This window comes from Molossus molossus, unplaced genomic scaffold, assembly GCF_014108415.1.
Source record: "Molossus molossus isolate mMolMol1 unplaced genomic scaffold, mMolMol1.p scaffold_m16_p_8, whole genome shotgun sequence".
Taxonomy (NCBI): Eukaryota; Metazoa; Chordata; class Mammalia; order Chiroptera; family Molossidae; genus Molossus; species Molossus molossus.
Window position 1 is genome coordinate 2,156,137 of NW_023425402.1, and position 60,948 is coordinate 2,217,084.

Consider the following 60,948-nt stretch of genomic DNA (forward strand, 5'->3'; position numbering starts at 1 on the left):
TTTGTTGTCGATGTCCATTGGTTATGCGTATATGCATGTAAGTTCTGTGGTTTATCTCTTCCCTACCCCTACCACCCTCTCCTCTGAGGGATGTCAGTCTGTACCCCACTTCCACATCTCTAGGTCTACCCTATTCCTCACACTGTTATGTTCATTATATTCCACAAATAAGTGAGATCATGTGATACTTGTCTTTTTCTGCTTGGCTTGTTTCACTTAGGATAATAATTTCCAGGTCCCTCCATGTCGTCTCAAAGAATAAGAGATCTTTCTTTCTTACAGCTGCATAGTACTCCATTGTGTATATGTACCACAGTTTTTTTATCCATTCATCTACTGATGGACATTTGGGCTGTTTCCAGATCTTAGCTATTGTAAATAGTGCTGCTATGAACATGGGGGTACATATATTCTTTCTGATTGGTGTTTCAGGCTTCTTAGGGTATATTCCTAGAAGCGGGATCACTGGGTCAAATGGAAGTGCAATTTTTAATATTTTGAGGTAACACCATAGTGTTTTCCATAGTGGCTGCACCAGTCTGCATTCCCACCAGCAGTGTACTAGAGTCCCCTTTTCTCCACACCCTCACCAACACTTGTTGTTTGATGATTTGTTGATGGCAGCCATTCTGATAGGTGTGAGGTGATACCTCATAGTTGTTTTAATTTGCATCTCTCTGATGATTAGTGATGTTGAGCATTTCTTCATATGTCTCTTGGCCATTTGGATGTCCTATTTGGAGAGGTGTCTATTCAGCTCCTCTCCCCTTTTTTTAATTGAGTTCTTTGTCTTCCTTTCATTGAGTTGTATGAGTACTCTATATATTTTGGAAATTAACCCCTTATCTGATGTATCATTGGCAATTATGCTCTCCCATACAGTGGGTTGCCTTTCCATTTTGATGGTTGTTTCTTTTGCTGTGCAGAAGCTTTTGAGTTTGATGTAGTCCCATGTGTTCATTTTCTCTTTTGTTTCTGTTGCCTTAGGTGATGTATCAGTGAAAATTCTGCAGCGTATGATGTGTGAAATTTTGTTACCTTCATTTTCTTCTAGGATTTTCATGGATTCATGGGTCACATTTAAGTCTTTTATCCATTTTGAGTTGATTCTGGTGTAGGGTGTAAGTTGATGGTCTACTTTCATTTTTTTGCACGTAGCTGTCCAATTTTTCCAACACCATTTATTTTTTAATTTGTTTATCCTCACCCGAGGACACCTTGCCATATTTTGTTCAGATAGAGTGGGAGGGAGAGACAGGAAGAGAGAGAGAGAGAGACATCAATGTGAAAGGGACACGTCGACTTCCAGTCAAGATGGCGGGTAGGTAAACGCGATATCGCGTCCTCCCACAACCACATCAAAGTTACAACTAAACTACAGAACAACCATCATTCAAAACCGCCTGAAATCAAGCTGAATGGCAGTCCTACAACTACGGAATTAAAGCAGCAGCCACATCCAGACTGGTAGGAGGGCGGAGGCGGACGGGCTGGTCCCACACCCAAGTGTGGCGGATAAAAATCAGGAGGACACCTCGGCTGGGAAGGTCCTCCCTGAGGACTGAGGGGTCCCCGTCCCACACCAGGTGCCCAGCTCAGGGTTCCAGTGCCAGGAAGAGAATCCCCATACTTTTGGCTGGAAAAACCAGCAGGAACTGAGGCTCACGGAGGCTGAGGTGGCTGGAGCCCCAGGCAGCTCCTCTTAAAGGGCCCGCGCACGGACTTATTGGACTCTCTCCCTCTAAGCTTGGACGGGAGGCAGCTCGAGGGGCGCCAGAGACATACAGGGAAGAACTGAGCTGTTTGGCACTGGAGCTAGGGCTGGAGAGGGGACTTTCTCCGGGACAAACGTGCTATCAGAGGCCTTTGTTCCTTTGGTGAGCCCTTCCCTGGGGCGGCAGACAGTCGCCATATCTGGGACTCCAGCAACCTGGCTCACACTGATAGTCCCGCCCTGGTGACTTCCTGAGGCCCCTCCCTGCCCCACCCAACTTTCAGGCCCAACCAAGCTGTTGCCACTTGCTTAACCATAGGATTGGCCTGTCTTGGATCCTGCTTCAGGTTTTTCCTAAATTCTTTCAAACAAGCAGCATCTGGTCTTAGATAGCCCCATACCTCTCATTAAGCAATACACAGAAACAAACACAGAGAGGCAGCCAAAATGAGGAGACAAAGAAACAGGTCCCAAATGAAAGAACAGAACAAAACCCCAAGAAAAGAATTAAGCGAAATGGAGATAAGCAACCTAACAGATGCTGAGTTCAAAATACTGCTTATAAGGATGCTCAATGAACTTAGTGAGGGCCTCAAGAGCATAAAAAAGGACCAGTCAGAAATGATGGATGTACAGTCAGAAAAAAAGGAGGCATTAACTGAAATAAAGAATAATTTACACAGATTCAATAGTAGAGTATGTAAATCCAAGAAGCAAACCATCGATTTGGAATATAAGGAAGCAAAAAACACCCAACTAGAACAGCAAAAAGAAAAAAGAATCCATAAAAAATGAGGATAGTGTAAGGAACCTCTGGGACAACTTCAAGAGTGCCAACATTCGCATCTTGGGGGTGCCAGAAGGAGAAGAGCGAGAACAAGAAATTGAAAACCTGTTTGAAACAATAATGGCAAAAAAACTTTCCTAACTTGGTGAAGGAAACAGACATACAAGTCCAGGAAGCACAGAGAGTCCCAAATAAGATGAACCTCAAGAGGCCCACACCAAGACACATCATCATCAAAATGCAAAAGGTTCAAGACAAAGAGAGAATCTTAAAAGCAGCAAGAGAAAGGCAGCTAGTTACCTACAAAGGAGTTCCCATAAGGCTGTCAGCTGATTTCTCAAAAGAAACTTTGCAGGCCAGAAGGGAGTGGCAAGAAATATTCAGAGTGGTGAAAAGCAAGAACCTACAACCAAGATTACTCTATCCTGCAAAGCTGTCATTTAGAATCAATGGCCATATAAAGACTTTCCCAGACAAGAAAAAGTTAAAGGAGTTCATCGCCACCAATCATTATATGAAATGATGAAAGGTCTTTTTGAAGAAAAAGATAAAATATATGAACAAACAAAATGGCAATGAATACATATCTATCAATGGAATCTACAAACAAAATGAACAGGTGGAACAGAAACATTCTCATAGATACAGAGAACATTTTGTTGGTTGCCAGATGGGGGGGGGGGGAGGTTGGGGGAATGGGTGAAAAAGGTGAAGGGATTAAGAAGTACAAATTCGCCCTGGCCGGTTTGGCTCAGCGGTTGGAGCGTCGACCTGCGGTCCAGAGAGACCCGGGGTTCAGTTCCCGCTGGGGGCATGTACCTCGGTTGCAGTTTGTCCCTGGCCCTGGTTGGGTCGTGTGGGTGGCAGCCACTCGATGTGTCCCTTTCAGGTCAATGTTTCTCTCTCTCTCTCTTCCTCTCCCTCCCTCCCACTCTATCTGAACAAAACAAAAAAAAAAGAAGTACAAATTCATTGCTAGACTGACAAACTTCAAAGGGAAAGGGATTAGGGGGTGGGAAGAAATAAACCAAAGAACTTATATGCATAACCAATAGACACAGACACTAGTGTGGGAAAAGGCGGGAGGGGGGCAGGAGTGGGGAGGAGGAGGTCAATGGGGGGAAAATGAGGAACATCTTTAATACATTCTACATTCAACAATAAAGATTAAAAAAAAAAGAAGAAGAAAGAAAGAAAGGGACACATCAAGTGGCTGCCACCCACACAATCCAACCAGGGCAGCAGACAAACTGCAACCGAGGTACGCGCCCTTAGTGGGAACCAACCTGGATCTCTGTGGACCTCAGGCCGACGCTCTAACTGCTGAGCCAAACCAGCCAGGGCGCAACACCATTTATTGAAGAGGCTGTCTTTACTCCATTGTATGCTCTTGCCTCCTTTGTCAAATACTAAATGAGCATAATGTCTTGGGTCCATTTCTGGGTTCTCTGTTCTGTTACACTGGTCTATATGCCTGTTCTTGTGCCAGTACCAGACTGTTTTGATTACAGTAGCTTTGTAGTATAACCTGATATCTGGTATTGTGATCCCAGCTACTTTGTCCTTCTTTTTCAAGATTGCTGTGGTTATTCAGGGTCTTTTTTGGTTCCATATGAACTTTTGAAGTATTTGTTCTACTTCTGTTGTTGGTATTTTGTTGGGGATTGCATTGAATCTATAGATTGCTTTGGGTAATATGGACATTTTAATGATGTTAATTCTTCCAATCCATGAACAAGGTATGTGCTTCCACTTTTTTATATCTTCCTCTATTTCTTTTTTCAATGTCCTGTGGTTTTCTACAAATAGGTTCTTTACTTCTTTGGTTAAGTTTATTCCTAGGTATCATAATTTTTTTTTGCTGCGATGGTAAATGGGACTGTTTTTTCAGTTTCTCTTTCTGTGAGTTCATCACTGGTGTATAAGAATGCCATTGATTTCTTGACGTTAATTTTGTATCCTGCTACTTTGCCAAATTCATTTATTAAGTCTAGTAGACTTTTGATGGAGTCTTTGGGGTTTTCTATGTATAATATCATGTCATCTGCAAATAATGACAGTTTCACTTCCTCCTTTCCAATTTGGATCCCTTTTATTTTTTCTTCATGTCTGGTTGCTGTGGCTAAGCCTTCCAGTACTATGTTAAATAAGAGTGGTGAAAGTGAGCATCCCTGTCTTGTTCCTGTTCTTAAGGGAAATACTTTTAGTTTCTGCCCATTGAGTATGATGTTGGCTGTAGGTCTTTCATATATGGCCTTTATTATGTCGAGATATGATCCCTCTATTCCCACATTGCTGAGCGTTTTTATCAGAAATGGATGCTGGATTTTGTTCAATGCTTTTTCAGCATCTATTGATATGATCATGTGGTTTTTATTCTTCATTTTCTTTATCACATTTATTGATTTGCGAATATTGTACCAGCCTTGCATCCCTGGGATGAACCCCACTTGGTCATGGTGAATAATTTTCTTGATGTGTTGCTGGATCCGATTTGCCAGTATTTTGTTCAGGATTTTGGCATCTATGTTCATGAGGGATATTGGCCTGTAGTTTTCTTTCTTTGTAGTGTCTTTTCTGGTTTTGGAATAAGAATTATGCTGACCTCATAAAACGAGTTTGGAAGTCTTCTTTTCTTGAATTTTTTGAAATAGTCTGAGGAGAATGGGTGTTAGATCGTCTTTGAATGTTCAGTAAAACTCCCCCGTGAAGCCATCTGGGCCTAGGCTTTTGTTTGCTGGGAGAGTCTTGATTACCTCTTCAATTTCCTTAGTTGTTATTGGTCTGTTCAAATTTTCTATCTCTTCCTGGTCCAGTTTTGGGAGACTATGTGTTTCTAGAAATTTGTCCATTTCACTTAGATTGTCTAATTTGTTGCCATATAATTGTTCATAGTAGTTGTTAACAATCTTTTGTATTTCTGTGGTGTCAGTTGTTACTTCTCCTCTTTCATTTCTGATTTTGTGTATCTGGGTTCTCTCTCTTTGTTTCTTGGTGAGTCTAGCTAAGGATCCATCAATCTTGTTTATCTTTTTGGAAAACCAGCTCTTTGTTTCATTGATTCTTTGAATTTTTTTTTTTTTTTTTTTGTCTCTATGTCATTTATTTTTCCTCTGATCTTTACTATTTCCTTCCTTCTACTTGCTCTGGGTTTTATTTTTGTTTGCTTTCTAGTTCTTTAAGTTGTGAGGTTAGATAGTGTATTAGAAATTTTTCTTGTTTCTTGAGGTAGGCCTGTAGTGCTATGAACTTCCCTCTCAGAACTGCTTTCGCTGCATCCCATAGATTTTTTGTTGTTGTGTGTTCATCTTCATTGGTTTCCAGGAAGTTTTTAATTTCTTCCTTGATCTTCTCAGTAACCCATTCATTGTTTAATAACATGCTGTTTAGGTGTTCAAATATCTTTGCATGTTCTTGTTGCAACTGATTTCTAGTTTCATGCCATTGTGATCTGAAGAGATGCTTGATATGATTTCAGTCTTCTTGAACTTGTAGAGACTTAGTTTGTGCCCCAACATGTGGTCTATCTTTGAGAATGTCCCATGTGCACTTGAGAAGAATGTGAATTTGGTAGTTTTGGGGTGTAATTCTCTGTATATATCTATTAAATCCATTTGATCTAGTGCTTCATTTAGAGTCTCTGTTTCCTTGCTAATTTTTTGTCTAGAGGATCTATCCAGTGATATCAGCAGGGTGTTGAAGTTCCCTGCTATGATTGTATTGCTGTCAATTTCTCCTTTGAAGTCCTCCAGAAGATTTTTTATATATTTTGGTGCTCCTATATTGGGTGCATATATGTTTACCAAGGTTATATCTTTGTGTTGGATAGATCCTTTCAATATTATGTAGTGGCCTTTTTTGTCTCTAGTTATGGCCTTCATTTTGAAGTCTATTTTATCAGATATGAGTATTGCTACCCCAGCTTTTTTTTTCCTTTCTGTTTGCTTGGAAGATTTTTTTTCATTCCTTCACTTTTAACCTATGTGAGTCTTGTGTTGTGAAGTGGGTCTCTTGTAAACAACATATAGATGAGTCATGCTTTCTTATCCAATCAGCTACTCTATGTCTTTTTATCAGAGCATTCAATCCATTTACATTTAAGGTGATTATTGATACGTACTTATTTATTGCCATTTTTGTTTAGTGTGGTTATATTTGTTTCCCTATTTTTTCCACTAATTACAGCAGTCCTTTTAACATTTCTTGCAGTGCTGGTTTGGTGCTAATGTATTCCCTTAGCCATTTTTTTGTCTGGGAAGCTCTTTATTTGACCTTCTATTTTGAATGATAGCTTTGCTGGGTAGAGTAGTCTTGGATTCAGATCCTTGTTTTCATGACCTAGATTACTTCGTGCCATTACCTTCTGGCCTATAGTGTTTCTGTTGAGAAGTCAGCTGATAGCCTTATAGGGGTTCCTTTGTAGGTAACCTGTTGCTTGTCTCTTGCTGCCTTTAGGATTCTCTCTTTGTCTTTAATTATTGGCATTTTAATTACTATGTGTCTTGGCGTGGGCCTGTTTGGGTTCTTCTTACTTGGGGCTCTCTGTTCTTCTTGAACTTGAATGTCTTCTTCCTTCACCAAATTAGGGATGTTTTGTGTCACTATTTCTTCAAATATATTCTCTAACCCTTGCTCACTTTCTTCTTCTTCCGGGACTCCTATGATGAGAATATTATTACATTTCCAGTTGTCCCACAGTTCTCTTAAGCTGTCTTCCTGTTTTTTTTAATTGTTTTTTCCTTTTGGTTTTCTGATTGGTTGATTTTTTTCTACCCTGTTTTCTAATTCGCTGATCTGGTCTTCAGCTTCCTCTACTCTGCTGTTTAGACCTTCCAATGTGTTTTCTGATATATCATTCGTCATTTCTTATTGGTGGTTTTTAATTTCCAATTGGTTGATTTTCAGCATTTCTATATCTTACTCATGGTGTTGATGTCCTTACTCATGGTGTTGAGCTTCCTCAAGATCATGGCTCTGAATTCTAGCTCTGTTAACTTGCTTAACTGCACCTCATTTATCTCATCTTTGGTAGAGGACTCTTGTTTTTTCATTTGGCATTTGTTTCTTTGTTTCACCATTTTGTCTATCACAGAGGGCTTTGGAGCCTGCCAAATTTTCCCTGTGGGTGTCGGTGTTCTGCTATTTGTGGCTCCCTCTCCTTGGTTTGGATGAGCGTGGGAGGACCCATGTTAAACACCACTGTCAAGTCTTACTTTCCTCGGCAGAGTTGCAAGCCCAGGAATGGTTCAATTATCCTCTAGCTTTTTGCCTGGAGGCTAGTAGTCTCTGGTACTTGAAGAGCCTTGGATTCTCAGTTGAATGAAAAACTCCCTCAGGTGTTCAGGGTAAGAGGATTTCCCAAGGGTGGGACAGATGCTGGTTGTTAATGAGCCTCAATTTGCATTTCAATAGACCACAGGGTGGGGTTGAATCTCTGAGGGAGGGTCCACCACCTCTCCCCAGAGCCCTGGGAAGGAGTCCTGCCTGCAACTCAGCAAAAGCTCTGAGCACCCTCCAAATCCTGAGAGTCCCCACACAGTTCCAGTCCAGTCCACCCTCCCTCTGCTCAGCCCAAGGTGAGTGGCTGTGGCTCTTTCAGCATCTGTCCCGGCTCTGCGCTGTGGACCTGCTTGGGAGTGTAACCTGAGGGGTTGGTCATAGCTAAGGCCACTGCCATCCGTGGGCTCCCAGTCCCCCTCTCGCACCTCCACAATCCTACCAGGATCGGTTCAGTGTCCCTGGTTATATGGTCCTCGCAAGCTGCTTTTCTGTTGCTTTTTCCCAGTGATTTGTCTTTATTTTAGTTGTAATTCCAGGTTGGTCCTGGGAGACATCTGTGTAGCTTCCATTCACTCTGCCGCCAGTTTGGAATCCAGAAAGATTCTTAAGAACAGTACACACCAGATTTCAAAGACTTAATACCAAAAGATCTCATTAATAATTTGTGTCTTTATTATACTTTGAAATTATATTATTTTGGATATAATGGGTTAAATAAACATATTTCTAAAATTAAGTTTACTGGCTGCTTTTTACCTTTTTAGTGTGATTACTAGAAAATTCTACGTTACATATAACTCACATTATATTTCTACTGGTCAGCAGTGCCACGGCATACAGCACCGAGGCCATGTGTCATCTGTGGCTGGGATGCCTCTGCTCTGCACGTGGCCCAGTCCCACTGTGAGTCATCTTAAAGAGGGCAGATGAGGGAGGCAGCCTGGATCTGGGTTGAGGGAGAAATATCCCTCTTTGGGTTGGGGAATCACACTCAAGGGCACGTCCGCTGTGGGAGGTGAACTGGCCCTAAGCTCAGCTGTTGGGTTGAGAAGCAGCCACAACACGTGCAGGGAGGGGCCTGGGCTGCAAGTCTAAGCAGTTCTATGACCTCTTCCTCCATCCTTAACTCTCTAAGCGTGAGCTGGGGGCAGCACAGGAGCTGAGGGGTCTGCGCCCGCTCTCTCCCTCCCTCTGGGTGCCCACTCCAGCCTGGTCCTGCTGCCCGTCTCCCTTAGTGCAGTGATCTCCAATTCTCAACTGTGGGAGGATCTTCATAAGTAAAAAAATTTTCGCCCTGGCCGGTTTGGCTCAGCAGTTAGAGCGTTGGCCTGCGGTCTGGAGAGACCCGGGTTCGGTTCCCGCTGGGGGCATGTACCTCGGTTGCAGTTTGTCCCTGGCCCTGGTTGGGTCGTGTGGGTGGCAGCCACTCGATGTGTCCCTTTCAGGTCGATGTTTCTCTCTCTCTCTCTCTCTCCCTCCCTCCCTCCCACTCTATCTGAACAAAAAAATGGAAAAATGTCCTCGGGTGAGGATTAAAAAAAAAAAAATTTTCATTACAACTTATTATCTTAACAAAATATTGGAATGACCCTAAACATGCAACAGGAAAAACTATAAATTATGAATTGCACACGTCATACATCTCTGTAGAGCCACTTAAAACTCTGTGTTAACAACAAAGACAATAGTGTCATAATAATGTATTTTAAAAAGGAATAAAGGAAGACACAATTAAACATGCAATCGGTGACAATAACATACAACACACACACCCAAAATTCTCCAAAAACCTAGCCATAAAGAAAAGGCTAGAGTATGCATAACCAGTGGACATAGCCAACAATGCTTGGTGGATGGGGGCGGGGGGCGGATCGGGAGGAGGGTGTCTTCAGGGGAAAAGGAGAAACATCTTTAACAAAAATAAATTAATTTTTTAAAAAAAGAGAAGACTAGAAAAACTGTTTAAAAAAAAAAAGAACCATAATTGTATTAGTCAGAGTTCTCTAGACAAATAGAACCAAATATATATATCTGCAGACTGTCCACTGGGGAGTAAGAAGCTCTATATTAGATAACAGAAAAGAGATTTCATGTTGTTCTGATTAGACATTTATATACACAAAACAAAGACTCCATAAAGTCACTCAAGAAGAATCATCTATATATACATACATCTAGACATATGGAGAGAGAGGGAGAGAGATTTTTAAGGAATTGGTTCATGCAATTACAAAGGCTGGCAAGTTCAAAACTAGCAGGGCCGGCTGGCGGGGAAGAGCTGATGTTGCAGCTCAAGTCTGAAGGAGTCTGGAGGCAGAATTCTCTCTTTTTCTGAGGAGGTCAGTCTTTTTCTATTAGGGCCTTCAACTGATTGAATTGAATGAGGCCCACCCACATTATGGAGGGTAATCTGCGTTACTCAAAGTCCACCGATTTAAATATCTTCGCAGAAACATCTAGAATACTGTTTGACCAAATATTTGGGTACCATGGCCCAGCCAAGTTGATGTGTAACGTTAACTATCACAACGGCCTATAGTCGAATACTCTCTAACTTACTTTCTATACACTACACTTTCTTGTGTCTTCCAAAGTACATATGATAAAAACAATTTACTTTTATGATGGAAAAAGGCCTGAAAACACAGCTTCCTTGGAGAGGCCCAGAGTCGCGGGTGCTAGGCCCTTCTCCCAAGGCTCCCAAAGCCCCTTTGCACAGCTCCCACGCTCTCCTGGCCTCTGGCTCCTGCCGTTGTCGTCTAGCCCAGAACGGCTCTTCCTTTGCTAAATGTCAGCAACCAGGCCTTGCTCCTTTTTGACTCCCCCTCAAGCAGTCTCCCTCTTTCCTTAATTAAGAACTTCAAATTGTCTCCTGTAGGAGACAATCTTCAAAGGAATCTCAGGAACTGGGATTTCAGGAAATGACAAAAGAAACAAGTGGGAACCTGCCTAATGACATTCATTTCAGCCCCAGGTGATAAGCTGATTCCTAAGGAGCACCCTCCTGGAAGGAGTAGCTGTGGGTGAGTGGGGGGCACATGTTCCAGTTTCTTTTAAAAAATCAATCTGACAAGCTTTTCCTACCTTTGTTGAAATTGTCTAAAAATTATTATCAGTACTTTGATTTCTCTAATATTTTCTGCAATTCCTTTCAGTTTTAATTTATTGTTGTTCATGTCTGTCATCTCTCTTGCTAAATGTTGGTATATCTGCTCTGCTTATTTCTGCTAAGTTCACATAAATGGATGGGATTTTTATAAACTGAATCCATCTTGCTTTGATTTTCAATATAAATTTGGAAATAATTTTTCCTTTTCTTTATTTTTTTAATCTTCACCCAAGGACATTTTTCACTGATTTTTACAGAGAGGGAGAGTGAGGGTGGCGAGAGAGAGAGAGAGAGAGAGATGAGAAACATCGATTGGCTACCTTCTGCACGGGCCCCAACCAGGATCGAACCGCAACCTAGGCATGTGTCCTGACTGGGAATTGAACCCACACCCCTTTGATGTACGGGAAATGTCCAACCAGCTGAGCATGTGGCAAGGGCTGGAAATAATTTTTTCAAATGTGAAAAATTCAAGGCACAGCTAGAATTTTATTTTAGAGTGACGTCAACTGCTTAACATGTAAATATTTAAGTATGGGATGACATGCACTGTAAGACTGTGTTGTGATAAAGAACTCAAACTCTGTGAAACATAAAAAAAAAAAAAAAAAAAATGATTTTTGGAACAATACCCAGGGGAGGAAATAAAGATGCCCAAGGGTTTTCTGGACCTTAAAACTTGGTTCTGTGTCTTTCTTAATGAGCTTCTCTTCTGTAGTATCTCAGATGCTTGGGATTCTATGGAACTTTAAAGGGCCACTTACTCTAAACTCCCATTAAAAGCAAGACATTTTCCAGTCCCTGCCTTAAGACCTCTCATGACAGGTGAAGCCTGCAGGTGAGGACAGAAAATCTCCAGGAGCTGGATGTCTGGTTGCTCAAAGAGGAAAGAAATTCCAAATCTGGGAAAGGAGGAGGGAATCTGGAGATCAAGAAATTCTAAAACTGGGTCTAGAAAAGGTTTTGTAGCGTGAGACAAATGACACAAAGGTGGCCTAAGTAAGGGTGTGGTGCTGGTGGAGGTCACTGGCAGATGTCCCCAGAGGCAGCCTTCACAGATCACAGATGCCCCACAGCTGAACTCTCAAGTTTTCTAGAGAAACCTGCAAGTTACTGAAGGGTTTTTTTGTCATGACCAGACAGCTTGCCCAATCAGCCAATCTAGGCTTATCCAAAGAGCAGATCACTAAACTCACCGCTCCCCAGCTGTCTGTACTTTTTCTTTGCCTTCTCTCTTCTCTCTTTTATTAATCCTGCTTTAGTCATTGTATGTCACCCATCAGAGTCACCTGGCTATTTCCCCCATGTCCACTACTTTTTCTATGACCATTGACTTACTACACTATTCTTCCTCTACTTCCTAACTTCTTTGCTTCCCTTCCAGTCTCAAACCTAATCATCACCATCACTATCATCACAATTGCCTATTGACTACCATTATCACCATCACCATCATCACCAGAGCCACCAAAACCATCACCATCATCACCACCACCATCATCACCACCACCACTATCACCAACATCACCATCATCACTAACACCATCACCACCATCACCATCACCATCACCATCACCATCACCAATATCACCATCACCATCATCACCATCATTGTCACTACCATTCAGTGCCAGTGATAGTGAAAAGTATGTGTAATTCTTACAATTCTCTCAAGAAAGTACTGCAATTCCCCTTTGAGAAAATGAGGTACAGGATGGTCAATTAATATGTTCACAGTAAACACATTTAATAAGTTAGAACACCAAGATTTTAACCTGGATCAAAGCCCACACACTGATTTATTACACTATACTGCTCTCAAAAATTCTCTACAACCAACTGCTTCTTTACATTTCTGTTTGTCAGTGTGAACTCCTAACAGAAAGGATCTCAACTCCCAGTGTGGTGCCACAATGCTGGCCCTGGCCGGCTGTGGACTGGCTGACTGTGAACCGGGCACCCTTCTCCGGATGGCTCAGTGGTGGCCAGAGGATGCAGGACTCAGTGTGGAAGGGGCACTGTGACAGGTGTGGCCAGTACACATACCTGTCTGACTCCCCTGAGAGGCAGCTTTGAATGTGCATTTATTTATACTTCATCTCTTTCCACAAGTCTTTGGAATAATAACAAAACCTCATATTGTGAAATAAGTATACATGGAAATGTTTTAAAAGTGCAAATGAAGCCCTGGCCAGTTTGGCTCAGCGGTTGAGCATCGGCCTGTGGACCAGAGAGTCGCGGGTTCGGTTCCCACTAGGGGCACGTACCACAAAAAAAAAAAAAAAAATGCAAACAAAGACAAAGAGAATAGAAATATTCCAGCATTAGGGATGATAACATGGGACACTTGAGAGTTGTGTTTTGAGTTTCTTGGGAACCAGAGCAAAAGGAGAAACACGAGCAGACTGCAGAACTAGAGCTTGCACGAGCAAAAGAAGGCTAACGACTTTTCCTGCAGTGAACTCCAAATTCTCATATGATGTCCTTAGCAAGGGCCACTGGGTCACCTAGAGCTGAAAGTCCTCAGCCAATTTTCTGGAGCACATTTACTAACCAGTGTCTCATGCTCGTCGGCTACAGCAAACCTCCGGAGAGAAGGCAGAGCCTTGAGGCGCAGCTCAGCGGAAGAGATTCCAGGAAGGGAACCACAAGCCGCACAAAGATAGGATGTGTGTGACGCAGAGACAGAAGTCAGAGGACTCGGAGGTGAGAGCATTGCATGCCCCTTGTATAATCACCTCTGACACGTCTTTCATCTCCCCGGGCCCTTGAAAGGAGCCGAAACCAGAAATCCTGGTGCACACCTTCAGCTGGGGAACTTTAGGATGTATATTTTCCGTTGCTGACTGAGACAGTTACCTTTTTGAAGACTTCAGCTAGGCAGACCCCAGGGGAACGGAGGCCCTCAGCCTGTGCTCCCCCTCGATGGAAGCCGACCCGGCCTCCGCCCAGGGACACTCTGCAGGAGCCCACATAGACACGCCAGAGCCAGGTCATCTCAGAAAACCGTGTTGGGATGGCTCCAGCTCAGGAGCCAGAACAGAGCAGCCACCTCATAAAGCAAGGCAGGCCTGGCCCCGATCTCATGGCGCTAGGGTGAGCAAAAGTCGTTATTTTGAAAAATAAATCAAAGCAAGTACTACCCGGCACCTGTTACAGACACAGAAAAAACTCAGAGCTATTCAATGAGTCCTCTGAGAATAACAACAGATTTCCCAAGGAACCTGCAATGTGTATGTAATTAATTTTCTGTACACTTATATACACCAAATTAATTGTAGAAAATGTCTGCCAAAGGTAATGATTTTAATTTACATAATAATTAATATAGAGGCTATTTATCTTATCTAGTTATCAGGACCATTTATCTCTCTCTTTTTTCTTTATTGATGTTAGAGAGAGGGGAAGGGAGAGGGAGAGAGAGAAACATCCATGAGAGAAAACAACTGGCTGCCTCCTGCATGTCCCCCACTGGGGATCAGACCCGCAACCTGGACATGTGCCCTGACCAGGAATTGAACCGGTGACCTCTTGGTGCCTGGGCCGATGCTCAACCACTGAGCCACACCGGCCAGGCCCATTCATCTCTTAAAAGCTTCCTGGTTCCAGTTATCAGGAGCCGTCAGCGCGCCTTGCTCCAAGGCAGCCGCATGCATCCAGTCTGTGTAACTTTTGAATTGTCGAGGTACTGGTTGAAAAATGAAGTTAGAGATTTTTTTAATAAAGGAAATGATTTAATCCTGTGAGGGTGTGGGAGACGGGCCCTCTCACTGAACACTAGAGAGGCTCCAGCCTCTTTGGGAATGCTCAGTGATGCGCACCGGGAGGCCGCGCAGGACGCCTCTGCGCAGGTGCTCATGAGCACCGCTTAGATCACTGGCTCGGTTCCCACGGCCAGCGAAGGAGTTTAGCGTGTGTGGTGTTAGTTTCGACAGCTATTTTAAGTTATTTTATGAAGAATTTTAAGGTAAGATATTGTTTATACCATAAGGTTAAGTGGAAGGAGCATATACTCATAGGGGGGAAAAAAATAGAAGGGAAAGTACCAAACACTGGCTATGGACTGGCGTTAGAGATTTTTCAGTTTTCTTATACTGTGTATATTTTCTCCCCTAAAATTCCAAACTCCATAGATGTTCTTTTTTAATGAAAATGCAGTTACAGAGCAAATGCGTCTCGTAGAGTCCTAGAGGCTGCTGCGGGCACAGCCACACGCCCTGGCTGCGTCCCTGCCGCGGCAGCAGTGAGGAGCACAGGTGTTTCATGAGCTTCAATGGCAGGGAATGTAGTGTCTTATTTATTTGGGCTCTGCTTTGCTTCTCATCATTAGTTAGAGACCAAGAAAGATAAAATGGAAACTGTAAGCTCTCATTGCTCCGGGGAGATCTGTCCACAGGATGACCTCTTTCAGAGTTCTTGGCTGTCTCAACTACGTAGGAAAGGATCTTGGAAATGCTTTGAGTCAAACACTGAAGCAGAGGCCACAGTGCCACCTGGGGGAGGGCCAGCCAGAGACATGGGAGGAAACAGAAAGAAAGGCACCCTGGCATTCACTCTGCATGGCACCAGCTGGCCTGTGCTAGGTAGCCAGTGTCCACCACACACACAAACTCACGGGGCTTCTGGCTCAATGTGGCTGAGTGAACATCCACGTGTTCCTGTTCCCAACACAAACCCACCAATGTGGTAAAGGTGTTTTGTTGAAAAGACAAGGACTGCCCTGGCCAGTTTAGCTCAGCAGTTAGAGCGTTGGCCCATGGACCAGAGTCCCAGGTTCAGTTCCCACTAAGGGCACGTACCTCGGTTGCAGTTTGTCCCCCACTGGGGCTGTGTGGGTGGCAACCACTCGATGTGTCTCTCTCACATCGATGTTTCTCTCTCTCTCTCTCCCTCCCTCCCTCCCACTCTACCTGAGGATAAATGCAAAGAGTGTCCTCGGATGAGGATAAAAAAAAAAGAAAAACAAGACTATCACCAATTGTCTGTGGGTGTGAGGTGTGGGGAAGCAAGAACCTACAAGGAAGACAAAAGACCAGGAAACAATATAATTTAAATAAATAAGTAAGTGACTAAATCAGGATCTAGACAGTAAATGGACCAATGTCTTGGCAGATAAGAGAAAATTCAAGTTAAGATCACAGTGAGAGAATCCCAGAAGTGGGCTGATTTCACAAAGCAGAACCCCAGAAGTCCTAAGGAAAGAAGATGCGGAGTACCTGTGAAGGTGGGGGCGTAGGAGGGCCTGGAAGCCATTAGCGCCCCAGACACTTTAACTTATCCACATGGCAAAGTGGCCCTGTTGCACCCCAAAGTGTGGTTTACTCGCCGGGAGTTGAACCATGCCTGGAGGTCTGGGAAACTCTTACAGTAAAAGGAGGATTAAGTAAAAGTCTGCATACAAAACAGCAAGACCTCCTGGCCTTCTTCCCCTACTCAGTTCTGAGACTCAGGCAGCCGGCTTGCTCTAGGAAGGACAAATGTGAAATCTCCTCGGAAGAGAGGACAGGACCACGGAAAAGCCTGAAACACCGGCAGAGGGATTGTCCTGGTCAGTTAGCTGTTGTCACTTAGCTTCACCGCCGCCCCATTCCCCCTTCCAGCTGGCTCCCTCTTGGCCCTAGAGCCGACCTCAGGGTTGGAGGGGAAGACGGACCCGGTTCCTTCCTTCGGGGAGCGTCCCAATCCGGCAGCGTGGAGGCGGCCCTGGTCCTGCCTCTGTTCTCCCACGCCAGCCTCGCCACCGCGCACACCGCCAGCCCTGGAGTCAGAGCGCACACCGCCAGCCCTGGAGTCAGAGCGCACGCCGCCAGCCTCGCCACCGCGCACACCGCCAGCCCTGGAGTCAGAGCGCACACCGCCAGCCCTGGAGTCAGAGCGCACGCCGCCAGCCTCGCCACCGCGCACACCGCCAGCCCTGGAGTCAGAGCGCACGCCGCCAGCCTCGCCACCGCGCACACCGCCAGCCCTGGAGTCAGAGCGCAAGCCGCCAGCCCTGGAGTCAGAGCGCACGCCGCCAGCCCTGGAGTCAGAGCGCACGCCGCCAGCCTCGCCACCGCGCACACCGCCAGCCCTGGAGTCAGAGCGCACGCCGCCAGCCCTGGCGCTCCGACTCCCAGCCTTTCTCCAAGGCGCCGCCTTCGGAGATCTGGCCTCTTCCTTGCTCTCAGCCTGTCCGTTCTGCGCCGCGGTGCCTCGGCGCCCCCCTTGCCTTTTAGATCTCAGCGCACGGTTAACAATCCTTTGTACAGACGATCTGTCAAACAGAAGGTGTCCCCCTTCACCTGACTAGACGCTGCGCACAGGTCTCTGGGGAAACAGCCCAGCCAGTCGCGCGGCGGAGCCCCCGGAACAGCCCGCGCATGGGTTCCAGTGGCCCGTGGTGTAAACCAAGGGTTACCGTATCCGTCAGGGTCCAGCCAGGAGATGGAAGCCAAGCCCCAGCTTGAACAGGGCAGTGTCCGGTAAGGAGTGACTCCTGGAAGGGGGAGAAAGTGTCAAGAACGGGGCCCCTGAGGGTGCCGACTCCCACGCTGTGCCCCAGCCTCACTGCAGCGGGCGTGGCCGCTAGTATGCACAGTCCTGGGCTGGCAGCAAACACTCCTCTGGGGTGAACCGAGGGAGTCTGGCACCGGAGCCCACCCACGACATGCCAGGCCTCGGGCACGCGGTGCCGGGTTAGGACTAGCTCGCTGAGGGGCGCACACTCTCAGCACGTGGCTCGCGGCCGTCCCCTCCCCACGAGAATAAAAACTGCGCTCATTCTAACCAGAACGAGTCCCTTTCTCCTGCGATGGCCCTCCAGCGCCCTCTAGCGCCCAAGTCTATCTAGGTGCGGGCTGCAAGGAGACTACAGCTCCGTCCTGCAACAAAGCAACAGATCGCAGCCCAGAACAGGAGCTGAGCTAGCCAGATGGTGAGAGGGCCTGGCCTGGACTAGCTTCAATATGGCACAGGGTCTCTGGGCATTGGCCCTATTTCCGGCCCTGATTTCCATGGCAGGTTGGACAGAGATGGGGCATTGGAAACTCAGGGGGCACTGGAAACTCAGGGGCCATCTATTTTCACTCAAATAAATCTAACCACCAGACCTCCTCCTCCCTTGTAGGTCCCTGAAAATGCTTTTTCTCATGACACCACAAGGAGCCCACTTCCATCAGCAACACAATGAACATTTAGAGAACTAAAGAGTCATTTTTAATGTAAAATATTATTTCAAAACCACATTTTCTTTTTTTTTTCAATCTTTATTGTTGAATGTAAAATGTATTACAGATGTTCCACATTTTTCCCCCATTGACCTCCTCCTCCCCATTCCCGCCCCCCTCCCGCCTTTTCCCACACTATTGTCTGTGTCCATTGGTTATGCATATAAGTTCTTTGGTTTATTTCTTCCCATCCCGCCAACCCCTTTCCCTTTGAAGTTTGTCAGTCTAGCAATGAAATGCATTTGTACTTCTTAATCCCTTCACCTTTTTCACCCATTCCCCTACCCTCCCCCCCCATCTGGCAACCAACAAAATGTTCTCTGTATCTATGAGAATATTTCTGTTCTACCTGTTCATTTTGTTTGTAGATTCCATTGTTGATAGATATGTATTCATTGCTATTTTGTTTGTTCATATATTTTATCTTTTTCTTCAAAAAGACCTTTCATCATTTCATATAATGATTGGTGGTGATGAACTCCTTTAACTTTTTCTTGTCTGGGGAAGTCTTTATATGGCCATTGATTCTAAATGACAGCTTTGCAGGATAGAGTAATCTTGGTTGTAGGTCCTTGCTTTTCATCACTCTGAGTATTTCTTGCCACTCCCTTCTGGCCTGCAAAGTTTCTTTTGAGAAATCAGCTGACAGCCTTATGGGAACTCCCTTGTAGGTAACTAGCTGCCTTTCTCTTGCTGCTTTTAAGATTCTCTCTTTGTCTGGAAACTTTTGCATTTTGATGATGATGTGTCTTGGTGTGGGCCTCTTGAGGTTCATCTTGTTTGGGACTCTCTGTGCTTCCTGGACTTGTATGTCTGTTTCCTTCACCGAGTTAGGAAAGTTTTTGCCATTATTGTTTCAAACAGGTTTTTGATTTCTGTTCTCTCTCTTCTCCTTCTGGCACCCCCAAGATGCGAATGTTGGCATGCTTGAAGTTTTCCCAGAGGTTCCCTACACTATCCTCTTTTTTTTTTTTTTTTTTTTTTTATTCTTTTTTCTTTTTGCTGTTCTGATTGGGCATTTTTTGCTTCCTTATATTCCAAATCGATGCAAAACCACATTTTCAATTAAAGTATTAGAATTGAAAGTTGAAAGACTCTTTGAAAAAGAAGAAAAGAATAAAGGAGAAGGCACAAAATCATCAAAGAAATAACTCAAGAAAATTTGCCAGAACTGAGAGACGTAAGATTCCAAATCGAGAGAGACTACTGAGTGTTCAGCAAAATGAAGTCCAAGGTATGTCATCACAAATTTTTTAAATGTTAGGGTCCCACCAGTGTGGCTCAGTGGACTGAGCGTCATCCCATGGACTGAGAGGTCCTGATTTGATTCCTGGTCAGGGCACATGCCCAGGTGTTGTGGGCTTGATCCCTGGTAGGGGGCGCACAGGAGGCAGCTGATCGATGTTTCTATCTCTCTCTCCCTTCTTCTCTCTCTAAAAATCAATGAAAACATATTTAAAAATAAAAATATTAGAGACAAAGAGAAAAAAAATCTAAAATTGGTTAAAGAGAAACAGCAGGTCCCGTAGAAAAGATCAAAACTCAGATGGTATAGGATTTTCAACAGAGCCAGAAGACAATGGAGCAATGCTTTCAAAATGTAGATGCAAATTTGGCCACTTAGAATTCTATCTTTAGCAAAATTATTAAAGATATAACAGTAAAATAAAGACATTTTTTACAAAGTCTCAACAGCTTCTCTCCTGTGCCCCTTTCCTCAGGGAGTTACTGGAATATGTGTTCCACCAAAGTGAGGGGCCAGACCAAGAAAGATCAAGATGTGGGGTCCTCCGAAAAGTGAGGTGAAGGGAAACCTGAGGGTGATGCCCAGACATCACAGGAGGCAGATTTGCAGGAGACAGGCAGATCAACAGGTCCAGACTTCGGGAATAGAGTTTCTTGACCTGGTACAGAAAGATGTGTCCAAGAAAAATATGAAATTAGTTATCATGCATTTGAGCGGAGAGGGAGCATTGGTGACAAATCAGGGATAAATCTACAGACGAGCCATCAAAGGAAACCCAGCAGAGCTGCGCTGTCCTGGCTGCCATCCCTAAGGCTCGGCCGAGACCCTGCTCCTCCCACCCTTGTAAGGGTTTCAGAAGCTCCTAGAGCCCTTTGTGAAAGCCCCTCCTGTTTAATGTACCTAGAGTACTTTCTGCTTTCTGAACTGAACCCTGACTGACAGAACTTGTTCTAAATAAAAATAGGAGATAGCCCTGGCCAGTTTGGCTCAGCAGCTAAAGCATCGACCTGTGGACCGAAGGGTTTCAAGTTTGATTCCCAGTCAAGGGCATGTACCTGGGTTGCAGGTTTGATCCTTGGCCCCAGGTGAGGATTTTTTTAAAGAGCCAAATGAGCACTGAAGTGTTTGTACCTAGGAAGACTGGATTCGGATTGGGAGAGGTGGTACAAGGGACCCCAGTGTTTTGTTGTAAGTCTTGTACAACTTTTTGCCTTTTAAAAGTATACACATGTTGCCCTGGCTGGTGTGGCTTAATTGGTTGGGATTCATCCTGTGCACAAAAGGTTGCTGTTTGATTCCTGGTCAAGGTACATGCCCTAGTTGCAGGCTCCATTCTCGGTAAGGGGTGTGTAGGAGGCTGCCGATCGATGTTTAGTTTTCACATCAATGTTTTTCTCTCTCTCCCTGTCCCTTTCTCTCTCTCTCTCTAAAAATCTTTTAAAAATATAAAATTATACACATATATAAGTTTGGTAAAAATTTAAAATAGTCAAATAAGCAAAAAACTCATTAGGGGGACAATATACAACAAAGCACTAAGACATATATTGGGTGTTTTTTTTTTAGCACCACCATCTATGCAGACTATGGCATTTCCTTAAAGTGGCATCTGAAACATTGCTATATCCTGGAAAATTTACAAATTATAACAGGACACCTCTTATAAATGTGTAAGCCCATCAGCCTTTGTAGATGGTCTTTACCCTGGCATCCAGAGGTTGGTATCCTGACTTTTTGTTAACATGGCACCTCAATTTTCCAGCAGACACTAGGTACATTTCAGGGCCCCCTCCGTTCTCCACCGTCTGCTGCTCTCCCCTCTGATTCTGCACACTGCTGCAGAAACCCAAAGCTTCTTTAGTCTCGTGCCAAAGAGGCTCCTGTGGTCACAAATAAGTCTGGACTCCTGGGGACCAAGAAATCTCCCTCAGTCTTGGCTCATGCCCAAGAGAAGGCAGCTGCTCTTGAGGTATGACTCTCAGGGACTCAGCTCTTTACTTCCCAGTGTAATGTGCCTATCTGTCCCTGCCTCAGTTTCATCTTCCAGACAATGCCAGATGTGGGCAAGCCTTCAAAGATGACATAACCAAGATCCTAAGCCCTAAAATCCCCCCTCAGCTACCTACCAGCTGCAGCAGCCCTGCTGGGGTACTGAGGGAGAAGTGTAGCAGACACTTCAGGCAAAATCCCTCTTTAAGACTGGTGCCATGAAAATTACTCAGAGCCTCCTCCTGCTGGTGAAAGACACTTTGCTCAAAGTGAAGGGCTCATGGGACAGGGGACAGGGCAGGCTGAGGCCAGCCACTACACATGCCTGCCTCTTGTCTAGGCAGAGTCATTGTAATCACACATGTTCACTAATCCAGTTCACTAAGGAAGGCAGTCACAATAGAGTTGGGGCCAAAACTTCAGAAATAAAGGAAGTCCCTTTTCCTGGAATGCTTTCAATTTTTTATTGAAGACATACTTTGTATTATTTATTAAATTTCTTTTTTATTTTATTTTATTGTTAATTTTATTTTTGTTACAGATGTTTCTCCTTTTTTACCCCATTGACATCCTCCTCCCCCTCCCCCCTGCCCCCATCCCTGGCTTTGTCGTCCATGTCCATTGGTTATGCCTACATGCATATAAGTTCTGTGGTTTATCTCTTCCCTCCCCCTACCACCCCCTCTTTTGAGAGTTGTCAGTCTGTACCATACTTCCATGTTTCTGGGTATACCTTGTTCCTCAGACTGTTATGTTCATTATATTCCACAAATAAGTGAGATCATATGATACTTGTCTTTTTCTGCTTGGCTTATTTCACTTAGGATAATACTTTCCAGGTCCCTCCATGTCATCTCAAAGAATAAGAGATCTTTCTTTCTTACAGCTGCATAGTACTCCATTGTGTATATGTACCACAGCTTTTTTATCCATTCATCTACTGATGGACATTTGGGCTGTTTCCAGATCTTAGCTATTGTAAATAGTGCTGCTATAAACATGGGGGTACATATATTCTTTCTGATTGGTGTTTCTGGCTTCTTAGGGTATATTCCTAGAAGTGGGGTCACTGGATCAAATGGCAGTTCAATTTTTAACTTTTTGAGGAAACATCATAGTGTTTTCCATAGTGGCTGCACCAGTCTGCATTCCCACCAGCAGTGTACTAGAGTCCCCTTTCTCCACACCCTCGCCAACACTTGTTTGATGATTAGTTGATGGCGGCCATTCTGACAGATGTGAGGTGATACCTCATTGTTGTTTTAATTTGCATCTCTCTGATGATTAGTGATGTTGAGCATTTCTTCATATGTCTCTTGGCCATTTGTATATCCTGTTTGGAGAGGTGTCTATTTAGGTCCTCTGCCCATTTTTTAATTGAGTTATTTGTCTTCCTTTTGTTGAGTTGTATGAGTACTCTATATATTTTGGAAATTAACCCCTTATCTGATGTATCATTGGCAATGATGTTCTCCCTAAATTTTTTCAACACACTTTTTAATGTCCCTCCTCTTTCTCCTCCTCCTCTTCTCCTTCTTCTTCCTCCTCCTTCTGTTTTTGTTTTGAAATGATTATAGGCTCACCAAAAGTTGCAACACCAGTCCAGATATGTCACCTGCACCCTGCACCCTGTTCACCCCAGTGGTTCATCTCAGGTACTCTAGTCCATCACCAAAAAAGCAGTGCATTGAGCTGCAGTAGGTGACTTAGCACTTGAAACCCCAGGAACCTCTTTCCATCTGTCATGACTAACAAAATAGGTTCATAGTTGTCAAAAGGTTGCCCTCAAAGATAAAGTGCTTTGAGTCATACCTCAGTCCATTTTTGTGGTGCAAGAATCTGCAGTTTTCTGGACTAGTTTGCTGTGAAGAACTGAGAATCACTGGAGAGGCACGAAGTGGAAAGGTTTCTTCTGATTACTGCAAAGAGTGGAGCTGGCAGGTGACAAAGGACAGCCCAGGGAGGTGCCCTGGCAGGGAAGGTCCAAGGGCCAGCGCATGTAGTTGTTGGAGAAGTTACACGGATCATTTTTAATGAGGGGTGTTTCTAACTTAAATGGCTGTCCTAATACAATCAGATTGAAGTGGTGGAAACAGTATTGAAATGGTGGAAACGTCAGTATTTTCTAGGCCAAGAGTAATTAACTTATTTTTCTTTTCTTTTTTTAAAAATATCTTTTCATTGATTTTTTTTAAGGGAGAGAGAGGTAGAAACATGATATGAGAGAGAAACATCTATGGGCTGGCTCCTACACATACATACATATTCATTCTCTCTCTCTCTCTCTCTCTCTCTCTCTCTCTCTCTCTCTCTCTCATCGAGCCTGCAACCGGGGCATGTGCCCTGATGCGGAGTGGAACAGGGACCTCTCAGTCCATGCGCAACGCCCAATCCACTGAGCCACACCGGCGGGCAATCAACTTATTTTTCATGGATGAAGTCCCTTCTAAAGAGGTACAGTGTTCTCCTTCAAGGAGTCACGGAAACTCAACTGTATGCGCTGACACTCGCGCACCTCTGCCCAGGTGGGCGCTGCTGTGGTCCTGAGGGAGACGGCTGGACTCTGGAAGTCCCCAGGCACCCGGCGGAGGGCAGGCCCTGCCACCCGCACCATGGCTCACCTGCAGAAGCTGCCACTGAAGAAAAGCCCCCAGGCCCTGGGCTAGCACAGCTAAAACACCCACGGGTTGAGGGTGAAAAGGGAAGAAAGAAAGGGGCGGGGGCAGCTGGGAGAAAAGAAAAGAGAAGGAAGTGGCAGCGGAACCAGCGGGAGGACACGTGCGAGAAACACCTGACCAGACGGGAGGAAAATCCGCGACACCTGCAGGATCCGCGCCCTGGCACGGCTGGCACAGCTGGCAGGCTCCCCGGGGGCCCCCGGGCTCTGGGCCGCGGGCTCCCCCGACCCCCTCCCCCAGGTGAGAGGCACAGCGGCCGCTCTAGCTGGGCTTTGGAGACCGGTCACCCTGGGAAGAAGTCTGCGAGGCAGCCCGGACTCCAGTCTGAATGGGGAGATGCGGAGGCCGCAGACGCCGCTTGGTGCCGGTCGGCTCAACCCTGCTCCCTGCGCTGATTTATCACAGGTCTCGGTGGGGGTCCGCGCCTTCCAGCGCCCGCCCTGCCGCGTGGCCCGCGGGCAGCACCCCGCGGAAGTGCGCGCGCGTGTGCGGGCGGGGCGGGGCGGGGCTGCGGCGTCACCGCCCACACCGCGTCCTGAGTCCTGAAGGTGACCGTCTGCTGGGATCCGAGCTGCCCCGAGGTCTTGGCTGCCGCGGTTTCTTCACCGCAGGGGGAGGAACCTGAGGGTGAGAGCCAGTCCTCAGTCCCCGGAGCCGCTGTGCGCTGGCACCGGGAGGGGACCCCAGAGCCCCGGCGCTGGGCAGTGACTGCGGAGCAGAGGGAGGAGGAGAGGAGGTGGCGCCCCGGCCCGTGCTCTTCGGGCTCTGGGCCCACAGCTTCGATCAGCGTGAAGGTTTGCCGGTTCCCCCACGGTTGCCGCCTGTTCCTGTTCACCGAGCTCGCGAAGACCTGGCTCCTTCCCGCAAGTCTGCCTTAGCCTGCCCGGCGGGCCGGCGGTGTGGCAGGACCGGCTTTCCCCACTCCGTCCTGGTCCTCCTCACCCCGTAGAACTGAGGATAATTAATGGCTCCAGTCGTGGTAGTAATAGAAGAGGCGATAGTTGTAGCAACTGTGCTAATAAAGAAACCAAGAGCTCCTCTAACCTGCCCTCCTCCAACTACTACTGCCAGATTAAATGTGTTCATGCAATAAACGACCATTCTCTCCTTAGTGCTGGCTTCTTCCTCTTGTCTGCCCCCTGGAAAGCACTGCAAATCAGTTTACCTCACATGAAATGAAGCAGGCGAGTGGGCTGCACTGCCTGGCCCAGGAACAGTCCCCACTTCCAGAAAGGAAACTAAGACAAGTATGGCTGGACCGCTGCTTTAGGGACCATTTAGCTCTTGCTAGCTCTTGCCGCGGAGTGTGGAGTGCTCTCGCGCCTTACCCAGGGAGCCCACCTCCTAGCAGCAAGATTCCCGGAAGGGAAGGCCAGCTGCCAATCAGAATGTTGCTTGGGGACCAAGAAATCAGAACGTTGCTAGGGAATATTTCATGCAGGTCACAGTAAAACCCAGTCCTGGAATAAAATGTATTCATTTATACCAGCCTTGTTTTAAACAAAAATAGCTTAAACACAATTAAAAATGATGGCGACATGAAAATGAAGAATTAGAAAAATCCAGTAAAACTAAGAGTGAGGTTAGTACTCACCATGCCAGGAGAAGGACCAGGCCTTTGTAACTGAGCTGTCTAGCAGCCAATTCAAAGAAAGAAACACAGTCATTGCTTGTCCACAAAATAAAAAGAGACCAGCCCTGGCCGGTTTGGCTCAGCGGTTAGAGTGTCCACCTGCGGTCCAGAGAGACCCAGGTTCGGTTCCCACTAAGGGCATGTACCTTGGTTACAGTTTGTCCCCGGCCCTGGTTGGGTCATGTGGGTGGTAACCACTCGATATGTCCCTTTCACGTCGATGTGTCCCTCTCTCTCCCTCCCTATCTGAACAAAATATGAAAAAATGTCCTCGGATGAGGATTAAAAGAGAGAGAGAGAGACCAGAGCTCAGAAGAAGTACAACTCCTCCCTGCCCTGAAACAGGGAGACAATTCTCTGGTCCCCATGGTTTGGAAGCAGTGTGATAAAGTGAACATCTCAACCACATAGAGATTTGCTCATCTCGTCCAGCGTCCCTTTGACAGCCGGTGGCGTTGTGTTGGGATAGAATCATTCAAAGCACTGCTACTGTGTGCCCACGCTGATGGTCCGGCTGAAGCCAGGGAGAGGTTCCAGGGTAATCGTTAAAATCATATTCTTCCATCACACTGACTCAGAAGTCCCTCTCTCCACCCACCTTTTGCAATGTAGTGTGACAGTAAGCCCAGTGGCATTGTTCCACACGTGCCCGGGCAGCCACTTGGGCTGCTGACTGGAAGCAGGTTACAACAGAGAACATGCTTGACCAGAGCAGGCCAGCCCCCCACAGGGACAATGACTGAACAGCTCACAGTTCACACCCCTGGGCCCCCTTTCCTAGATCCCATGAAAGCCACCCCCTTCTGCAGTCACATTCTCTCTTCAGACAGGATCCAGTACCATGGGTTTGATTGTTTCTTTCTGAATTACAGTTTCCATGCTCCCAGGGTCACCCTATGACTGGACTTGGCTGCTCCCGATTTCCTTGGCATCATCTTCGATTCCTTCCCTCTCGTTCACTGTGTGCAAACTCACCACAACTTCTACTCATGGTCGATTAAATTCCACCTACCTTCCCAGGAAGCCCTTAATTAGCTGTGTGACTTTAGGCAAGTTACTAAACCTCTCTGACCTTTATTTTTATTATTTATAATGTTGATAATGCCCACCTTGCAAGGTGGTTTGGAATTAGAGTAAACTGTACTAATAGTAACAGTGGCAAATGTTCATTGAGTTCTTATTCTGCCACACACTATGCTGAGTATTTAACATGCAATTATCTGGTTGAGTCATCTCAACAACCCTATCACATGGGAACACTGACTGTCCCCATTTTATAGATGAGGAAACTGGGCTTGGAGGGCTTAGTTAGTGCCTGGCCCATTAATTGCAGTAGTTAGGACTGTAATTATTCACTGTCATGAGAGAGCAGGGCATGGGAGCTCAGTGAGGGGTCAGGAAAGACCTGGAACAAGGAGTTACTGGCAGATGGATGGGCATGTTTGTTTGCTTCGTTTCTTTGTTTTCATTGTAAGCCTAGTACTGTGTATATATATATATATGCTTCTTGGAAAAGTTCAAACAGTACCTACTGTTGCAAAGTAAAAAGCTGAAAAGCTTCCACCACCCAGACATAACCACTGACCAACCTCCTGATATAACTTTCTCTGTGAATATAGAGATCAAGCTGTGTCTCTACATTATTTTATCCTTTCTGGGTATCTTTATTTTTTTTCTTGTTTTCTCTGAAAGGATTGTTTTCTGTTATTTCAGCCCTTCCAATAGTCTAAACATGGACTTTCAAATTCTAGTGGAATTGGTGGTTACCCTTAAATTTTAAATAAAGCTATTTAAAGTTATAAATGTTTATATGACATCAAAGATCAATCAATATCTTTAGTCTTTCCCCTAAACCAAACATACTTTCACTCCTTTCCTTCTATTCTCCACCTCCCAGGATTCCCAGAGTTTTGCCCAAATCGTCTGGAACCGGAATCCCCAGTGGCTGAAGGAGGAGGCAGGCGGGGGCAGCAGGAAAAGGCTGTGTGCTTGAGGGCTCGGGGCGGGCACAGGGTGGGTGGACTGGGCGGGGGCCCTGCTGAGTGGCCGCGTTCATTCACTGTCCTGCAGACGTCCTCTGAGTTCCACTGAGCAGGGCTCGGTGACGGTGAGGAGCCGGAGAAACCAAAATCAGGGCGGGGGCCCTGGTCACATGTGCAAGCTCCAAGCTCTTCTACCAGCCGATGTATGAGCAAAGGCATGGCTGATTGGAACCTTTTTTTATTATTAAAATACACATAACATAAAATTTAGCATCTTAACTATTTTTAAGTGGACAGTTCAGTGACATTAAACCCATGGACACTCCATGCAGCTGTCACCACCATCCATCCCCATCCTGCTTTCTCCTTGTAAATCTGAGATTCCGTGCCCTCCCCCAGCTTCAGCTGACTTGAGGATGGACAAGCCTGTGGGTATGAGGCCAATTAGGAGATTGCTGTAACTACTGAAGGCAGGAGGCCCCGAGGATTCCCATGTGAGAAAAAAAGGTCATAAACAGGAAGCCAATGTAATCATTAAACAAAAGCACCTCCTTGTGCTTGAAGCCACACTGTGCCAGGCCCCAGGACCATCTGAGGAGTCATTTCCTCTCCTGCCTCCCTGGAGCCAGCTCCCCACCCCCACACCCACAGATGCCAAGCACCTCACTGGCTGTCTGTGCACTTAGCCCATTTCTGCACCCATTTCTCACAATATTGAAGCTCTCAGATCATCCAATTCTACCCGAGCTCATCCACACTCACTCCCCTTTATCCCTTCTGCACCCAGAGAAATCTTTTTAACAGTTAAATATGTTACTCCCTGTCTCAAACTGTGAATTCCCATGGCTCTTCCCATATAGATAAAAACCCATCATCTTACAAGGCCTGCAGCGTCCATTTGGACACCTCCCCCGGGGCCTCTGTGCCACCCACAAGCTCTACCCCTCAGGGCTTCCCACAGGTGGCCTTCAGCCTAGAAGGTGCCGCCTGCCATCCCCAGCCCTCACACACACTCCCACATGGGGCTGCCCTCCTCTCCGGCACAGCACCGTTAGATTCAGAGTTCTTTGCACAAACATGTGATTGTGTCTTTCTCTGCCATTAGCCTGTGAGTTCCAGGAGGCAGGAGGAAGGGACCACATGAACTATGTTCCCTGCTGCATAAGTATGGGAGTCTTTTTTTTCTCTTTTGCAATTTTTATTAATTTATTTTTGTTACAGATATTTCTCCTTTTTCACCCCTAGACGCCCTCCTCCTAATCCCACCCCCATCCCCAGCATGCCTACTTCCACTGGTTACATATACATGCATGTAAGTTCTTTGGTTTATTTCATCCCTCCCCTCCACCCCCTCCTCTAAGGTTCGTCAGTCTGAACCATACTCCTTTCTATGTCCCTGGGTCTAGTTTGTTCATCAGCTTATTTTGTTCATTATATTTCACAGATAAGTGAGATCATGTGGTGTTTGTCTTTCTCTGATTGGCTTATTTCCCTAGCATAATACGCTCCAGGTCCCTCCAGGTCATCTCAAAGGATACGAGATCTTTCTTTCTTATGGCTCCATAGTATTCCATTGTATATATGTACCACAGCTTTATTACCCATTCATCTATTGATGGACACTTGGGCTGTTTCAGATCTTAGCTATTGTGAATAGTGCTCCTATGAACATAGGGGCACAAATATTCTTTCTGATTGGTGTTTCAGGCTTCTTAGGGTATATTCCTAGATGTGGGATCAAATGGCAGTTCAATTTTTAACTTTTTGAGGAAACACCATATTGTTGTCCACAGTGGCTGCACCAGTCTGCATTCCCAACAGCAGTGTCCTAGAGTCCCCTTTTCTCTACACCCTTGCCAGCACCTGTTGTTTGATGATTTGTTGATGGCGGCCATTCTGACAGGTGTGAGGTGATACCTCATAGTTGTTTTAACTTGCATCTCTCTGATGACTTGTGACACTGACCATTGTTTCATATGTCTTTTGGACATTTGTATGTCCTGTTTGGAGAGGTGTCTATTTAGGTCATCTGCTCATCTTTTAGTTGGGTTCTTTGTCTTCCTTTTGTTGAGTTGTATGAGTACTCCATATATTTTGGAAATTAACCTCTTATCTGATGTATCATTGGCAATTATGCTCTCCCACACAGTGGGTTCCCTTCCATTTTGAAGTTTGTTTCTTTTGCTGTGTGAAGCTTTTGAGTTTGATGTAGTCCCATGTGTTCATTTTTTCCTTCCTTTGTTTCTGTTGCCTTAGGCATTTTATCAGTGAAAGTTCTGCTGCATGTGATATCTGAATTTTGTTGCCTACATTTTCTTCTAGGATTTTTATGGATATACAAGTCATATTTAAGTCTTTTATCTATTTTGAGTTTATTCCTGTGTGCGGTGTAAGTTGATGATCTAGTTTCATATTTTTGCATGTAGCTATCCAGTTTTCCCAGCACCATTTATTAAAGAGGCTGTCTTTACTCCACTGTATGCTCTTGCCACTTTTGTCAAATATTAATTGAGCATAATGTCTAGGGTCAATTTCTGGGTTCTCTGTTTTGTTCCACTGATCTATGTGCCTGTTCTTGTGCCAGTACCAGGCTGTTTTGATTACAGTGGCTTTGTAGTATAACCTGATATTTGGTATTGTGCTCCCTTCTATTTTGTTCTTCTTTTTCAAGATTGCTCTGTGGTTATGCAGGGTCTCTTGTGGTTACAAACACCCTTTTGAAGTATTTGTTCTAGTTCTGTGACATATGACATTGGTATTTTAATGGAGATTGCATTGAATCTATAGATTGCTTTTGGTAGTATGGACATTTTAATGATGTTAATTCTTCCAATCCATGAACAAGGTATATGCTTCTACTTTTTTATATCTTCCTCTATTTATTTTTTCAATGTCCTGTAGTTTTCTGCAAATAGGTCCTTTACTTCTTTGGTTAAGTTTATTCCTAGGTATCTTAATTTTTTTGTCGCAATGGTAAATGGGATTTTTTCTTTTTTTTTCTTTTTTTTAGTTTCTCTTTCTGTGAGTTCATTATTGGTGTATAAGAATGCTGTTGATTTCTTGATGTTAATTTTGTATCCTGGTACTTTGCCAAATTCATTTATTAGCTATAGTAGATTTTTTATGGAGTCTTTACGGTTTTCTATGTACAATGATAGCCTTGCTGCATAGAGCAGTCTTGGATTCAGATCCTTGTTTTTCATGACCTTGATTACTTCTCGCCTTTTCCTTCTGGCCTGTAGTGTTTCTGTTGAGAAGACAGCTGATTGCCTTATGGGGGTTTCTTTGTAGGTAACCTGTTGCTTATCTCTTGCTGCATTTAGGATTCTCTTTTTGTCTTTAATTTTTGGCATTTTAAATATTATGTGTCTTGGTGTGTGCCTGTTTGGGTTCTTATTACTTGGGGCTCTCTGTGCTGCTTGTACTTGTATGCCTTTCTCCTTCACCAAGTTAGGGAACTTTTCTGTCACTATTTCTTCAAATATATTCTCTAACCCTTGCTCATTTTCTTCTTCTTCTGGAATTCCTATGATGTGGATATTGTTACATTTCATATTGTCCCACAGTTCTCTTAAGCTGTCTTCCTGTTTTTTAATTGTTTTTTCTTTTTGATTCTCTGATTGTGTGATTTTTTTCTACCCTGTCTTCTTATTCACTTATCAGGTCCTCGCCTTCCTCTACTCTGTTGGTTATTACTTCCAATGTGTTCTTTATTTCTGCTATTCATTCTTCATTTTCAATTGGTTGGTTTTCAATTTTTCTCTATCTATACTCAGGCTATTGAGCTCTTTACTCATGCTGTTGAGCTTCCTCATTATCATCACTCTGAACTTTACCTCTAATAACTTGCTTAACTGCATTTCATTTATCTCTTCTTTGGTAGAGTTCTTTTGTTTTGTCATTTGGGATTTGTTTCTTTGTTTCACCATTTTGGCTGTCTCACTGGGTTTTGGAGCCTGCCAAATTTTCCTTTGGGTGTTGGTGTTCTGCTGGTTGTGGCTCCCTCTACTGGATTTGGATGAGTGTGGGAAGACCCACATTAAACACCACTGTCAAGTCTCTCTTTACTGGGTAAATTTGCAAGCCCAGGAAAGATTCAGAATCCTCTAGTTTTTTTCCTGGAGGCTATTAGTCTCAGTCCCATTGACATGCCAATAGCAATCAAGAGTCAATTACAACAAAGAAGGTACAGCCCACACTGGGGCACCTCGAGGGCCCAGCTGGGGTGATTATAGAAGCTGTGCCACCAGATTGTACTACAATAGGCCACCTTACTAAGCCTAAGAGATGTAGCAGCTCCACCTAATACATAGAAACAAACACAGGAAGGCAGCCAAAATGAGGAGACAAAGAAACATGTCCCAAATGAAAGAACAGAACAAAACTTCAGAAAAAGAACCAGACAAAATGGAGAAAAACCATCTAACAGATGCAGAGTTCAAAACACTGGTTATAGGATGCTCCAGGGACTTAGTGAGGACCTCAACAGCATAAAAAAGGATCAGTCAGAAATGAAGGATGCACTAACTGAAACAAAGAATGATTTACAGGGAATCAGTAGTAGAGTAGGCAAAGCTGAGAATTCAAACCACTGATTTGGAATATAAAGAAGCAAAGAACACCCAATCAGAAGAGCAAAAAGAAAAAGCAATCCCCCAAAATGAGGATAGTGTAAAGAGCCTCTGGGACAACTTCAAGTGTACCAACGTTCACATCATGGGAGTGCTGGAAGGAGAAGAAAGAGAACAAGATACTGAAAACATATTTGAAAAAATAATGACAAAAAACTTCCCTCACTTGGTGAAGGAAACAGACATACAAGTCAAGGAAGCACAGAGTCCCAAACAAGGTGAACCCAAAGAGGTCCACACCAAGACATATCATAATCAAAATGCAAAAGGTTAGCCTGGGCAGTCTGGCTCAGGGAATTGAGCATCGTCCCATGGACTGAGAGGTCCTGGTTCGATTCCCAGTCAGGATACGTGCCTGGGTTTCGGGCTCGATCCACATTAGGGGGGTGTGCAGGAGGCAGCCAATCTGTGTTTCTCATGTTGATGTTTCTATCTCTCTAAAAAAAATCAAGTTTAAATCCATGGTATTAGCCTTTGTAACTGATTTTTTAATGGCAGTGAAGTGATCAATGTTGTAATCATTATAATAACTGTTGCATTTGTTTGCTTCTTAGGGCATTTAAGACATGTAACAGAACCTATGCGTCAGACTTGAGATTTTAATTAAATGCTTAATTAGTTTCAGTAAAATAGTATTTAATATTTGAATAAATTTAGTTTATTAAATCCATAAGTTTCCGTGTAGTAGCTAGGTGTGTTGTTTAATGCTTAAATGCTACTTGTTTTATAAAATCATAAGGGTAACAAGCTTCACAGTAGACAGGAATATTTCACAGTCCTTTCGACTTGGTGTGTGTCCAGGGGAAAAAAACCCGAGTATATAAGCTAAGATTGACGTTTAAAGGTCCACTAATATAGTAGATTGGTTTTATTTTTCCAGGCTCATCATCTTCGCCCCCGTTCATCCCTACCAGAGTCAGTGCTTCTGAACCCGTCCCGTTACAGTGGCGCAGTGAACAGGGAGCCCAAGCAGTGGGGCGGGGAGAGGCCAGGGGACAGCCCGCAGGCTTGCCCAGCCGGAGACCATCTGAGGCAAAGCCCTCTCACACCAGCCTGGCCACTCCTTGAGGACAAATGGCAGCTGCCACACCAGCTTTGCCCACAGCAGCCCCTAGAACACCACAGCCACTGGCCCTGTGGAAAGGGCTGTGCCCAGGCCCACCACCACGTGTCCCCAAGACCTGCGGCCCCCAGTCTCCTCCCACTGTCCCCACCCTGGACTGTCCAGGACCAGGACATCCATTAGTGGACAGGACTAGAAACCCTGGTGTGTGACTGCGATTCCTGAGACCTGGTGTGCTCACTGCCATACTTGACAAGGTGGTTAGAAAAGATGACTGTCTCCTGGGTGTCTACCAGTGATCTGACTGAGACAAGAATCAGACAACAGGGGACATCCTTCCAAATGAGTAGTAAGAGGAACACAAGAGGTAGGATTCGATCTAGAGAGAAAGCCAAAACCTGACTGCAAGTCTTCAGGGGACAGGGAATGGTGGTGCAGACTTCGGGCGGGGACTCCGGTGGCCTGGTGGCCGGCGCCGGAGAGTCTCTCCCTGCCCTGCCTGTGCTGTCTGCCCGCCCAGGCCTGCAGTTTCCAGATGGGGCCAGAGCCAAGCTCCACCTCTCATTTTGGCCAAGTTACCTAACCTTGCTGAGCCTCAGTTTCTTCACCTGTAAAATGGAAATAATAAGAGTGGGAATTGAAATAGCCCTGGTCACAGCAGAGGCCTTGTGGAGCCAGAGGTGCTGCCGTGGCTTCCGGTGGGGCGGTGTGAACACGGAGCTCCTGAACCCCAGACGACGGACGTGGGAGCTCGGCTCCGGGCACCTGCCCCTTGTGAATCACACCCGCAGGAGTGATTTCTGGAGGAACTTGACCCTCAGTGGGACTTCTCGCTGCAAGAGTTTGGCAGGCCAGCAATTTGAGTGACATTGACCTAATGACACCTCAGCCAGAGGTGTAGCCACATGGATCCATGGAACCTGTGCTGTGCTGACCCTTCCAAACACAGAGCCTCGGTCTGTGGCCATCACAGGACTTGCCCTGACGACAGCTGAAGTTTCACTCACATGGGCACCTTCCCGTCCCTGCCCGACTTCTTTTCAGTCTTAATGCACTTTATTGCTACTTTTATTGTTACTTTTCATTTTTATTCCTCACCCCAGCATATTTTTTTATCTTTATTGTTGAATGTATTACAGATGTTCCACATTTTTCCCCTATTGACCCCCTCCTCCACACTCCCGCCCCCCTCCCACCTTTTCCCACACTATTGTCTGCGTCCATTGGTTATGCAGATAAGTTCTTTGGTTTATTTCTTCCCACCACCACCCCAACCACTTTCCCTTTGAGGTTTGTCAGTCTAGCCTCCCTGAGCCTCAGTTCCCGCTGGTTTTTCCAGCCAGAAGTGATGGGGATTCTCTTCCTGGCACTGGAACCCTGAGCGGGGCTCCTGGTGTGGGACGGGGACCCCTCAGTCCTCTGGAAGGACCTTCCCAGCCGCGGGAGCGTCCTGATTTTTATCCGCCACACGTGGGTGTGGGACCAGCCCATCGAGCCACCGCCGCTGCCCCTCGTGCCGCCGCCCCTCCTACCAGTCTGGATGTGGCTGCTGCTTTAATTTCGTAGTTGTAGGACTTCCATTCAGCTTGATTTCAGGTGATTTTGAATGATGGTTGTTCTGTAGTGTAGTTGTAACTTTGATGTGGTTGTGGGAGGACGCCGCCACCTTGACCGGAAGTCTTTGTAATTTATTCTTTATGTCAGTTAGTGCCTCCTTTATTTCTGACTGTGCATCCATGATTTCTGACTGGTCCTTTTTTATGCTCTTGATGCCCTCCCTAAGTTCGCTGAGGTTCTCACTAAGTTCATTGAGCATCCTTATAAGCAGTGTTTTGAACTCAGCATCTGTTAGGTTGCTTATCTCCATTTTGCTTAGTTCTTTTATTGGGGTTTTGTTCTGTTCTTTCATTTGGGACCTGTTTCTTTGTCTCCTCGTTATGGCTGCCTCCCTGTGTTTGTTTCTGTGTATTACTGAACGAGAAGTATAGGGCTATCTGAGACCAGATGCTGCTTGTTTGAAAGAATTTAGGAAAACCTGAAGCAGGATCCAAAACAGGCCAATCCTATGGTTAAGCAAGTGGCAACAGCTTGGGTGGGCCTGAAAGTTGGGTGGGGCAGGGCCTCAGGGAATCACCAGGGCGGGGCTACCAGTGTGAGCCAGGTTGCTGGAGTCCCAGATATGGGGGCTGTCTGCTGCCCCAGGGAAGGGCTCACCAAAGGAACAAAGGCCTCTGACAGCACGTTTGTCCAGGAGAAAGTCCCCTTTCCAGGCCTTACTCCAGTGCCAAACAGCTCAGTTCTTCCCTGTATGTCTCTGGCACCCCTCGAGCTGCCTCCCCTCCAAGCTTAGAGGGAGTGAGTCCAATAATTTCATGTGCGGGCCCTTTAAGAGGAGCTGCCTGGGGCTCCAGCCGCCTCAGCCTCCCTGAGCCTCTGTTCCCGCTGGTTTTTCCAGCCAGAAGTGATGGGGATTCTCTTCCTGGCACTGGAACCCTGAGCTGGGCACCTGGTGTGGGATGGGGACCCCTCAGTCCTCAGGGAAGACCTTCCCAGCCGAGGTGTCCTCCTGATTTTATCCACCACAGTTGGGTGTGAGACCAGCCCATCCGCCTCCGCCCCTCCTACCAGTCTCCATGTGGCTGCTGCTTTAATTCCGTAGTTGTAGGACTTCCATTCAGCTTTATGTCAGGCGGTTCTGAATGATGGTTGTTCTGTAGTTTAGCTGTAACTTTGATGTGGTTGTGGGAAGACGTGGTACCCCGTTTACCTACGCACCATCTTGACCAGAAGTCGATATTTTTCTATTTACCATTAGATAGAGCGGGAGGGAGGAGGAGAGAGAGAGAGAAACATCGATGTGAGAGGGACACATCGACTGGTTGCCTCCTGCGCGGCCCCAACCAGGGCCGGGGACGAATCACAACAGAGGTATGTGCCCTTGACCGGAATCGAAGCCACGACTCCTTGGTCTGCGAGCCGACACTCTAACCGCTGAGCCTCACCAGCCAGGGCTATCATTACCTTAATCAAACTTCCTGACCACCCTGTGAGACAGGCTGGACGTCTGCCTTCATCCCACTGAGTAGTGAGGAAACTAAGGTCCGCAGGGAAGCGACTTGCCTAAATTGACAGGGCAGAGAAGATGTGTGAGCAGCCCGGAGGGAGCCTCTGTCCTCGAGCTCCTGAGGAGGAAAGGGGCCGTGACCCACTGCCGCCACCATGCCCACCAGTTAGCCACTAAGAGACATGGAATGCTCAGCACACCAGCAGCACCTCCCACCTCAAACCTTAGGACCCCTGCTACATCACAGATCACTGTCCCGTCAGGAATCGTTTTTTTTAAAACATGCTGGGACAGGGGAAGACCACTCTGATGGGCTGAGCACAGCTACTCCAGGACCATCCAACGGCACCAAGTACCAGACCCCCTCAGCTCAGGGTCACCTCTGTGCAAGCCTCAGCTCACTTCCCTGTGTGGGCCTCAGTGTCTCCACCTGTGCAATGGGCCAGCAGTGTTGTGGGGGTTAGTCGGGAGGGTGCGCCTTGTCTGGGGTCTGGCACAGAATGGGTACGCAGTAACAGTTCAGTGGGTTTCTGTTCACTGCTTGGGCCACAGGGGAGCTGGAGTGCTGGTTAATGGGAAGGTGTCCCAGGAAGGCATTTTTGGTGCAGGTGGAGCCTCATGGCAGATGCTGGGACAGAAGAATTTTTCCTGAGAACACCCCCTTGCATTCAGGCAGGCAGCTCCTCAGCCTCCCATTCTGGTGATTATCTTCCTTCTACTTTTCCCCCCACAACCTGCCCAATTCCTAGGACCGAGAGTGATCATCAGGTGTGCATACATCTGGGACACGTCAGTGAGGCCATGCACAACACGAAAAAGACGGGCCACCGGAGACACCCTTCTAGAGACCTGCCACCCCCAGCCGGCTCCCGCCCACCTCGCTCCAGCGCCTGTGCCGTGATGGTGAGCCTGGGCAGGCCAAGGCAGTGCGGAGGCAGCAGTGTGACAAAACGAAGAGTGTCCTCACTTGGGAATAAAGGTGTCACATGTAGCAGCAGGTGGGACTGTCAGCTCAGGGGTTTTCCTTGCCCTTTCCTTCTCTCGGCGTTGAGAGCTGCTACTAAAGCAGAAGATGCTCCAGCTGTGGTTCTCTGGGCGCCGCGCACCAAGTGGGGCACATCGGAGAGGAGGCGACACCTCAGCTCCAGAAAAGCATGACTTCCTGGGGAGGAAAAGACAAGTACAGACAAAATAACTTTCTCGACTCTGTGTCTCTGTGAGTCAAACACGTGGCCCCGAGAACGACTTCCTGGTCCTCATCCTGCCCCTGCCACAGGCACCATCTCAGTTAGACCTGCTGCCCCTCCCCTTGCCGGACTCCAGGACCATTCTGCAACCAGCTCTCCCGACCGATGAGACCAGCTGAGACCACGCGGCTCCACCTGCAAACACCTAGGCTTTGATCTTTTGCAAAGGACGGGGACAGCAAGGGACCATGTGGAGGTCCCCAAGAGAGACTTGGGGATGGCTGGAAAATGGGGATGGACAAAACTCACTTCAGTTTGCACCTAAAAGTAAAGACACTGCAAAAGACAGATTCAATAACTGCTTGTGTTTTATTGGCAATCAGCATAGGGGTTCAGGGGGACACTGATCATGAGGGAGCAGGGGGACACTGATCATGGAGAGCAGGAGGACACCGACCATGGGGTACAGGGGGACACTGACCATGGGGAGCAGGGGGACACCGACCATGGGGAGCAGGGGGACACTGACCATGGGGAGCAGGGGGACACTGACCATGGGGTACAGGGGGACACCGACCATGGGGAGCAGGGGGACACCGACCATGGGGAGCAGGGGGACACCGACCATGGGGAGCAGGGGGACACTGACCATGGGGTACAGGGGGACACTGACCATGGAGAGCAGGGGGACACCGACCATGGGGAGCAGGGGGACACTGACCATGGGGAGCAGGGGGACACTGACCATGGGGTACAGGGGGACACCGACCATGGGGAGCAGGGGGACACCGACCATGGGGAGCAGGGGGACACCGACCATGGGGAGCAGGGGGACACCGACCATGGGGTGCAGGGGGACACCGACCATGGGGAGCAGGGGGACACTAACCATGGGATACAGGGGGACACCGACCATGGGGAGCAGGAGGACACTGACCATGGGGTACAGGGGGACACCGACCATGGGGAGCAGGAGGACACTGACCATGGGGTACAGGGGGACACTGACCATGGGAAGCAGGGGGACACTAACCATGGGGTACAGGGGGACACCGACCATGTGGTACAGGGGGACACCGACCATGGGGAGCAGGAGAACACCGACCATGGGGTACAGGAGGACACTGACCATGGGGTACAGGACACTGACCATGGGGTACAGGGGGACACCGACCATGGGGAGCAGGGGGACACACCATGGGGTACAGGGGACACTGACCATGGGGTACAGGGGGACACTGACCATGGGGAGCAGGGGGACACTGACCATGGGGAGCAGGGGGACACTGACCATGGGGTACAGGGGGACACCGACCATGGGGAGCAGGGGGACACCGACCATGGGGAGCAGGGGGACACTGACCATGGGGTGCAGGGGGACACCGACCATGGGGAGCAGGGGGACACTAACCATGGGATACAGGGGGACACCGACCATGGGGAGCAGGAGGACACTGACCATGGGGTACAGGGGGACACCGACCATGGGGAGCAGGAGGACACTGACCATGGGGTACAGGGGGACACTGACCATGGGAAGCAGGGGGACACTAACCATGGGGTACAGGGGGACACCGACCATGGGGTACAGGGGGACACCGACCATGGGGAGCAGGAGGACACTGACCATGGGGTACAGGAGGACACTGACCATGGGGTACAGGAGGACACTGACCATGGGGTACAGGGGGACACCGACCATGGGGAGCAGGGGGACACACCATGGGGTACAGGGGACACTGACCATGGGGTACAGGGGGACACCGACCATGGGGAGCAGGGGGACACCAACCATGGGGTTCAGGGGACAGTTAAAAGTAGAGGAGGTGCTGAAAACTTGCTGATTGAATCTTGACTTAGCTCACACTGCAAGGATAGGGAGCAGGACCCCTTCTCTGACTTCCAACTGAGGTCTGCCCCCGGTCTTTCTCCTACCCCACTGTGGCCCAGCATTCTGAGGATGGGGGAAGCCAGCTAGGATGTTCCCAGAAGAGCCAGGAGGATGGAGAACTCCAGGAGGAAACTGATTTTCAATGCCTGGGTCCATGAACACAGCCTGAGCTGGTACCTGGACGGATTACCAGTTCCCCAGCTGCCTCCTGGGTACCGATTAGTGTTTCTCCAGCAGGTATTGGCTATTGGTTATTGACACCCCAGATTCCCACAGGGTGGGGCATAGGCCTGGTTCCTCTGCAGTTCCAGGACCTCCCCCTCCCCAGGACACACTGGGACTCAGGGCCCAAGGGGCAACCTGGCAGAAGTGGCTGTTGAATCCTGCTGATGAGACCAGGGTGTGCAGTGGGCAAGGACTCTCCCTGGGCTCCCGGCATGTCGGAACAGGATGCCGGTCGAGACTCTGAGTCCTGGTGCAGGAGTGAAGCCTCCGGTGAGGGCCTGCAGAGCGAGCCAGGACCCCACAGGCAAGGGGCCGCCCCAAGAGGCAGGGCGGCAGCACTTCCCCCACGTGGTCCCCCACACGGCGAGATCTGTGAGGGCTCCTCTGAGGGCCAGGAATCCACAGAAGGCAGCTGCCCGATGGAGGCCACCTCTGAACCCCAGAACCTCTGAAGAACCCTTCTAAATCATTCGCTCTAGGGCCTGTTTTGGGGTTGGAGGGGCTGGTCAAGAAAGGTTGTCCAAGCAGAGGCAAGTTTGTCCCCCAAGTCTTGGGGCACTTTCTCCTCCCCTACCCCAATGCCCCAGGCAGAGAGGCCTTGGGGAAGGAAGAGGAGGCTCACTAATGCCCCCCGCTAACTCCCTGATCCCTTGGCTTTGAGTCCCTTCAGTTCCCCAAAGCCAACCCTTACTTTCCCCAGGCACCCAAGTGTGCACCGTCCTGCCTTTACCCCACCCTTAATTCCAGTTCCCCAGAACCCCAGTCCTTCTGCTCAAGGGCCAGCGTAGCCTCCATCCATACCTGAGAGATGAAGGCAGCCCAGGAGGGGGCGCCCTGCCCCGCGGCCCTGCCTCGTGCTCAGCTCCAGCATCTCCTTTGCCCCCAGACAGCCAGCCTGTATCCTGCTAGTGGGCCAGTGGTGCAGAGACAGTCAAACTCCACATCTCCCACCCTCCTTCCTAATGTGATTTGTGCCACAGGAGCCACTTGGATGTCCCAGGGCAGCTGGGTGTTCCTGCCTGGCTCCTTTCCTGAAACTCCCTGCACCTTACTGACCCGGCTCCCTGCACTGAGCACACGGGGCCTTCGCCCTTGGGCTCCCAACCTCTTCACTGCCTTCTCTTTTTTTTAATTTTTAATTTTTTTATTAATTTGTTTTTGTTAAATGTTTCCCCCTTTTTCCCCCATTGACACCCTCCTCCCCATCCCCCGCCCCATCCCCAGTTTTGTGGTCTATGTACATTGGTCATGCATACATGCATGTAAGTTCTGTGATGTATCTCTTCCCCCTCAACACCCCCTCTTCTGAAGTTTGTCAGTCTGTACCCTTTCTCTATGTCTCTGGGTCTATTTTGTTCATCAGCTTGTTTCGTTTATTGTATTCCACAAATAAGGGAGATCATGTGATATTTGTCTTTCTCTGCTTGGCTTATTTCGCTTACCATAATTCTCTCCAGGTCCCTCCATGTCATCTCAAAGGATAAGAGATCTTTCTTTCTTACAGCTGCATAGTACTCCATTGTGTACATGTACCACAGCTTTTTTATCCATTCATCTACTGATGGACATTTGGGCTGTTTCCAGATCTTAGCTATTGTGAATAGTGCTGCTATGAACATAGGGGTACATATATTCTTTCTGATTGGTGTTTCAGGCTTCTTAGGGTATATTCCTAGAAGTGGGGTCACTGGATCAAATGGCAGTTCAATTTTTAACTTTTTGAGGAAACATCATAGTGTTTTCCATAGTGGCTGCACCAGTCTGCATTCCCACCAGCAGTGTACTAGACTCCCCTTTTCTCCACACCCTCACCAACACTTGTTGTTTGATGATTTCTTGATGGTGGCCATTCTGGCAAGTGTGAGGCTCCATTGCTTTCTCACAAGAGAAACCCTGGGTTCTCTCCTATTCCTCTTTGATATCCAGGTCACTCTCTCCCAGCACCCCTTTTTTGTGCACCCACATAGCTCCTTTGCCTTAGTTCCAGCCTGTAGGAGGTTCTGGGGTGCAGAGTGGCCCCCATTTGAGGGGCTGTCCTTGGTGAGATGCTGTATGTAGGGAAACAGGTCTGGTTCCCATCCCCGAGAGATGACGGTGTAGTAACTCCTTACTGCTGCTGTAACTGAGAACCACACACAGTGACTTACAACAACACGTTATTATCTTACAGTGTTGAAGACCAGAAGTCCGGCACAGGTCCCACTGAGACAAAATCAAGGTGTCAACAGGGCTGGTTCCCTTTCTGGAGGCTCCAGGGGAGAACCCATTCGCAGTGTTTGCCAGCTCCCAGCAGCCCCTGCCCTGGCTCCTTCCCTGCAGCCAGTGCCAGAGGCAGCAGGGCCTCTCCCGGGCACCGCTCCGCTCCCCTCCTCTGCTTCCCTCTCCCACCTTTGCTGCCTCAGGCTGGCACTGGGCCCACCCAAATCCTCCAGGACAACCTCTGCACCTGCACGTTGCTGACTAACAGCCTTACCTCCATCTGCAACCTTAACTCCTTTGCGATGTTACCTTCTATGCTCATAGCCCAGGGCTTAGGCTGTGGACACCGCTGGGGTGCGGGCACCTTCTGCCTACCACAGACGTCCCAAGGTGCCCAGAGCACACAGAAGCACTGAGAGGGCAGTTGTTCCCCACGGACGGCAGAGGAGGGTGTCCGATGCTGCTCTCACACAGCCGTGAGCGGGTCACTGCTAAGACTGGTGGTGGGGTCGCCTGTTCTGTCCACTCTGCAGAGCATTGGGGAGTTTTGTAACAAAGAGTGTAATGCCTTCATTCCTTCTGTGGCTTACGGGGCACTCCCAGACCGGGCTTCCCTAATTACACGAAGTCTAAACACCAGCTGTTAATTCTACTGTTCATCCTCATCCCAGCTTCTGCTCACCAGTTGTTGGCAGAGGGAAGGACTCCCCCCCGGAACTGGCGGTGGCGGAGGGTGGATATCCGCCAGGTTCACAAGCCTCGAGAGGACATGAGACTGAGCCGTGCATCAGAGCTCGGCCGCTCCCCAGTCGCCTCTACGGCCTCGACACCATCCCTGCCGGTCCAGGGGCCAGATGCCGAGTGGGGGTCAGCACTGCCAACGAAGCCAGGACAGTTTGGGAGCCTCCCCCATCTTCAGTCAACCCCACTAGTTGGCTCAGGCGCCCCAGATCGTTTCTGGTCAACGTAACACATTTCTGCTGGTTCAGAATTTGAAATTCCAATAGACGAAACTGGGGAGCCAGCTGACAGGTTCCAAATAGGACATGGGTTACATGTAGAGCAGGGTGCACTCCTCTGCAGCCAAACAGAGCAAGTGAGAGGCAGCCAGTGCTTTAGGGTGAGGCCCTTCCAAAAGCTACAAGCAACCTACTGGGGTTAAGAGACTTTCCAACTTTATGGACCCCATCGCCCCTAGACTACACCGAGGACATGCTCAATGGCCACACCACCGCCCTTCTCCACGTCATGGCTCCGTCTCACCCCCACGGCTCCACTCTCCCCCCACCCCCCTTCTCCACGTCATGGCCCCGTCTCACCCCCACGGCTCCACTCTCCCCCCACCCCCCTTCTCCACGTCATGGCCCCGTCTCACCCCCACGGCTCCACTCTCCCCCCACCCCCCTTCTCCACGTCATGGCTCCGTCTCACCCCCACGGCTCCACTCTCCCCCCACCCCCCTTCTCCACGTCATGGCCCCGTCTCACCCCCACGGCTCCACTCTCCCCCCACCCCCCCTTCTCCACGTCATGGCCCCGTCTCACCCCCACGGCTCCACTCTCCCCCCACCCCCCTTCTCCACGTCATGGCTCCGTCTCACCCCCACGGCTCCACTCTCCCCCCACCTCCCTTCTCCACGTCATGGCCCCGTCTCACCCCCACGGCTCCACTCTCCCCCCACCTCCCTTCTCCACGTCATGGCCCCGTCTCACCCCGACGGCTCCACTCTCCCCCCACCCCCCTTCTCCACGTCATGGCTCCGTCTCACCCCCACGGCTCCACTCCCCCCCCTTCTCCACGTCATGGCCCCGTCTCACCCCCACGGCTCCACTCTCCCCCCCTTCTCCACGTCATGGCCCCGTCTCACCCCCACGGCTCCACTCCCCCCCCCTTCTCCACGTCATGGCCCCGTCTCACCCCCACGGCTCCACTCCCCCACCCCCCTTCTCCACGTCATGGCCCCGTCTCACCCCCACGGCTCCACTCCCCCCCCCCTTCTCCACGTCATGGCTCCGTCTCACCCCCACGGCTCCACTCTCCCCCCACCCCCCTTCTCCACGTCATGGCCCCGTCTCACCCCGACAGCTCCACTCTCCCCCCACCTCCCTTCTCCACGTCATGGCTCCGTCTCACCCCCACGGCCCCATTCTCCCCCCCCCCTCTCCACGTCATGGCCCCGTCTCACCCCCACGGCTCCACTCTCCCCCCACCCCCCTTCTCCACGTCATGGCCCCGTCTCACCCCCACGGCCGAGTCAGCAAGAATAGAGAGGTCGGTGGCCCTGCCCTCTTCGCTCTTCCCCGGGCTGGGACAGTTTTCCGCAGAGCGTGTGGCCCCAGCTTGGTGCGTGCTACCACCTCTCACCCCTGCTTTCTTTACTCACCCCCCCCCCCCCAATAACAGTGCCAGCCTGGCTCCTTCTCAGACTCCAGGAAGCAGGTCTGGGTTGTGGTGTCCTGCCTTCGCAGGTTCCCACTGTCCTGGAACCCAGGACATTTTGCTCAGGACTCCCAGAGGGGTGGCGTGTTGGGGTGAGATCAACTCCTGGTCGCAGAGGGACGGGGTGGAAGGGGACGGGGAGGACCGCGCCGTGGGAGTGAGAGGGGGATGGGTTTGCTGGAGCAGGAGCTGGGAGAGGGCCCTCTGCTCTCATAGGCATAGGCATTGTTTCCTCCTTTGTGGCAGGAGCCGTAGGCATCAGCGTGACTACATATGAATGAAAATGGGACACATAAGACCTCTAGAGGCCTAGGAGATCACCACCCAGGTCCTAAGAGGATCCAGGGCTCTTCCAGGCAGAAAGTCACCCTGTAGTTCGCAGGGTTTATTGAAATGTCTGCCCAGGATCTAGAGAGCACGGTGCCCACCCAGGTCCCTGGGGATGCCCTGCACCTGCCTCCCCCAGGGAAGCCTGTGAGATCGAGGGACGTGGCCAGCAGGAAGGGGCAGAGAGGGGCCCCTGGGAGGCAAGGAGAGCGCTGGAGCGCGCCGATGCGTGGCGAGCGCTAGAGTGAGGCTGGCGGTGGGGCAGCAGGTGTGAGGGCCCAGGGCAGATCACGTGGTTGACCACATATCAAAGAGAGGTCAATGAACAGTGGCCATAATTTTCAGATAACCGTTAGACTGGTTTATTCATTAAGCGGAGAGCGGAGAGGACGCCTTGTCCTCGCATCAGAGTTACTCTGGGACATTCTAGGGGTTTCCCAGTCAACAACCTGAATGGGCAGGTCAGTCAATGGATGGTTGCATTTCAAAGAAATGGCAGAGGAAAGTCTAGGAATTGTTGTGGGACAGGGAAGGTGCTGCGGGAGAGGAGGAGGACAGGGATTTGGTGCCCATCATCTGGGAGATGAAGGAGGAAGACATGCTGCGGGGGATGTGCCACACTGGGCACAAGGAAGGAAACTGGGCTAATCCCATACCTGGGCCCCGGGCATGTGTGTGTGTGTGTGTGTGTGTGTGTGTGTGTGTTGCACATGCATGTAACAGAAGTGACTTATGGACTGTCACGTAACTGTCCTTGGGGCAGGAAGACTTCGGGGTCAGCTAGCTGGGGCCCCAGGGGCTTCACTTGGGCCAAGATGTCCCGGATGGAGCGGCAGGGCATCTCAGAGCCGCCGCAGGGCTGGGCACCAGCTGAGGGGTTGGCTTGGGGAGAGCCACTGGGACCTCCGCTCAGTGTCGAAGAGGAGACAGAATGGCAAGGGTGGCCAGCAGGGCTGGACATGCTGCCGCAGGGCTGAAGGATGATTTTGCCGCCGGACTGGGAGCTGGAGCTGTGGCTAAGCGAGCCCGTGCCTGGTGGGGAGCAGGGCCCCTGGGAAACACTGCTGCAGGGATGGGAAGGTGACCCAGAAGCACCGGCAACACTGGAGCTGCTGTGGACTCCAGAGCCGGAGGGGGAGCAGGGCCCCCTTGTGCGTGAGGAGCCGGTCACACAGAGCTGGACCCCACCAGAGCCCACTGGCTGGAACACGATGGCACTGGAGGCACTGTGGCTGGGCACAATGGGATTGCCGGAGAAGTATTTGCCCTCAGAAATGGGAGGCCCAGCTGCAAAGGAGGGCACCGCTGGGGAGCCTCTGACAGGATTATCTTTGGTGAAGTATCCAACAGGGTAGATTTTGCCCTCGCTGTAGGTCATGCCCGGGGCCAGATAACTGTTCGAGGAACCACCCACCACCTCATAGCCACCGTAGGGCTTTTCTATGGAGGTGATGGGGGGGCAGGGCTTGCCTGGAAGGCCACCGTTGCTGCAGGGGGCACCTTGCACCACTCCAGGGCCACCAGAGCCGTGCTGCTCCACTACCACCACCACTGGCCTTTGACCCCCAGACACGGAGTGGGAGCTGGAGATGTAGGGGCCTGAGTGGGAGACAATGGGCCCCCCGCTGCAAGGAGAGTCGGGGACATCTGCACTGCAGGGGTGCGAGTTAGAGTTGACTCTTTGGCCACCACTGCTGGATGCCCAGGAACTTTGGGAGACGGAGGAGCTCGAGCTTCCTCCCGACTGGGAAGAGCTTATCATGAAGTGGGTAGAACCACCACTGTTTGGCCGAGCTGGGCCAGACCCCAACTGGGAGGAGCTGGAGACACTGTGCAGACTAGAGCCAGACCCAGAGAAGGAGCTGCTCTGGGAGTACCCCGCCCCTGGCTTAAACAGCAGAGATCCCGAAGAACCACCCTGGGCCACACTGGAGCCACCAGAGCTGCTGGAGCCACTGGAGCCACTGGGGACACTGGAGCCACTTGGGACACTGGAGCCACCACTGGAACCGCTGGAGCCGCTGGAGCCGCTGGGGACACTGGAGCCACCACTGGAGCCGCTGGAGCCACTGGGGACACTGGAGCCACCACTGGAGCCGCTGGAGCTGCTGGAGCCACTGGAGCCACCACTGGAGCCGCTGGAGCCGCTGGGGACACTGGAGCCACCACTGGAGCCGCTGGAGCCACTGGGGACACTGGAGCCACCACTGGAGCCACTGGAGCTGCTGGAGCCACTGGAGCCGCTGGGGACACTGGAGCCACCACTGGAGCTGCTGGAGCCACTGGAGCCACCGTTGGAGCCACCGGAGCTGGAAGCGGAGCCACTGGAGCCTCCCTTCCCAATGAGACAGGGGTCATTGGGAGAGGTGATACGTGTAGGGTCTTTACAGGGGTCTGAGAAGGTCCCAATGCTCTTAGCCAAGGTCCCTGGGGAGGAAAGTCATGGTTAGTAAGGGCCCGATAGGCCTGGCTTCCACCCTCACCTTTCAGGCCCATCTCCATCACCTGCCTTTCCAGTTACCCCTGCGAGGGCCCAGAGAGAGTGTGGGCAGAAAAGGGAGGAAGAGGCTGTTGTCTCCAAAGGAAAGGGAGATGGCAGAATAAGGGTAATTCCCTTGTCTGGGAGGGCAGGGAGGGGCCAGGCCCCTGTCAGAAAAGAAAACAAGGCTGCAAAGTGGGAGGCCTGGAAGGAAGACACCAGGAGGGCGAAGGAGGACGATCGGCCTGTAGGACTGGTTCCAGAGAGACCACGGGCAGCAGCCTGACACAGGAGGAAGAAACCCCAGGTGAGACCTTGGGAACAGATGGGAGGAGAAGGTGCAGATGAAACAAGAGAGGATCTACTGAGGAAGGACAAACAGCAAAAGAGATGCTGAGAGGAGAGGAGGCCGGTGGCAGAGGGCAGGGCACTTAGGAAGCAGACAGGCAGCAGCTTCCTCGGGAGAGGCCCAGCCTAGGCGAGGATGGAAACTCTGCTCCCGACTCAGCACTGTGCACGCGGCGGAGCCGGGTGGGGCCGGCCTGTGCAGGGACCACTGCTGCTTCAGAACCTGCCGGTAGAGCCCAACAGGCACCGCACCCCAAGCCACCCTGCGGTCCTGGGCCAGCCCAGGGACACCCCATGAAACCTCCTGCGAGGCTCCTGACCAGCATCAGCTTCTCTCTCCCTGCCCAGGCATCGGTGAGCCCTGCCGCCCCCAGGCTGCTCCTGCCTTCGTCTCCCTAGAAATACAGAACCACCCTTTCCACTCCTCAGTGCACCCCCTCCAGTCCCCCTGCAGGGACAGAGCTGCTCACTGCAAGTCAGCTGACCTCGCTGAGCTTCAGTGTGCACTGCGGGAGCCGGGAGCCGGGCCTGCCCCCCTCCGCCCCTCCCGGCACTGAGCACTGAGGGCGGTGTGGGTGTGGAGGGCTCGAGGACCTTCCGCGCAATGCTCCGCACAATGCTCCGCGCCATCACTGCCCCGCTCCTCGACCCCGCCCCAGCAGCCAGGACTCACCCATGCTGTCCCAGTCCCTCCTAGGAGAAATCCTCTAGGCTCTCCACACAGCCGTGCCCTGTCCTCTGCTCCCCTCGACGCCACGCAGCCTGCCCCACCACGGGCCACGGAGGTCACCGCCAGTGCCCAGCCGACAGCCCAGCCGGGTTTGCTTTCTCTATGTGCTCTTGAGCACGTGCCCTGCCCACTCTGAGCCCCGCGCCCAGTGCAGAGGGGGGAGAGCAGATCTGCGGTTTTCTGAAGGTCGAAGATGCTGGAAGAGTGTCTGGCACGCGAAAGGCTCTACATATGGTAGTTGTGACTGTTACACATCTTCATCGTCCAGAACCCAGACAGCAACGTGCATATAACCGCAGAATTCCCAAAGCACCGTCACAGGCATCATTTGAGACTCACAGACAATCAGTAACCAACCGTATTTCAGAGTCTCAGCAAGTTTGAGTAACTTGCCTGGGCGGCAGGGCAGTGAGAAGCAGCCCAGAGCATGCTCCCCCTGCTGGGCTCTCCCGGACCCTAGACACGGTGTCCCCAAGGTGTCCCCTGCACAGTCCCCAGCCCTCCCCCAACCCCTCACTCCTTGGCCCCCCTTCCTGTCTCCTACCTGGCAGGAGGAGACCAATCAGCAGCAGGACCATTGCCCCTCGCCATGCCACACCCCCCATCCAGGCTCCCCGCGAGGAGCCCATCCTGGACTTCGTGGCCTTCTGACTGCCGGGAGCTAGTGGACACCCCGGCCTTTATGGCAGAGCTGGACATTCTCTGGGCAGGAGTCACTGTGGGGAGGGGAGGAGCGGGAGGCAGTGCCCAGGGGAAGTTGGTGTGGCAGGAGGAGCTGAAGTAATCAGTTGGGGTATCTGCCTACTCAGCAGCAGAGGTGGCTGTGGTGTGGGTACCGGTGGCCACAGCCCTGCTGGGTCTGCCTGGCTCCTTGTTGCCCAACCTGGAACCGGGCACTCTGCCCCAGCAAAGGCCACCCACTCTGGGGTGGCTACTCTCACCTTGGGGCCCAGTCACCTGGCTCCTTCCCCATGTTGGCCCATCCAGCTCCCCATCCTCCCACTTTGCAGACGGATGTGAGCATTTCAACTTCCCTTCTGCACCTGGGTCCTTGATCTGCCCCCTCTGCACCCCCACCACCTGGTTAACCAGGTTTCCATCCACGGCCCCCGGGGATCCACACTTTCCTCCAGATATAAGGGTCTGCACCCCTCCTGTGCCCCCTGCCAGGCGCCATGCCTGCCACACACCCCTCAAGTGTTCCATCAGCGAGTGAGTCTGTACCTCTCAGAAACGGAGAATCGGCCTTCTGAAACCCAGCTCCTTAACCGCTCCCTTCTGGGGCCCCTGGCGACAGCATGAGGGGTGCTAAGCCAGAGCCTCATCCTGGGGAGAGGCCTGGGCTGGGGACCCCTGTTGGCTGGGCCTCAGTCAGTCACAGGCCACTCACAGCCCCTCCCCCACAGCTGTGACCCTGATGCCATGGGTGAGCCAGAGCCTAATAAGGCTAATTGGGAAGGTGGTGGCCCAGCCGCCCATCAGCTGGCTCCAGGGCCGGGGTGAGCAAACAGGAAGGAGCATGAGTAGGACAACAGAGGCCAGGAGCCCGGAGGATGGAAGGCAGCACTGGAGGGTGGCAGGATCCGAGGAGAGGTGGTTCCTCCCAGGCATCCCCTCCCTCTGGCTTTGGCCCTGGCCCCACCCCAGTCACTTAATTGCTCACTGGTATTACCGAGAGTATCAGTATCGGGGGAGGTGCCTGGGAGGCAGGCCCTGCTGCTCTCTGCGGTTGTCCCTAGCCTCCCCCACCTCTCCCTGCCTCCTCGCCCAGACCCTGCCTCCCTCGCCGCTCCCTGGAGCCCACCTGGTCTCCCAGCCGCCGGTGCCAACGTCTGCGATGACCGAAGTGTCCTCAGTCTGTGCTAGAAGTCACCAGCCTGTGGCTACTGAGCACTAGGAATGGGCTAGTATAACTAACCAGAGGGACTGAGCTTTTAATTTTACCTAATTTACATTAATTAGACTGTAAATGGCCACATGCGGGCAGCGGCTCCCCTCCAGTGCAGCCGAGGTCCTGCCAGGAAATGAGAGTGGGTGGGAAGCCTGTGGGGCTGGGGAAGGGAGGGCGTGGGACAGCCTCCCCTGAAGAGGGCTGATGGGGGGGCCTACAACCCGATGACCTGGCTCAAGTTCCAGACCAGCTCTGAGCTGTGGTGACTCAGCAAGCTCTCCTGACCCTCATGTCCTCTTCTGTCAGGTGGGGTGTTTCAGACCATGCCTGCCGTACAGGTATTAGTGAATATCAAATGGGACATTATCAGGAAGATTAGATGGAACAAGAGGTGCAGACATTCAGCCAAGGAGCCGCAGTGTCCAGTCTGCACCCCCCACGGGCAGTGGGGGGAGCTCACCCCACAGTCCAGGCTCTTCACAGTCTCCAGCCCAGCTGGCCTAGCCTAGCTCCCCTGCCCCTCCGTCCCCTACACTACCCACAGGGGCTCCTTTCTAGTCAGCCGCTCTGCGCCCCTCCTGGCCGTGACTGTCCCCTCCCTAGACTCTCAGGCCCCACAGGGTGTCCCCGGGGGCGGCACTGGGAGTAGGGACGAAGGTGTGCAGGAGAAGACTCAGGCGAGCAGCCTTGTGTGGGAAGATGGGGAGGGACAGTGGGGCCTGCAAGGTGTTCCTTTCTAGCACAAACAGGTGTGAGCGTGTCTTGTTTTCTTCCTGCTGGCCCTCCCTTGCCGGCAGGCCTTGGCCGCGCAGCGCTGGAGGAGGCAGTCTCTGTGGGCCTGTCGCCAGCTCTCCGCCACCCCCAGCCTGCTGCGCAGCCGCATTCCTCCTCCCACTCCGTCCCCCGCCCACTCTGCCCACTCCTTCCACCCCATCCTGCCCCGCTCTGGGCGCTGCTGGCCATGAGCCCCCTCTCAGCTCAGGCAGCAAAAATCTGAAGCTAATGGGGCCCAGGAGGGCAGGGGAGGGACACTGGCTGAGTGCCAGCCCCGGCCTGGCCACCTTCTGGCCGCTCACCAGGGAGCTGGTGACCACCACTGCGGTCCCAGTGACAGTTCCCCTACCCGCCAGCGAGTGCCCGGCCCAGTGGACGGACTGCGGGCGAGTGTGGGTGGCCCACAGCAAACCCCACCAGACAAAACCAAACCTAACGCACAGGCCTTCCATAGGCGAGAGATGGGGGACCCCTGCTCCTGTTGAAGAAGAAAGTAGGTCTGGTCGCTGCGCGCGCCCTGTGCTCTATGCTGTGTCCCCCGCTCAGCGCCTGGCACTGGCTCCTCTGGGTCCTGCCTTGGAAGCTGCCACAAGAAGGAAGAGGGACTGTCCCCGTCCTCAGGAGCTCAGGAGCATCGAGAGAAGGCGGGCGGAGAAAGGGGGCCGGCGTCTGGCTTCCCGGGACCTGAGGACGGAGGAGAAGGGCAGGGAGCCTGATGCTGCTGAAGACAGATTGAGAAGGAGCGCTGGCCTGAGTCGGCACAAAGAGTGGGCGGCCCGATGGGAAGGCTGCGCCCAGCACTGCAGGAGGCCGCGACACCAGGCTGCAGGAGGCCAGAGGGTGGGACAGCTCGGTCAGGGACAGACCACCACGGCCTGGCTGCCACATGTCTTCCCAGTACCGCAGGGTGCTCTGGGGTTGGACCCTCAGCAGCAAAAGACTTTGAAAGGACTCAAACCCAACCTGGTGAACTTCAATGTCCAAGCAGGTCCATCCCTCTCCCCGGACACCACGCTGTAGTGAAGGCGGTGGCCCCGGCAGGGCAGACTGCGGACTCCTCGCGAGGCGTCAGGCACACAGAGGAAGCTGTCTTCCCGCGCTCTCTCCGCGTTTGTTCATGGGGCCTGCCTGGCAGGAGCCTGCGGCCCGGCCCTGGTAGACCTGAGGCTCAGGCCTGAGACAGAAGAAAAGGGAGTGACAAAAACAGGGAGAGGAAACGGCTAGAAAAGGAGTTCATTCTGTGACAGGGAGAGGTGGAGAGACCACCAGAGCCACGCAGCCCTAGGACCTGTGGGCCCTTCCCCTCCTCTCTGCTCTGCTCCCCTCTTCTGCTTCTCCGTCACACTCCCTCGGGGCACTCAGCTCTCCTGCGGCCACTGTCCCCTCCCTCACCTGGTCCACTCCCAGCCGCAGTGGGGATGGTGACCTGAGTCATCCACTCTCCACCTGGTCCCTCTCGTGACCAAGAACGCCTGTGTATTCGGGATTTCTTCCCAGCCTGGAGAGGCTGGGTCCTCTAGCCCAGGCGTGCCCACGTGACCAGCTAAAGTGTAGATGACCAAGGGCAGAATCCACATCCGTCTGGCCTGACTCCTTTGCCCTCTCTGCTCAATAGACTGCAGCACATTCTCTGGGCAGCACCACGGGGCCTCCGATATGAGCATGGGAGGCACTTGGTGATTTTTTGGAACAAAATAATGAATGGACATGTCTAGGCTACCCTTCCCCTTTCCACCTTATTCTGGAACACATTCCCTTCCTCTGCTTCCCGTGCCTTCATCCCCCCCCCCCCTTGTATAAAGCCCACTGTGGGTGCAGGGTGGGCCACATCCAAGGCCGAGGCCTGGCCTCCGGGAGCGCTCCTCCAGCCGGGCAGTCAGCAGGCACATGAACTTGGCTCTGACACTGTGCTCTCTCATGGGCCCTCATTGCTCACTGGTGACGTCCCCTGAGCCACTCTCCTTGGCACGGGATGCTCTTCTGTCTGATGCAGCACACGGCCATCAACAAGCAGCAGAGCTCACTGGCCGAGACGAGGAAGCCATGGGCCGTGCAGAGCAGGGATTCCGGGTGATGCTGGCAGGGACCCCACTCCAGCACAGCGTGCCCACTGAGACCCCTGCTCAGGTGTGATCTCAACTCGGCCCCCCCTCCTCCTCCTCCACTCAGCCCCAGTCCTTCAGTCTGTCCTCTAGGACTGACCCCTGCACTTGGCATTCCCAGCCTCCACTGTCACCCTTCCTGTGCCCTGTCCTCACCCCTTACAGCCCTGCTGGCACCCTCCAAGGGACCTGGAGCACTGCGGCTGGTACACAGGAGTGAGGACGCGGCAGAGCTGGGGCATCTTCAGGCTGTGAATCCTGAAGAGGAAGAATTTGGGAGGTGGGGGCTCTGCCACCATTCTCCCCCCACCCCTTTTCCCAAGCAGCAGGGAGTCAGCTAAGTGATGGCCATGATCCCTGGGCCCCACACTCCATTGCTCTGTCACAGCCATGTGGCCACCAGCTCTGTCTTGTGAAGAGGTGAACACAGAGGCTGTGATTAGTTCTCAGAGTAACAATAATATTTGTTCTCTTCCCTGTTCCACGGACTGAGTGCCAGGAAACCGGCACTCATCATGGCCTCATTGTGCTCACTGGTCAGTCATTCTTTCCACTGGGGCTATTAACACGTTTTATTGCTACTGGTCACCCAGAATTAGGGAGCCCGATGCAGAGGGCTGAGCGGGAGGGCTGAGAGGAACGCATGGCTCAAGTCTGAGTGAGCTTCTGAGAGGCAGAGGCATGTGCCCGAGGATGCTGGGAGTGTGGAGCTTCTAGGGGGATCGAGTGGACCCATGCTCCCTCCTCCTATCCGGTCTGGACCGCCGGCTGAGAGCGTCCGGCAGGGAGCTTCTCTCCCCTTGTCCCAAACCTGTGCCCAGGCTGAGCACCCAGCTCTGCTCTCTACGAGGACGAGAACCAGAGAGTGGGCAACACTGAGTCCTCGCCAGGGTGTCACAGCCCACTCATCACAGACGGCTCGGCCCTGCGGCTCAGTGACCCTCGCACAGAAGTTCTTCTCTGTCACATTCTGGGTTAAGGCGCTGCCATGTGGGGCTCCCTGGAGCCCAGCCGGGTTTCTCCTCCTCGAGGCCCCAGGGCCTGACTCACGCCCTCAGTCCATTCTGTCCTCGCTCTCTGTCACCCCCCAGAGGCCCTCCCCACGTTCCTGTGACAATGTGCCCCTGCCCAGGGGCCCTCGCAGCGCTCCTCGGGCCTCAGAGCCGCCGGCTCCCCGAGGACGCAGTGGTCCGCAGCGGGGAGTCGGGAAGGAAAGTGTGCACCCCGGGCCAGGCCGCCTGTGCCCGCATTGTCCCGAGGGCTGGGCCTGCGCCGCCCCGCCGCGCCTCCCGCACCTGACTCTCTGAGACGGTGACCTTGGCAACTGAAGGGCTGTGGGGGGCCCAGGGAGGCAAGAGCGGCCCTGAGGGGTCTCCAGGCCGCCCTCTGGCGGGAGAGCATGAACACGCGAGGAACTGAGGCTCAGCATTGCGTGAGGATTTAGGCAGGAGTCAGACCCCTGAAGTCCTGCCCCAAGTCACAAAGGACGGACGGCAGAGTAGGGACAAAGGCTCGAGCCCCAGTCCGACGCTGTCACCTCTCTCCTGCCTGTCTGCCGCATCACAGGAGCTGAGATTATGCTGCAAAAGGCAGAGCTGAGGATAAGCTCTGTGGATCCTGGGGGAAGAAACGTGGCAAATGTGGTTCAATTCAAGAAGTGTTTTGAGCCAGTGCCAGGCACCTGGTGGGCACTTCATTAAAGAGTAGAGGGAGAACATGTACAGAAAGAGAGATGAGGTTTAGAGCAAAGCAAGTCTGTGGTCAGATTTGAACCGCGCAATTGGCAGTCGGGATTCCCTCCTTGGCTCCTGCCTCCGGGTGCACCGCTAATTCATCTTCTATCACGTGTTGCCATGACTGACGTGTGTTTCCTCCCCGGACGCAGAGCTCCTGAAACTGCGTCCCGGGCGGCCATCGCCCGGCACCCCACACAGCACATGCCCAACGCGGGGCTGCGGCACAGGCAGCGGTGAGCACGGGAGTGGTCTGCGGTTTCGCCGCCAGAGGTCGTCAAAGAGCAGACAGCCGTGTCCCCGGTCCAGTCACATCCGCCTGCCCAAAGGCCAGGGGCTATGCCCCAAGCTTTCTCAAGCTAATTCCGCTTCCATTGTTAGATTATACCATGGTGCTCAGTCTAGGCTCTTTCCTTTCTTTGGCCAAGCATTTGACATGTCCAAGAGACGGAGTTATTGTTCCCTAAATCTGTAGTCCTATTCTATCATTTAATTCCACGACTCCATTGACTGTAAGATGCAAGTGTCCCCGCTGCATTCCACCCTCAGTGAGGTCAGCCACAGCAGATGACAGGTGAGCACTGTCTAATCTGGGTGGATAAGTGCGCAGTGGGTCCCTGGTGCTAATCCTTACCATCTAGTCCCACTCAGTCTCCTCCCAACTAATAAACACAGCACGTTTGGGTGCCAGTGTGCAGCCCATTGATAGGTATTAAAATCTCCTATTACCTCATGCCTCCCCCTTCTCTCTCTTACTCACCCACCTGTCATGTGAAACTGGGAAGAACTGGTTTGGAGCCAGGCAGTCTGGCGCCCAGTGTGGACTTCGGCATTCGTGTTAGGCCTTGGACTGGTGGTCACCTCCCTCGGCAGAAGCTTCCTCGCCTGTGAAGTGGGCTAGTACTCTGCTGTGAGGGCAGGAGAGAAGCGAGGCGCACAGAGACAGCAAGGGCCGTCCTGCCTCCCACAAGCTCATGCCTTACTAGAGAAAGGCATGGAAACCAATAATACTGTGGAAATTAAGCAAAACAGCAAGCCCCCAAAATCCTTCCTGGGCACATCAGGGACTCGGTTCCTTTCCCTCACTTTCTCCATCGGGGACTTTTCTGTTTCCATGCCCAATGAACTCCATGTCACTGGCCTGGGAGGTCTCTGAGGATCAGCTTGAGGGGTCCAGACTTCCTTCTTCCCTTAGTGAACAAAGAAGGGGTACTGCAATGATTCACAGATTCCTAACTGGGCAGATCATGGTGGGCAATCATGCCTGTCCCTTGTCCCTGAGCACCTACGGTAGCACTTTGAAATGCCAGAAAGCACGCCCCTCGAAGGGGTAACCACACTCAAGAGAGCAAAAGCTGAACGTTCCTGGCACCTGATCCCACCTGCCTCTCTCTGGCCCTCAGTCATCTTCCTTACATTCCTTTCTTAACCTCAAATGCATAAAAGAAGCTGAAAACTGTTAATCTCAGGAGCATTTGGGGTCTTGCTTCCTGGCACATATCGACGGTTTGACTCAATTAAACTCATATAAATCATTTTTCTTTTTAACAAAATTGTCTTTATTGTTTTTTTACCACCTCACAGAGCATCAGTGTCAACCCCTCCCAGGAATAGGGTATTTGAGGAAATACTTGTTTGGCTAACTACTCATCAATAAGGGGAGGTTTAATTAAAATAGTAATAGCCTGGCTGGTGTGGCACAGTGGTTGAGCGGCGACCCTGCACCAATAGGTCCCAGTTCAATTCCCGATCAGGGCACATGCCAGGTTGTGAGCCCGATCCCCAGTGAGAGGCATGCAGGAGGCAGCAGTTGATGTTCTCTCACTGATGTTTCTATCTCCCTCTCCTTTCCTCTCTCTCTAAAGTCAATAAAGAAAAAAATGTTTTTTAAAATAAAAATAAATAAATGCAATAACAACGCCCTGGCCAGGTGACTAAGTTGGCTGGAGCTTCGTCTCATTCACCGAAAGGTTCGAGCTGGATTCCTAGTCGGGGCACATGCCCAAGGTGGGAGTTTGACCCCTGGTCGGCAGGAGCACAGGAGACAACCGGCTAATGTTTCTCTCTCACATCAGTGTTTCTCTTCCCTCCCCCTTCCTCTGTCTCTCAAATCAATAAAAACATATCTTCAGGTGAGGATTAAATAAATAAATAAACTAACGATGACTATGATCAATAACAAAATGTCAAACTAATAAAAAAATAATAAGAATTTTTTAAAAAAGTAAATAATAAAATGTCCCCTATGATCTGCTAATATAGTTGGTTGAAGCTTTGAGAAAAAGAACTCCCTCTGTCTGGGAAGGGCCAAAGTGTGCTTGGAGACCCCCCAGTGGGCTTGTGGGTGCCCTTATTAATACCCTCCCCATCCCATCCTTGTCCAGGAATTATCTCCCGGGGTGAATTAGATGACAATGTCAGTTGTCTCACGGGGCCCCTCCCTGTTCCCAGCCCCACCAAGCTCCTCCCCAGAGACAAAGGACTCGCAGGTGTGTTCCCCACCCCACCCCCCACCCTCCATGCCCTCTCCCCTCCACCTCTGTCCTCTGGCCTCTCCTCTTCTTCATCTCTTCATCACTCCTCCTCTGGACAGCTTTCCGCCCCTTCCTTGGATACCTCCTTCTCTACCACCTTTCCCTCCACCTGCCTCGCACCTCCTTCACCACATCCTTCCCTCGCTTCTCCAGCTGCCTTTGCTCCAGATCGGAGCCTGTCCTCCCACCCGGACCCTCAGCAAGACTGGGATATGCCCCACTTGGTTTCGCTGGGGGTTAGACTGTGCTCAGCTACAACCCCAGACTGCCCCCAGGCACCTGGCCTTGGGCAAGGGACTGAGGGGCCCCCAAGGCAGAAGAGGGGCCAGTTAGTTTACTCCCGGGTCTGCACAGGTTGGGCAGGGAGCAGAGGAGAAGGTGGGATGAGAGCTGAAGTCAGCTCACCAGGTACCAGGTCCTGGGAACCCAGGCCAGCCTCCCAGGCACCACCCCAGCCGTGCTCCCCAGTCTGAATTCCCACGTGTCCCAGACCAGCGGGAGCCTGGCATTCCTCGGGCTCTGGGCTGCCTCACATCTCTGGGTCCTGGGATTTGCTGGTCCTGCCAGAGGCTGTCACAAGGAACAGGGAGCAATCTGATTCAGGGGCTGTTCTGAGACCTGGATCAGGGAGGCTGTGGGACTCAGAGATCCCTGGGGGCAGAGATGTCCAAGGCTTCCTCTTCATGGGGTCTGCAGTCCCCTCGCTGCCCGTGGAGGCTGGCGCCATGAGGCCTCCAAGCAGCTGCGGGCTGCTGCGGGCACCTCGGCCCTTCTCGTCAGGAGCCTGTTGGGGGACAGTGTGGAGGGGCTGGGACAACAGACCATGCTGCCAGCCTGCAAGTGCCGATGGCCCAGGGACCAAGCAAACAGAAAATGCAGTTTCTTAGGGCGACACCCTTCACCCCACACCTCCCTGCCGCATTACACGCTGACGCAGGTGTTCCCGTCCGCTGGGCACAGCTCCTGAGCCCACCCACACCTACCTACTCTCCTCCAAACAAACTGTCCAACAATACCTCCATCTTTTCCAGATGACAAACCCTTCACTCTAACCATTTCAATCTGCTTTGTTGCCCAAACTCACCGTTCATTCACTAATGAATTCAGTCATTCAGCCACCCAGGTGATAGCTGATTTTCGGTCCACTTGGTTGGGTTATGGGATGCCCAGAGAGCTGGCACAACCCTGTTTCTAGGTGTGTCTGTGAGGGTGTTTCTGGAAAAGATCAGCATTTGAATTGGCGACTGAGCACTGAAGATTCACCCTCACCAATGTGGGTGGGCGCCATCCCATCTCTGAGGGGTGAATACAACGAAACCGCAGAGGAAGGGCAAATGTCCTCCCCTTGTGAGCTGGGACAGCCGGCTTAGCCTTCGCCTGGACACTGGCGCTCCTGGCCGCCCTCTGGGACAGGGACCCACACCATCCTCGCTCCTGGCGCCGACTCCGGCGCGGCACTGCACTGCCCTTCCTAGCCGTGCAGGCTGCCTGCGGGCGGCAGGTCGTGGCTCGGGTCCCAAGTCCCGAGTCCCGAGCTAGTTTCTACCATGAAACGCCACTGTTTTAGTCTATCGGTTCCGTTTCTCGGGAGAACTGTGACTAACAACATTTAGGGTCCTTGAAGGCCCAGGTACTGCATTTTGTGTGAGGGGCACACAGAGGAACAAAGAAATGAGAAATGCAGTGGTTAAAACCAGAGACACTGGCACATGACAGGCCTCAGTTCAAATCCCATTTGCCATTTGCCCCTGCGCGACCTCACAGGACTGTCCCTCTCCATGGCCTGTTTCTCTCTTCTCCCAAATGGTGATAATGATGGGGCTTTTGTGCAAAGTAAGCGAGAGCTTAACCCTCAGGGCATTTGACAACAGCAGCCACACAGCACAGGAGCTGTGACGGTTTGCAGTGAACTATACCTTGCATCTTAGGTTGATCCACCAGAAGCAGGTCCTGGGACAAATATTCAAGTAAAAGGGATTATTAAAAAGTGATGAGCCCGGCTGGTGTGGCTCAGTGCTTGCGGCCAACCCTGCACCAAGAGGTCGCCGGTTGGATTCCCGGTCAGGGCACATGCCCAGGCTGTGGGCCCCATCCCCAGTGGGGGGCGTGCAGGAGGCGGCCCGTCCATGTTCTCTCATCGATGTTTCTGTCCCCCCACCTCTCAAATCAATGAAGAAGAAAAATTTTTAAGTGATGAGCCCCACAGAGGGAGTGGGGGAGAGGTGGGGGGGGGAGAGAGTCGGCAGTTCCTCCCGCGCATGTCTCCCCCGCCCGGCAGCAAACGGTTGGCCCTGCGAGGCAGGGCGCTAGACGTTCCCGCCCGAGAGGCCGGGCTGCGCGGACGCCGTGGGGGAGGCGGGGCAGGCGGGGCAGGCGGGGCAGGCGGGGCAGGCGGGGCAGGCGGGGCAGGCGGGGGAGGCGGGGGAGGCGGGGGAGGCGGGGCGGGCGGGGGAGGCGGGGCGGGCGGGGGAGGCGGGGCGGGCGGGGGAGGCGGGGCGGGCGGGGCGGGCGGGGGAGGCGGGGCGGGCGGGGGAGGCGGGGCGGGCGGGGGAGGCGGGGCAGGCGGGGCAGGCGGGGCAGGCGGGGCAGGCGGGGGAGGCGGGGCAGGCGGGGGAGGCGGGGCAGGCGGGGCGGGCGGGGCGGGCGTCCCCTCCTCGCCGCAGCGAAGGTTTCCGCCCCCAGGGCGGAGGCGGCGCCCAGGATCCGCCTTCCCCAGGCAGGACGTTCAGGGCCACGGACGCTGGATGTCCCTGCACCGTCGGTTGGTAGCTGACAGCAAAGATAAAGAACCCGAAGTCGTCTTCATCGGGGACTCCTCGGCCCAGCTAATGCACAGTGGAGGCACGGCGGGAGCCCCCCTCTCCCCTGCACGCCTAACTTTGGCATTGGCGGCCATGGCACGCAGCACGTGCTGTGGCGGCTGGAGAACCGGGCGCCCCACACATCCGCCCAGGACTCTGGTGGTCCGGGTGGGTACGAACAACCATGGGCACACAGCAGAGCAGGTCGTGCCGCTGGTGAACCAGCAGCAGCCCCAGGCTCCGGTCGTGGTCTGGGCCTGCTTCCAGAGGCCAGCACCCTAACCCACTTCGTGAGAAACACCGACAGCCGAGCGAGCTGGTACCAGCGGTGTTGGCTGGCCACCCACGGGCCCACTTCCTGGATGCTGACCCTGTTTGTGCATTTAGATGGTACCATAGCTACCATGACATGAATGATTACCTGCATCTTAGCCGCCTGGGCTACACACCTGCCTGCCAAGCCCTGCACTCCCTGCTTCTGTGCCTGCTGGCCAAGACCAGGGTCAGAGTGTCCCTCTGCCAGAGCCCACACTCTAAGCATCTGCTTTCCTGTAACATTAAATTCTTGTTCTTCAAAAAAGAGTGATGAGCCCTGACTGGTTTGGCCTGCAGACCAATGAGTCGTGAGTTCGACTCCAGTCAAGGGCACAGACCTTGGTTGCAATTTGACCCCAGTGTGCAGGAGGCAGCCAGTTGATTGTCCCTCTCACATTGATGTTTCTCTCTCTTTCCCTCTCCCTCTTTCTTCCTCCCTCCCATTCTATCTGAAGATAAATAGAAAAATATCAAAAAGTGATGAGGGTAGCAGCCTAGCCGGTGTTGCTCAGTGGTTAGAGTATCAGCCCATGCACCACAGGGTCTTGGGTTCGATTCCCAGTCAAGGGTATTGTAACTGGGTTATAGGTCC

The 60,948-nt window shown here is 51.1% G+C and overlaps 2 protein-coding genes and 1 pseudogene across 2 annotated transcripts; 1 reads left to right on the forward strand and 2 right to left on the reverse strand.

Moving 5' to 3' along the window:
- Positions 1-39,429: 39,429 nt before the first annotated feature.
- CUNH6orf15 (chromosome unknown C6orf15 homolog) lies at positions 39,430-40,555 on the reverse strand. Its single transcript, XM_036248626.1, is given in 8 exon segments — positions 39,430-39,629; positions 39,632-39,700; positions 39,703-39,759; positions 39,762-39,805; positions 39,807-40,101; positions 40,104-40,227; positions 40,229-40,281; positions 40,486-40,555. Coding segments are annotated over 8 exon segments (912 nt in total).
- Positions 40,556-45,348: 4,793 nt separating this feature from the next.
- On the reverse strand, positions 45,349-48,836 carry CDSN (corneodesmosin). Its single transcript, XM_036249021.1, has 2 exons — positions 48,751-48,836; positions 45,349-47,076 (listed from the first exon to the last, which is right to left on the reverse strand). Exons 1-2 carry the CDS (start codon positions 48,833-48,835, stop codon positions 45,380-45,382), a joined length of 1,782 nt encoding a protein of 593 aa, XP_036104914.1. The 5' UTR covers position 48,836; the 3' UTR covers positions 45,349-45,379.
- A 4,007-nt stretch (positions 48,837-52,843) lies between these two features.
- On the forward strand, positions 52,844-60,627 carry LOC118621302 (annotated as a pseudogene).
- The last annotated feature ends 321 nt before the right edge of the window (positions 60,628-60,948 follow it).

What these genes read in the sequence shown, in the direction of transcription:
- CDSN (XM_036249021.1), bottom strand. Translation starts at nt 48,835, where the DNA reads ATGGGCTCCTCGCGGGGAGCCTGGATGGGGGGTGTGGCATGGCGAGGG. An exon ending in GATTGGTCTCCTCCTGCCAG is followed by an intron (nt 47,077 to 48,750) that starts GTAGGAGACAGG and finishes TTTCCTCCCCAG; the next exon opens with GGACCTTGGCTAAGAGCATT.